Source organism: Peromyscus maniculatus, chromosome 2 (genome assembly GCF_049852395.1).
Source record: "Peromyscus maniculatus bairdii isolate BWxNUB_F1_BW_parent chromosome 2, HU_Pman_BW_mat_3.1, whole genome shotgun sequence".
NCBI classification, from domain to species: domain Eukaryota; kingdom Metazoa; phylum Chordata; class Mammalia; order Rodentia; family Cricetidae; genus Peromyscus; species Peromyscus maniculatus.
Genome location: NC_134853.1, coordinates 96444585 through 96516673, shown reverse-complemented (window position 1 = coordinate 96516673; position 72089 = coordinate 96444585). Strand labels below are relative to the sequence as shown.

Sequence of the window (72089 nt, the reverse complement as noted above, 5' to 3'; positions counted from 1 at the left end):
AACATTGTTCAATGAATGAAAAATAAATAAATAAAAAGGAAAGGAACATGACTGTTCCCAGGTGTGGTGAAGAAAGTTTATTGTAGATAAAATGGAGAAATAGTCAAAGACAGGGACATCTGGTAGAGTCCAGAGTGGACATGACCAGACTGAGATGGGAAGTGAAGTCGAAGGGAGAGGGAGAACAGTAGACCAGGTGCAGCAGCCAGGAGGCCTAAAAGTAAAAAGACAATAGATAACCAAAATGATTGGATAATGTAAGGAAGAGAAGCCCAGCACTCTAGGGCTGAGAAGTTTAGGTAGGGGGCTGCTTATGCCAGCCAGAAGGGCCCTGTAACAGGTGGAGACTGATGATGCAGAGAGAATCTGCTGGCCAGGTCTTCTTTGATATATTAAATAGGCACCTTGGCCATTTGTCACAGGTTTGAAACCCAACATTCAAGATATCAAAGTGGAAATATAAGCAATAAAGAAAACAGAAATTGAGGAAATTCTGGAAGTAAAAAAAATTAGGAATGTGAACAAGAACTACAGGGGCAAGCTTCACCAACAGAATATGAGTGAGTCTCAGACATTGAAGATACCACAAATAAATACATAAGTTGGTCAAAGAAAATGATAAATCTAAAAATTTCCATATATAAAACACCCAGGAAATCTAGGACATTATGAAAAGGCCAAACTTAATAATAACCAAAATACAGGAAGGAGAAAAATACCAATTCAAGGGTCCAGAATATATTTTCAACAAAATCATAAAAGAAAGAAAATTTTCCTAACCTAAAGAAGGAGATTTCTATAAAGGTACAAGAAGCTTACAGAACACCAAAATAGACTGGACCAGTAAAGAAAGTCATCATGGAACCAAATAATCAAAACACTAAACATACAGAACAAAATTAAGAAATTAAAATCTGCAAAGGAAAAAGACCAAGGAATGTATAAAAGCAGACCTATTAGAATTACACCTGACTTCTCCATAAAGACTAAAAGCCAGGAGGGCTTGGACAGATGTGATACAAATTTTAAGAGACCACAGATGCCAATCCAAACTACTATGCTCCACAAAACTCTCAATTAGCATAGATGGAGAAAATAAGATATTCCACGATAAAGTTAAATTAAAACTGTCTACAAATACAGCCCTATAGAAGACATTAGAAGGAAAATCCAAACCAGGGAGGTTAATTACACATGTAAAAACACGAGAATTAAATATCTCACACCAGCAAAACAAAAAAGAAGGGAAACACATACACACCACCACCACCAGTACCACCACCAAGACCACCACCACCAAAAACATTAGCAAAATAAGAAAAATGTACAATCATTGATCATTGATATCTCTAAATATCAGTGACATCAATTCTCCAATAAAATGACACAGATTAACAGAATGGATGCAAAAACAGGATCCATTCCTCTGCTGCATATAAGAAATACACCTCAACATCAAAGATAGTTATTTCTACAGGGTAAAGGTTTGGAAAAAGGTATTCCAAGCAAATGGACCTAAGAAGCAAGCTATTGGAGCCATTTTAATATCTAACAAAATAGAATTCAAACTCAAATCAATCAGAAGACATGGGGAAGGACAATACATTTTCATCAAAGGAAAAATCCAACAAGATGACATTCCAATTCTTGACATTTATGCCAAAAACACAAAGGCCCCCACTTTTGTAGAAGAAACATCAATGAAATTTAGATCACATATTCAACCACTACACTGATTGGGGGAGATTTCAATACCCCACTCTCACTAATGGGCATGGCATGCAGGTAAAAACTAAACAGAGAAATGGTGGAGGTAATTAACATTATAAACCAAATGAAGCTAACCAATACTTACAGAACACTGCACCAAACACAAAAGAATATACCTTCTCAGCTCATCATAGATTTTTTTCCAAAATTGTCCAGAGACTCAGACACAAAGCAAATCTCAATAAATAAAAGAAATTGAAATAACTCCCTATATCACACAACCATGGATTAAAGCTGGATATCAACAACAACTGAAACAAGAGAAAACTTACAAACTCATGGAAACTGTTCAACTTTCTACTGAATAAAAATTGAGTCAACTCAAGCTCTGCTGTAGAGCTATATTAATAGAAACAGCTTGATATTGGCATAAAAACTGACATGTGAACCAATGGAATCTAATTGAAGACCCTGACATTAATCCATATACCAATGAACACTTGATTTTTGACAAAGAATCCAAGACCGTACAATGGAAAAAAGAAAGCATCTTCAATGAATGATGCTGGCATACCTGGATGTCAACATGTAGAAGATTGCAAAAAGATCCATATCTATCACCATGCACAAAACTCCAGTCCAAGTCGATCAAAGTCCTCAATATAAATCCAATTACACTGAAACTAATAGAAGAGAATGTAGGAAGTAGCCTTGAACACATTGGCACAAGACACCACTTCCTAAATATAATACCAGTAGTACAGACACTGAGAGCAACAATCAGTAAATGGGACCTCCTGAAACTGAGAAGATTCTGCAAGGCAAAGGACTCAGTCAATAAGACAAAACGATAGCCCACAGAGTGAGAAAAGATCTTCACCAATCTCACATCTGAGAGAGGGCTTCAAAATATATAAAGAACTAAAAAAACTAGACATCAAAATACCAAACAATGCAATTAAAAAATGGGCTACAGAGCTCAACAGAAGAATCTCAAATGGCCAAAAGTCGTTTATGGAATTGCTCAACATCCTTAGTCATCAGGGCAATGCAAATCAAAATGATGCTGAGATACCATCTTACACCTGTCAGAATGGCTAATATCAAAAACACTGATGACAGCTTATGTTGGAGAGGATGTGGAGCAATAGGAACACTCTTCCACTGTTGGAAATTAGTATGGCCGTTTTTCAGAAAATCTACCTCAAGACCCAGCTATTCCACTCCTGGGCATATAGCCAAGGAATGCACTCAATCATACCACAAGGACACTTGCTCAACTGTGTTCATAGCAGCATTATTTGTAATAGCCAGAACCTAGATGCCCCTCAACCAAAAAATGGATTAAAAAAAAGTGGTACATATATACAATGGAGCATTATTCAGCAGTAAAAAACAATGACATCATGAAATTTGTAGGCAAATAGATGGAACTAGAAAATATCATCCTGAGTGAGGTAATACAGACTCATAAAGACAAATGTACTCATTCATAAGTGGATACTAGAAATAAAGCAAAGGATAACCAGACTACAACCCACTGCTCCAGAGAAGCTAGGTAACAAAGAGAATTCTAAGAGGGATACATGGAACATCCTGGGAAAGGGAAATAGATGAGATCTCCTGAGTAAACTGGGGGTGAGGGGGAGCAATGGAGGGTAGGGGATGAGGGATGGGAGCATGGGGAAATGGGATGGTTGAGATGGAACAGAAGCAGAATGAGAGAGGGAGATATCTTGATAGAGAGAGACATTATAGAGATAGGGAGAAACCTGGTGTGAGGGAAGTTCCCAGGAATCCAGAGGGATGACCCCAGCTTAGACTATTAGCAGTGGTGGAGAGGGTGCCTGAGCTGGCCTACCCTGGTGATCAGATTGGTGAATGCCTTAACTGTCATCATAGAGCCTTCATCCAATAACTAATGGAAACAGATGCACAGAGCCACATCCTAGCTCCAGGCCAAGCTCTAGAAGTTCAGTCAAAGAGAGGGAAGAAGGATTCTATGAGCAAGGGGCATCAAGACCATGATGGGGAACCTTACAGATATAACTGAACCAAGCTATTGGGGGCTTATGAACTTTAAATCGACAGCTGTGGAGCCTGCATGGGACTGAACTGGGCCCTCTGCATGGATGAGACAGTTGTGTAGCTTGGTCTGTCTGAAGGGTCCCTGACATTGGGAATAGGACCTATCCCTGGCACATGAGCTGGCTTTTTGGAGCCCATTGTCTATGGTTGGACACCTTGCACAGCCTTGATGCAGGGGGAGAGGCGTGGACCTGCCTTAGGTGAATGTGTCAGGCCTTGCTGATTCCACATGGGAAGCCATACTTTTATTTGTTTTTCTGAGACAGGATTTCTCTGTGTAGCTTTGGGCCTTTCCTGGAACTTGCTTTGGAGACCAGGCTGGCCTCAAACTCACAGAAATTCACCTGCCTATGCCTCCTGAGTGCTGGGATTAAAGGCGTGTGCCACCACTGCCCGGTTGTGGTGGTGCACACAGGTAGGATTTGCTGAAGGAGGCAGAGGCAGGAGGCCATACTTTTTTGGAGGAGGGGATGGACTGTGGGCTGGAGGGAAAGACTGGTAGTGGGAGCGCGAGGCGGGATGAGGAAGGGATCTGTCCTTGTTATGTGGAATGAATAAAAAATTTCTTTTTTTCCCAGGGAAATAATGGCATTTATTTAACTCTCCCAAATTCAAAGACAACCAATGATTACCTAACAAAAACAGGGAAAAAATGGATTATCAGTGTTGCTCTTAGTTGAAAAACCCCACAGCAGTATTTTTTTTTTCTGGTACATGGCCTGCTGACTGACATCAGAAACAAGGTACTAAAGCCCTAACAATGGTGACCACTGCTGGGCCTTATCTGTATGGAAAAGGATCTGGTCAATGATGTGCTGAGTGTTCCAGCTTTCTAGGCAGCCAGGTTTACTCTGGGCCAAACAATCACATGTGAATGAATTCAATGCTAAGAAGAAGCTTTCCCTTAATGATATAGGAGTCCTACTGTATAAAGCACCTTGTAGGAATCTGTTACAGTGGTGATGGCTGATGTGCTCTCCCTCTATACACCTTGGCAGTGTGTGACCCCTCCCCTCCCTGAGAACCCTAGGGGCATGCCTGGCACATGAAGCTTCACTGCCTTCTGATCTCAATTCAAAGACTAGGCATTCTGTCAGGGACACAAAAAGATTTGCAAGAGAGTCCAGAAGTCACCAAGGTGACTACCAATCCTGTGTGCCCTCTTCTTAGGTAGGTAGCAGTCAGAGGTATGACAACTGGTCCAGTGCTGACTTCTGGACTTTCTGGCTTCTCAGTAGCAATACATCCCAACAAATTACATCTTCAGTTTGTGCTAACATAACTCTCAGATTCACTGAATGTTCCCAAGTAATATCCTGGCCTCTAGACTGGCTTTGGAATACTCTGATTCTTTTGTTTTTCTGCATATTCTTCTAGTCGAAGAAGCCACTTGGCCCAATACTTGGAACAGAGCTCTTCATCCATGAAGTGAGGGTGGGCAGGGGACCCATCTTTATAGACCACCACAATTAAGCCACACTGAACCTGAAAACTGTAGTGAGCATCATGGTTTACAGCACCCATATACGCCACAACTTGTAGTGGGTTGTCGTACGTATTCCGAATAAAAAGTTTTGTTTTTTCTGGTGTCTTCCAATTGATCAAACACAGCTTGCCCTGGTACTCAGCCACACAGTCCATCAGCCCTACATATTTCAAGACCTCGTGCTTGACAGCACTCTCCAGAGCTTGCACACCACTGATTTCTTTCAAAATATGCTGGACACTTTTGATATAGCCACACTGGAGGTGCTCTTCTCTCCCTTTTAAGTTCTCCTGGGGTGAAAGTATGCTTTCCAAGGCTTCATGGAACTGTTTGCCTTGTAAAAAGATATTTGAAGTATATTCTGCAAATCCATCTTCTCCCAGCTCCAGAACCATCCGTTGTTTCCACCTTTCCAAAAAGAAACTCTGTTCTGGTGTCATGGTCTGCTGAAGGATGCGTGTCACACTGGGTATCACATTTCTTTGCAAAGGGATCTTCAAAGGACCTGAAGAAACACTTGTGTGTGGTTTCATATTTCTCTCTTCATTGAATATAGGAAACCAGTTCTGTGGAACTCCTGCCCTCTGCTCTTGCCCTGGAGCCTTACGCTTACCAACTGGACCATAGAGTACATCATCTTCCTCAAACAATGACTCCAGGGTCTGGACCGGGGCTCTGGACAAGACGGACCATACTAAACGAGAATACTTGGCCTGGTCTACCGCTTCATAAGAGCTCTTTTTCTTCTGGTCACACAAATAAGAGGAAGTGGAGAGACTCACAAGAGGGCTTGGTTTTACAGAAAATCTGTTTAAACTTCTAAGTAACCTACACGTGGTCAGAAATGGCTTCATGTTTAGACTCCCCCCCCCTCACTTTTCTCCAGTCTGTAACATTTAAAAGCATGCTGTATTCTTATTCTATAGACCAGGCTGGCCTTGAACTCATAGAGTTCCGCCTGTCTCTGCCTCCCGAAAGCTGGGATTAAAGGCGTGTGCCACCACCTTCCTGGCTAAACTTTTTTTTTTTTTTTTTTTTTGAGACAGGGTTTTTCTGTGTAGCTTTGCGCCTTTCCTGGAGGCTAAACTCTTTATAAAAACACTCTGTATGGGCATTTCTCATTTATTCCTCACACCCTTTAAAGTGGGTGCTACTATGGCCCTGTGGTACAAGACTTGGGACAGGAACACCTGCAGGTCACGTGTCACCGAATAAAAAAATTCTTAATAAGAACTCAAAAAAATTGGGTCAAGACAGAAACAAAATAAAGAAGTTAAATACTTTCTAGTAATCATTGAAAATGAATACACAATATTCCCAAACTTATGGGACACAGTTAAAGCACTGCTAAGAAGAAAATTCATAGCACTAAGTACCTACATTAAAGAAAAAAAATCCAAACAACAACCAAAAATTAAAACAACAACAACAAAAACTGGAGACGTCTCATACTAGCAACTTAACAGTAAACCAGAAAGCTCTAAAACGAAAAGAAGCAAGCATGTCCAGGAGGAGTAGACGGCAGTAAATAATCAAACCCAGGGCTGAAATCAATAAAAAAGAAATAAATAGAACAAGGCAAAGAATCAATGATTCAATGATAAGTAAATCAACAAGATAGAGAAACTTTTATCCAACCTACCTAAAAGACACAGAGAGAATATTCAAATTAATAAAGTCAGAATTAAAAGAGGAACATAAAAGACACTGAGGAAATGTAGAAAGTCAGAAGGACATATTTTAAAAACCTGTACTTCACAGATTTAGAAAATCTAAAATGAAAAAAAAATGGATAATTTTTTCAATAGGTACCAGTTACCAAAGTTAAATTGAATATAGATAAACAATTTAAACAGACTTACTAGCCCTAAGGAAATAAGGCTCTCATTAAAAGTCTCCCAACCAAAAAAAAAAAAAAGCCTATGGCCAGAATGTTTTAGTGAAAATTCGACCAGACTTTCAAAGAAGAGTTAATACCAATACTCCCAAAATTATTCCACAAAGTAGAAACAGAAGGAAGATCACTCATTTCACTGTATAAGTCCACAGTTACCCTAATACCCAAACCACACAAAGACTCAACAAAGGAAGAGAATTACAGACTAATTTCCCTTATGAACATAGATGCAACAAAGTTCATTAAAATACTTACCAACCCAATCCAAGAACATATGAAAAAGATCATTTACTAGAATTGATTGGGCTTCATTCCAGAGATTCAGGTATGGTTTAATATATGAAAATCAGTCAATGTAATTTACCATATAAACAGACTTAAAGAAAAACATATATGAGCATCTCATTATATGCCAAAATAGACTTAGACAAAATTGAACATTCATTCATGATAAAGATACTGGAGATATTAGGGGCACAAGGGACATACTTAAACAGAATAATGGCAGTTTACATCAAGTCTATAGCCAAAATCAAATTAAATGGAGAGAAATACAAATAAATTCCACTAAAATCAAGAACTAGACAAGATTTCTACTATCCCCATATATATTCAATATAGTATTTGAAGTTTTAGCTAGAGAAATAAGATAATTGAAGGAGATCAAGGGGATACAAATTAGAAACCAAGAAGTCAAAATATGATTTTTTTGGCAATGATATGATAATATGCATAAGTGACCCAAACAATTCCATTATGGAAATCCTACAGCTGATATAAAGCCTTGAACAAAGTGGCTGGATACAAGACTAACTCAAAAAATTCAGTAGCCATCCTATATCCAAATGACATATGAACTGCAAAAGAAATCAAGGAAACAACACCCTTCATAGAAGCCTCAAATAACATAAAATACTTTGGGGTAACTCTAAAAGGCAAGTGAAAGACTTGTATGATAAAAACTTAAAATCTTTGAATAAATAAACTGAAGAAGATATCAGAAGATGAAAAGATCTATGCCCATGGACTGGTAGGATTAAAATAGTAAAATGGCCATCCAACCAAAAGTAGATTCAAAGCAATTTTCATCATAATTCTATCAAAATTTTTTTATGGATTTTGAAAGAAAAATTCTCAACCTCATGTGAAAAACAAAACAAAACAAGATAGCTAATACAATCTGAACAATAAAAGAACTGCTGGAGGTATCACAGTACCTGATTTCAAGTTGTACTACAGAGCTATAGTAATAAAAACTGCATGTTATTGGCATAAAAACAGACACATTGATCAGTAGAATCGAATTGAAGTCCCAGTCCCCTGAGAGTTTTCATACAATCTATAGATTATGAGGGATGTGGTGACTGTGAAAGAAACAATCAGAGTTGTGTGCAATAATAGCACGAGGTCTTTAGGATATGTAGTTCTTGGGCTTTGACTCTCCAAGGCTCAGTCAGGTGTGGTTTTGCCAACCACCTAGGTGTGTTTCATGAATTCCAATACTGCCTGCTCCTTGCATGGCCCCCAACATCAAATAATTCAATTAAAAATGAGTTACAGACCTAAATAGAGAATTCTCAATAGAAGAATTGCAAATGATTGAGAAATACTTAAAGAAATGTTCAACATCCTTAGCCATCAAGGTATTGCAAATCAAAATTATTTTGAGATTCCATCTTATACCTCTCAGAATAGCTGAGATCAATAACACAAGTGACAACTCATGCTGTTGATCATGTGGAGCAAGGGAAACAGTCCTCCATTGCTGGAGTGAGTGCATACTTATACAGCCACTGTGGAAATCAATATGGTTGGTTCCTCAGAAAATTGGGAATTGCTCTACCTCATGATCCAGCTATATCACTCCTGGGCATAAACCCAAAAGACACTCCATTGTACCATAAGGATACTCATTGAACTATGTTCATTACTAATTTGTTCTTAATAGCCAGAAAATTAAAACAACCTAGATGTTCTTCAACTGAAGAATGGATAAGGAAAATATGGTATGTTTATATAATAAAGTATGACTCAGCTGTTAAAAAAAATGGCATAATGAAATTTTCAGGCATATGAATGGAACTAGAAAAGATCATCCCAAATGAGGTAACCCAGACCAAGAAAGATAAATATGGTATGCATTCACTTGTAAGTAGATAATAGCTATTAAGTAAATGATGATCAAGCTGCAATCCACTGACCCAGAGAAGTTAGGTGAAGTGAAAAACTCCATGGGGGATGCATGGACCTCCCTGGGAAGTTGAAATTGAATAATTTTTGCAGGTGGACTGTGGCAGGTTGTGTTGGGAGTGGGAAGGATTAGATGGGATGGGGAAGGGATGGAAGGAGAGACAACTGGAATTGGGAAGTATTGGAGGGGGTGTGGAAACAGTTCAGTGGTAACTTGCTGATATCTATGAGGATGTCCCTAGTGAGAACTCTTAGTAATGAAGGATATGGAGTTGGAACTGGCCATCTTTTGTATCTAGGTAAAACTTCTAGTGGTGGTACTTGGTTGCCCTTATTTGAGTTGTTGGCAGAGAAGTTCCTGTGAAGATCCCTAAACAACCCAGGCTGTGACTAGAACAAAAGGTCTCTCTCTGAAAACTAAGAGGGGGCTCCATTGCCAAGGACATTTACACATTTAATTGAATATAGAGAGGTCAAGCTGGTGCCTGAATGGAGCCTTCACTTTTACATTCTAGTTCTTTTGACCTGAGAAGGTACTCTTATGGCTATGGAAAGAGAAATATGGACACTAGTCCAGCCACAAAACTCTTGAACTACAATCTGTTCTGCCTGGAAAATATGCTGGGGTAATGGTGGTATAGAATTTGTGGGAATGGCCAATCAATGTTTGGTTTAACTTGAGATTCATGCCACCAGAGGGATCCCAAACTGTACACTGCCTGGATGTCCAGGAACCAGAGAATGGATATCCCAGAGACCTATCTTAGTGCCCAAACATGACTGGAAGAAAAAAGAAAGAGAGAAAGAAAAAGAGAGAGAAAGGGAAGGAAGGAAGGAATAAAAGAAGGAAAGGAGGAAGGAAAAGAAGTGATTCCTAATGAAATTCTACTATGCTACTAGAGCCATTCATTGTCTAGTCATCATCAGAGAGGCTTCTTTGGGTACAGAGACCCACAGTCCGACATTATGAAAAAAAAGGCAGTCTAAATTAGAGGTCTCTATTGGGTCCTTCCCCTAGGAAATCTAGGGATGTCATGGAAGAGGGGGAGGAAAGATTGTAGGAGTCAGAGGGGATGGAGGACACCAGGAGAACATGGCCCATTGAATCAACTAAGCAGGGTTTATATGGGCTCACAGAGACTGAAAGAACAAGTGCATGGGTCTGTATCAGGTCCTCTGCACATAAGTTATGGCTGTCAGTTTGGTATTTTTGCGGGACTCCTGACAGTGCAAGTGGGTGTATCCGATTCTTTTCCTTGCTCTTGGGACTCATTTCCTCCTATTGGGTTGCCTTGTTCAGCCTCAATATGAGGGCATTTGCCTTGTCTTATTGTATCTTGTTTTATCCTGTTTAGTTGTTGTCTCTTGGAAGCCTGCTCTGAAGCATAAATGGAGGAGGAGAGGAGTAGATTTTGAAGATGTGAGGTTGGTGGGGTAAGCTGGGAGTAGTGGAGTGAGGGGAAACAATGCTTAGAATATATTGTATAAGAGAAGAATCTATTTTCATTAAAGTAAAAACAAAAAAAATACAACACAAAACAAATAGAAAAAGCCATATGTAAAACTATTATTTTATGAACATTATGTACACACACACACACACACACACACACTTAAATGGAGTTACCATACATCAGGGATAATGATCCTTCAAGAGGCCATAGAATGTCAAAAGAGAGATTGAAAAAGAGACTATGTGCTAGATATTTCTCCTCAAGTTGTTGGAGGACTGTCTCAGAGATATTCCAAACAATGTAGGTGATTGACATTACATTGGGTTGCCCACCAGAACTTGATTGTAAAACACTACTCATGAGGAGACCACACACATTTTATCATGGGACTTCTAGAAATAAATATCTTTCTATGAAGTGAAGTTTCATTCTTGCTTGCCAGCTTTCTTAGTACCAAAGTGTTGCAGGTTACTGGGAGAGGAAAGTCCTCAAAACAGTTGTGAACTCTGAGTATTGATCAGCCTGTTAAGATATGCTTGTGTGTATAACAGTGTCATTAATGCTGTAGGAGTAACCTGTATTATCTTTCGATTTTTAAGGCTCACTATACAGGAAAAAAATCATGCTTTGTATTATGGATCTGGCTAGAAATCCATGGCTGAAGAGCTCATAGTTCTTAAGGGAGAATCTGCTACTATTTTGCTAAATGAACATAACATCAAACTGACTTTTAAATGCATATCTCTGTACCCACACATTAGTATTACTCACAGTACCCATCAGAGAAGTGTTCTGTGAAGTGGCAGAGGTTAAAACGGAGACGACTGGTTAAAGGTAGAGAGAAACTGCCCATTGATTGCTCAACCACAGAGTAAATCTATATCATACCTCTTCCCAAAAGACTCATGGAATTTTGTGGAAAGGGGTAAGGAAGGTTGCAAGAGCAAGGTTGCAAGGGAGACAGGGCTAAAACAGTAGCTTCTGGACATGACAGGACTGATACATTCATGGATTCAAAGTATCTGTGGATGCCTATAAAAGACCTTTATAATGTCAAGCCATTCAGTGTCTATGGGAGAGGGTTCACAAGGCCTCATCTAAAGCTGAAAATTTATTGAAAGTTGTTCACTGCTAGGGAAGGAAAAATAAGTTTTCTTTTGGAATGTGGGTCTTGGTAGATTGACCATGCTCTGTAGATGGCTCCTGACCATGCATATATGGGCACCACAAATTGGGCTCTGTTGGCTAAAAAACCAAAGATGGTATGAAGTTGGGAAGGGAATATGAGAGAGAATGTGGGAAGAGTTGGATAAGGGAGTGAGGTATGAACACAATTAAAATACATTGTATGTATTTTAATATGTATAAGCTTTCCCTACAGAATCTTGGCTGTCATGGAACTTACAACGTAGACCAGGGTGGCCTTAAACTCACAGAGAATGACCTGTCTTCATCTCTCATATGCTAGGATTAAAGACATGTACCACCATGCTGAGAATGTGAGAAATTATTAAAGAATAAATAGAAAATATTATATTAATGTGAGAAATTATTAAAGAATAAATGTAAAACATTATATTTTAAATATGTATAGGGAGGGTTATTGCATTATTTAATACCAGAAACTAGTGAATATTTACAAAATGACTGTTTGGAATTATGACAATATCAACTCACTTGCACAGAAATATAACCTGGACCAGAGACAGGCACAGGCGTAGGTGAGCAAGTGGAGATGTTATACGTGTAGAATTTAGTATAATCAGAGGTGTCTTCAGAAATTAAATGTAAGCTGAAATTTTAGATCATAGGGATAAATAATTGGAAAAGTTACTTTGGAAGGGAGGAGTGTGATAGCATCAAAGATATGAAAGAAAACAATATTCAGTAATATGAAGATGGAAAGTTTGCAATTCACATTGAGAAGCATTACTGCAAGTTCTCTTTCTTGCATGAGATATCATCAAGGCTCTTATTAGCTTCTGGATTTATAAGGATACCCAGACCCTACAAAGGATCCAGTGGAGGATTATGTATGAGTTATCATGATCATGGTACTGAAGTTTAGCTACTATGATGAGTACAAACAAAATGTGGAAGTCTTGAAGGGGAAATGGCTTGAATTCTCAAGGCTTTTGATCCTTTCATGACATGCTACCTACAGGCCATATGGCCCAGACCTTAGACTCTTGCCCTGTTGATGTGTACTTTTTAGATCACTATGTTTATAAACACTGAAGATAATAACGTTCCTTTGGAAGGTAGGTGCTGATCAAGAAGATCTCTTGCTGTGGGATGTTCTGTATGTTAAATGTGTTGCTCTGATTGGTTAATAAATAAAACACTGATTGGCCAGTAGTCAGGCAGGAAGTATAGGTAGGACAAGGAGAGAAGAGAATTCTGCGAAGTGGAAGGCTGAGGCAGAGAGACGCTGCCAGCTGCTGCCATGAAAAGCAAAATGTAAGATACTTGTAAGCCACGAGCCATGTGGCAATGTATAGATTTACAGAAATGGGCTAAGGATAAGAGTAAGAGCTAGACAATGGTAGGCCTGAGCTAATGGCTGAGCAGTTTAAATAATATAAGCATCTGTATGTTTATTTTATAAGTGGGCTACGGGACTGCTAGGACTTGGTGGGACCCGGAGAGAAAAACTCCAGCTATAACCGCTTCTAAAAAACATGTCTCAGTTGAGCCATTGGTATGTATAAGCCCAGAACAAGTATCACCTTTAGGAGTGAAAATTAGATGTTGAGCTAAAAAATGCACTTCTACTTTCAAACTGAAATTTTTCACAATAAGAATTATGACTGACCTTTTGCTCAGAAACATGTGTATCCTACCTAGGAGTGAAGGATACCTTAATTCTCTGGCATCGGTATGGAAAATGAAGAAATTATTTGTTGAGTTATTTAAAGTACAATAGTTTTATTAATTTTTTGAGAGTTCACACAACATATTTTTATCACTGTTCTTCTGAGTTCACCCTCTAGAACTCTACTACCTCCCAATTTCATATCCTCTTTCTTTTTAATGACCAACCTAGTCCAATTTCTGATGCCTATACACTCATAGGTATTAAGCAACACACTAGAGTATCATAAACATTCTAGGAACTACACTCTTATGGAAAATTGACTTTCTCTACCCAAGAAGTCAGTAATTTTTCATTTATAGGAGAGGATCTTCTGAACTCCTCACCACTCTGTGCCAGAATGTAGTTGAATTGATCTATCCAGATCTTGTACAGCTAACCACAGCTGTTTTTAGTTCATGAGTGCAGCTGTCATGTCCAGAAGATACTGCTCCACTCCGGTACTCTGTAACCTCTGGCTATTATCATCTTTCTGCTCCTTCTTCAATGTTCACTGAGTCTTGAATGAGAGGTGTGGTATAGAAATACCATTTTTGCGGGAGCATCCAATAGACACTTACCCTCTGCACTATGACTATTTATGAGATTTTGCATTAACCACTCTTTTCTGTACAAAGAAAGTTGTCTGGTGAGGTCGAGTATAGATATATGAGTTTAAAACAAAATTTGATATGATGTCCATTTAGCAGAGTAATAGTAGTAGATCCACACAGTTGGGGCCTATGAGCCCTCTGATTATGTGTTCTCAGCCAGATTTATAGTTTCTAGCATGTGTTTTCTCCCATGGGTATGACCTTAAATTCAATCAGAATATGTTTGGTTACCCACATAATATTCATGCCACTATTTACCAGTGGGTGTATCTTGCTGGAGAAGAGATGATTTAAGCAGAAGAGATGTTTAATAATTATGTAAATAATGTTTAATTGCTTGTTTCTATTGGAAGGGGACAAGGGACTAGGCAAGAAGTAAAAATTCTTTTGAAAAAATGTAAAAGTTGGGACACAAACAATACTGCTTTGGTTCCTATGTAAGCTGGTATGAAATTGAGTTAAGGAAAAAAACTAATTCTTACCACAATATGCTTCCCATTTCATATCACAGTAGTACCCTGGAGCCCAAGAAGCACCACCAGAGGAATTCTGGGACCAGGGAAAAAGCAGGAGGTTATGGGAACACACAATGGCCAATAGAGCAGAATTCTATAAAATGCCTGGCAGACAGTTTGGTTAAGGTCAAATAGTACTGAGTAAAGATGCCTCTGTCCAGTTCTCACATAAATATGTTACACTGACAAATTTTATCACAGTGGTTAAAGAAGATGATTTCATTAATTATGGAGGTAAGAAAGGTGAACACAGGAAGGGTAGGAGGGAAGGAGGAAGGAAGAGATGATGTAATTATATTTTAAATATTTTTTTCTAAATTCCTGTTGTAGAATATTAGTTGAAGATGTGTTACATTTCTTTATGCTGTGGAACATTTGTTTAATGATGCAAGGACGCATTGCATTCTTTTATGTTGTATTTGTTTAACTGTGTGAAGCTGTGTTACTTTGCCTGTCTTAAACACCTGATTTGTCTAATAAAGAATTGAATGGCCAACAGCTAGGCAGGAGAAAGGATAGGTGCAGCTGGCAGGCAGAGAGAATAAAAAGGAGGAGAAGTCTGGAAAGAGTGATTGAGGAGCAGGAAAGGAGACGACATCAGGGGCTAGCTACCCAGCTACACAGCAAGCCACAGTGTAAGAAGCAAAGAGAGATACGTATAATAGAGAAAGATAAAATCCCAGAGGCAAAAAAGTAGACAAGAAAAGCTGGCTAGAAACAAGCCAAGCTAAGTACATTCATAAGTAAGGCTGAGCTAAAGGCATTCATAAGTGTAATTATTTGGGAGCTGGGTGCTGGGCCTTACAAAGAGTAAAGAGTTAAAAAAATCCTATAAACTCCTTTTTTTTTTGATAAAGTAAAAAAATTAAATCTCACTGCCTCCCATAAACATATCCAGGCCTGTATGGATTTAGTGAAGACTTCTCCCAGGCCTTCAACAAAAATCTAGCACCAATATTCATCAAACTATTCCTCAAAATAGAAAAGGAAGACATTTTTCAAATTCCTTTTACAAAACCAGTATTATCAAATCAAAGATAGAAAAAAGTTCAAAAACAAATGACAGTTTATAGGTCTATATCTCTGGTGAACATGGGCATGAAAATTCACAATAAAATACTTGCAAATTATATTCAAGGTTATACATCATGATTAGCTCATTTTCATTCCAGTGATGCAAGGATGGTTCAACATGTGTAAATAAATGCAATCCACCACTAAAATAGACTAAGGCATAGAAAGCATATGATCAACTCATTAGATGCAGAAAAGGCCACCGACAACTTTTAACATTCCTTTACAACAAAAGAAATATGAGGGACATATCTCAATACAATAAAGCAATATACAGCAAGTCCACAGTCAGCATCATCCCAAAGGGAGAAAAAAATTAAAGCATTCCCACTAAACTAAGGATCAAGAAAAAGATGTCCAATCTCTCTATTCCTGTTAAATACAATGTTTGAAGTCTTGGCTAGAGCAATAAGAAAAGTAAAGAGGATGAAAGGATCACTTAGTGCTGCTTGCCTGTCCATTCGTAGCTAAAGAATATGCTTTCACCTTAAAATTATTTTGGTTTTGCCATAACTTTGAAGACAAAAGATGGGCACGATGCTTCTCTAATGACACAAATTTAAAAGCTTTAAACACTTTAAAAAGTATATTATATTATTGTTTTTTATAGTTCTAATTATGCATAGATTTTTTGTTAATTGGGTTGACTGGTTGGTTTTGATGGTAGATTAACGCACAAATCATATTTGATACTATAAGTGTGAAATTTTATGTGAAACTTGATAGCTTCTGTTCTGAATATATAGAAGTTCTTTGAGTTTTACAGACGTTATTCAGATTAATTTTGGTATGTGATGTTTTTGTTTATTTGAAAGTTCTTTTTTAATAAAAAAAGCTTTCAAAATAAAAATAGGAATACATTTTCAAAAAGAAAATCATTTAAAAGTGAACCAAGTCTCTTAAAAAGACAAAGTTCAAATTGAGCCTCATTACTTCGCAGCCCTCAAATGGTTAACAAACCAGTGAGGACTCTCAGTAGGCCAGCCACAAGGGCTTCAAGTAAGTAAGTAAGTACATTAAGGTCCGTGATGTTATAATATTTTCAGGGACATCTACTATCAAAACAATAAAAACTCCATGGACTTAGTTAATCATCTACAGCAAAATATAAAATGACAGATAATAAGGAATTTGCTACAACATTTTTTCTTTAATTGACCTATGAGAATACAAATTCAGACAACAAACTTCTTTTCATGGATACAACTCCTTTTCATCTGACTGATATGATACATATATCCAAATATGGGCACTAAAAAAACATAAAGTTCAAATTTTAACAACAGCCTTAGGCCTCTGCCTGTTTCAAATGTAAAAACTAAGAACAGCTATTTTCCTAGAGCTGAGATGCTTCCTACTAAGATAAATAAGTAAACTAACAAAGAGGTTTTAATGAGAAAACAAACTCAGAACTACAGTGCTATTTTTCCTGACATTAACATTGCTTTTTTTATTATCCCATGCTGATGATAACAAAAAAAGTACCCATTAGTGTCTACTCTCAATAATAAAATACCAATGTATCATGATATTAAGAAGGAAAACCAGTAAGTAAAGACAAGGTTAAAAGATTATAAAGATAAAAATTTTTTAGTAAATAAGGATTTGTATATAAAGTTTAAGATGTTTGGATATTTCCAAAATGGAAAGAAAAAATAAAAGGTTTATGAAAGCTTTGAGTAAAGATTAGGATGGCTAGATGTTTCCAGGATGTAAAGGAAAAGTAGAAAGTTTTTAGAAGTTGTAAGGGTCTGAGTAAGTGACTTAAGGTATGTAAAAGATGAAGTACATTGTATTAAAGTTTCAAAGTTCAATGCATTGATGTTGTACGTCTTCTTAAATCAATCCATTCTTATAAATTATTAATCTACTCTTGGTAGAACCTACAAGTACTGACCACTAAAGCTTTGCAAAACCAATTTAAATTAGCACAGACACAAACGTCAACACATTAAATTATCACAACAATAAATTCCTTTGTTCATTTTAAGTTTGCTCATATTTGTGTTGATTCCTTTTCAGACTTTATTTTAATGTATTTAGTCTATGCACTGATGATTCTGATGATTTAAATTATATTCCTGGAACCACATGGTAGAGGGAGAAAGCCAACTCCCAAAAGTTGTCCTCTGACTTTCACATTTATATACAAACATACACACAATCACATACTCTTGAGTAGTATAAAACTGGCAGTCATAGGCTCCTTTATTTGAATTTGTGATCCCCAGTTGATACATTTGTTTGAGAAGGATTGGGAGGTGTGGGTTTGTTGGAAGAGTTTTGTCACTGAGGGCAGACTTTGAGGTTTCCAAAGACTTATACAATTCCCGGTACTCCCTCTGTCTCTCTGTCTCTGTCTCTCTGTCTGTCTGTCTGTCTCTCTCTCTGCCTCATGATTGTAGATCAAGATGTCAAGATGTGAGCTCTCACTTGTTCTTTGCTCTACCATTATAGACTCTAACCCCCCAAAGCCATAAGACAATTAAATGCTTTATAAGTTGCTTTGAAGTTGATACCAGTGAGTGGGATATTGCTCTGACAGATCTGACCATACTGTATTTTGGAGAAATGTGGATGACTTTGGGACTTTGGACTAGAAAAGTAGTTGAACACTATAAATTTGGCTTAGTGGGCTATTCTAGCAAAAGACAACAGTGTAGAGAGCAATGTGCCCAGATCAAAAGTTTTCAGAGGGAAACAGTAAAAGCAACTGGGCTAGACATCATTTTCATGATGTATTGACAAAGTACAGGTTTCTTTCTGCTCTTGTCCTAAAATTTTACTGGAGCTAAATTGAAAAAGTAATGGACTAATTTCTTTGGGGGAGGAGCTTTCAAGAGGACCTAATATTGGCACTGTTACATGGTTATTAGTAACCACTCTTCTGCAGGTCTACAATGAAAGAGAGCAAGTGTGTGTGTGTTGAGGGAGAAAAAAGAAATAAAAAATGTACAGTTTGAGGGGAAAAAAAGAGTACCTCAAAGGTAACATTGGAGACAGGGTTTATGCTGAAAGAGATAAATGGGTAAAGAAGAGGCTGGGTCCTCATGGAATAAAGGGAAAGGTACCCTCAGGCAAGACTACACACACTTAAGATCCCATCTTGTGAAAGGAAAAGGTTTAAGTCATTTTCTGCTCCTAAAACAACAAATGAAAGCTGTCAGAAATGTTACTCAAGGCCGTCAGGCTCCACCCCAAGTGAACAGCAAAACATGACAGTGTCATCCATGAGGTTTCTGTTTTAGAGCCAGGAAGGAGGAGTTGCAGGATCTTCTCTACAGTTAAAGAGTGAAGCTGAGCGTGTGGTAAAATACTCTGCATGAAGGTCCTGAGAGGGCAAAAGGCCCTGAAAGGCCCTTGCATGAAGCTGTGAAAGTGAAACTGTATTGTATTAGAGGACTTGATATGTTGGAAATGCAAGATCTATGATAAGATGTCAAGAAATGCCGTACTAAGATAGTGGAACCAGCACAAGAGAGATGGGTATTATGAAGGCGGCAAAGTCTGGCTAAGCCATCTCATCAGACACAGAACTACAAAATTCTGAGTTTTCCCTGCTGGGTTTCAGTCTTGCTTTCTTCCAGTATTTTCTCACTGTGCCCCCAATCCTCTTTTCTGGATTGGTAATGTATATCCTATACCCTTGTATGTTGGAAGTTTATAATTTGCCTTTTGCTTTTATAAGGATACAATTAAGAGATTGTCTTGAGTCTTAATAAGAGGCTTTGAAATTTTAGTCAGTCTTGAGAATAAAATATTATGGAAAATTTTGAAATCAGACTAAATGTATTTTGCATTGTGATGTGGCCATATTACTAAGAGTTTCAGGAAGTAGTGTGGTAGTGTGAATGATAATGTCACCCACAGGCTTATATGTTTGAATACGTGGTCTCCAATTAAAGCCACTATTTAGAAAGGTTAGCATGTGTGACCCTGATGGAGGATATGTATCACTGTTGGTGGGCTTTGGGCACCAATCCCAGTGCACCTTTCTCTACCTTGTGCTTGTGGTTCAATATGTGAGTTCTCAGCTGCTTCATTCATCATGCTTTTGCTCGGCAATTGTGTACTCTCTCTCTCTCTGAAATAGTAAACCTAATTAAACATTTTCTTTTATAAATTGCCTTGGTCATGGTATTTTATCACAACATTAGAAAAGTAGCTACAACACCCACCCATTGAGCATAAAATCAAGTAGATTTTCATGTGAAAATAAAGAAAGACAATATATCATTGTAATTCAAGTTCAACAAAGCTAACAAAGAAATGGCAGCATGTAGTGAGAATAATTAAACTGGGGTTTCAAAAGATTGAAACTTATTCCAAGCTTACCCATTTCTTCCCCATATCTTCAGCCAGCTATACACCAGTTCTAATGATCGTTTTCTTTGGTATAAAATTAACCAGTATGACTTGTTAGTAGGTAATAGAGATAATCTATGTAATTATGCTCTGAATGGTGACTGGTCTATGGCAGGAACTCAATAAATGCTAATCATGATTAGTAAAAGAAAACAGTATGGGTGTATAGAGAGTGAAAAGTATTGCCATGGTGCTTAGTCAGTATTCTATTGCTGTGAAGAGACACCATGTCTACGGAAACTCTTATAAAGGAAATCTTTTAACTGAGACTTGCTTAAAGTTCAGAGGTTTAGTCCATTGTCATCATGACAGGAAGCATGGTGGTATATAGACAGATATGTGCTAAAGAAGTAGCCTGAGAGTTCTACATTTGAATCTATAGGCAGTAGGAGAGAAGAGAGGAGACAATGGTCTGGGTTTGAGCATTTGAAACCCCAAAGCCTACCCACAGTGACATACTTTCTCCAACAAGGCACATCTCCTAGTCCTACTCCCTAATAACCAAGCATTCACATTTATGAGCCTATGGGGGCCATTCTTTCTCAAGCCACCAAATTTGCTCCCTGGTCCCCAGTAGGCTAATAGAAATAATGAAAAAATTGTTTTCAGTCCAACTTCAAAAGTCCCCATAGTCTATCATAGTTTAACCACTGTTTAAAAGTCCAAAATCTAAAGTACCATCTGAGGATGAGGATAATCCTTTAACTGTAACCCTCTGTGAAATCAAAATAAAAAAGTGGATTGCATACTTCTAACATACAATGGCACAGAATATATATTACCATTCCAAGTAGACTAGCTCCTGAACAAGGTACAAAGATAAGAGGCAAAACCAAATGCTTTTCCTTGAGTCACCCTTCTGTGTGGAATATCTTCTCTGAGTATATATTTGTCTGCATCTAAAATCTTCCTCTCCTTTCTCTTATGAAAATATTAGTCACCATTTTAAGTTGATTGTAATGAAATTTCAACCTCATCTTAATTATATCAGCAAGAATTATTTACAAACAAGGTTCTAGTTATAGGTACTGGAATAAGAGGACTTGAACAATTTGACCCATAAAATACAGTATCTACAAATTTGAAAAATGTTATGATATGAGGACCCAGAAAATGATCTCTCAAATTTCACTATTTATTTATGAGTTTTTAAAGCAGTCTCTGTAGCTCAGACTGGCCTCAAAGTTCCTTTGTATTTGAGAATGATCTTGAACTTCTGGCCCTTTCATCTCTATTTCCCAAGTGCTGAGATTATAGTCATGTACCATTTTACTTGGTTTTAGCTTATATTAAGATCTAACCTAGGGCTTTCTATATGCTAGGCAAACTACCAACTAAGCTGTATTCCCAGTCCTTCTTTTTTTTTTTTTCTAGTCAAAGTGATAAAGAAGGAAGAATTTTCTATGATTTTTGGGTTTGGTCAGCAACAATCATTGAACATGTCAGTCATGAGCAGACTTCTATTGTTTCATGGGGTCAGACTGTTACTGTTTCTGACATTTAGTCAGTATGGATCTCATCTGGAGAAAGAAGCCTATCTCTAGGCAGAATATTGATAGGGAAAGAAAAGACTCTGGAGCCAAATTGAATATTAATCTCCTTTTATATAATTGTGACTTCATTTCCTTATCTGTAAAATGAGCATGGATGGACTGACAATATAACAATAAATTTTCTTATCCCAGTATTTAGTAAATACATAAACACTTGATCAATAACTAGTGTTATAGTAATAGTTCCTCTTCCCCTGTTCAATAACAGTTATTTCTGATCACTGTTTCTTTCTTAGACTCTTAGCTTCTGAGATTCTGATTTTCATCTATTGTGTTGATATATGTCATTGATATGTTAATTTTAATTGTCCTTAGGTCTTGGTCCAAAGAGAGTAAGAGGAAACAGATCTCTTAACCCATTGGCTACTCCATAGCCAACACAGTATTTTCTGTTTCCTATTTTGCCTCAGAACTATTTTACAAGTAAAATAACTGTAAATCATGAGATATATTTTAGAAACCTGTGGATCAAATATTATTGATAATAAATTCTAGGGGACATTAGAAACATAGTTGTTGGACTGGAGACATGGATAGGTGGTTAAGGGCATGAACTGTTCTTCCTGAAGACTCAAATTCTATTCTAAGCACTCATACTAGGTGGCTCCCAGCTGCCTGTCTGTCACTCTAGCCTCAAGAGATCCAAAACCTCTGTCTCCCGAGGGTACCCAGAGTCATATGCACATATCCCTAACACACACACACACACACACACACACAATATTGAAAATGATAAAATTGTCTTTTTTTAAAGCCACATTTGTAATCAATGTGACTTGAAAATCTCAGCCATAGCTAAAAGTCTTTTCCCGAATAGATTTTTAAATAAGCAAGCACTGTGTAGACTGAATGATTCAACCAGCTTCACATTGAACTATTTTGTTGATATTTCTTTTTCCTAACTGAGTAATTTTTGAATGATTCATAAACACTTAGAAAATTCAGGAGATGGTGCCACTGATGCAGTAAAGCCTTGGTTAGCTCAGTAGGCTCTGCTCCTGAAGGGCAGAGCATACATATCATTTATTCACATTCTTTCTAGGTGTCTTTCAGGTACAAAAGCGATAATAAACATATTTGGTAAATGAATAACTAAATAACTAAGTGTTGACTTAATTAGATCAACTCAGAAAAATGCACATGAGGCTCTATTGCAAATATGTTTATTCATAAACATTCACCAAAATATTTTATTCATTCTCAATACGAAAGCAGATTTAGGGCCTCACAAGACTGGAATGCACTCAGTGAGTCATTTGGGTATTTGCAGGCCAATCAAGATAATATTACTTCTAATTGGTATTCCTAAAAGTGGTTAATTTTTCCCCTATGCTTGACTTGTAAGCACTCAGGTGCAAAATTCGTTCTTGTCTTTAAGAACAGCTTAGTAATTAGTCCCCTTCTGAATCTTGGAACCAGAGTCTCCCACTGATGAGTAAAAATGAGGAAGAAGCATTTCAGCACACATGGGCACAGGCTTGTCGAGATGAAGATTTATTAGATCCAGCCAGCCAAGTGATCACTAGAAGCAAATAATCAAAAGAATGAATTTCCAGGGTGGGTTCAGCAAGTATTTCTGTTGTTCAGTAAACATACCCGACTCCAGTCTACTACTACACAGCGGGTCCAGTAGAGAGGGGACAGTGTATTTGCTAGCCCAGATCTTGCTTGAAGATGTTGACCTTGAAAACACTATGACTTTGGTGATCAATTTTTTTGTTTATAAATGGCTATAAACTTTGTGTTGCTCGGTTGAGGTCTTTGGGATTTGTTTGGCTGCCAGCTCTAGCTGCTGTTTGAAAAGAGCAGCACCATATGCAGCACATGCATATTCAGTGGTGTAGTTCTTCCTGTGGGAAGGGGGGTGCCAGGGCTCAAGGCTCACAATGTGAATTTGCATCCCACTTTGCATAAATTTGCATGCAGACTTCATAAGCCTCTAATTTCAAGTATGTAAAATGAAACGAATCAATGCAATCTACTGCAATTGTTTTCCAAGGCATTAATCACATGAAATACATCCCAGCTTTCCTTAACCAATTAATTTAATCACACCCAAGGTTAGCAGAGACAGGAAAGTAATGAATAATGGGTGCTAAGTGTCTGACCTAAGGTTGGAAGGATATATATATATATATATCTCCAGTCTCTGTACTTCTCCAGTATGTCTTTCTACCAATCCTCACACCTCTGTGGAAGATATATTAACGTTTTAAAAATATTGCATTTTGTTCCACTATCTCTAAAGAATTATACATCTCTATTTCATGGAATTTAAAAGAGGCAATGTGACTTATTCTGACAAATGAACTGTGAGCAGAAGTGATATAAGTCCCATTGAAACAGAAGCTTTAAGAGCTAACACAAGGTGCAGTGTGCCATTGCCTTGTTTCACAATATAAGCAATAGTCTGTATTGAGACTACAACACTTCTTTGGATCCAGGTGGAGACTAAGAAAAGAAGACTTATACATATCTTCACGAGGGTTGTGCAGCAGAAGAAAGACACATAGCCATGTGGCATATGTTGGCATGTTCTCTGCTACAACATAATTAAAGTTTGGTAAATCATAATGGATGTATGGTTTGAATGAGTAGAAGGAGATATAATTTTGTATCAAATGTATTGTTTCAAAAGCTTTGCTTATGTTAACAACACTGAGGTAGAAGGAAATGTATTGTACAATGTATTCTATGTTGCTAACAAATATATGTAGTTGGGGAAACAATGCACCTGTTCAGGCTCATTACACATTTCCATGTAGAAGACCAATAAAGTAGATATTTATATTCCATATTTGAGTAACATAGGCTAGACTATTTAAATTTCTTTATATTGGCAAATCCATCAAACTTTGTTCAATTATTGAGACGGAAATCATTTTTTGTCTTTGTGAAACTTTGAAGTTCTTCATATCACATCATGAAATAAAACTCAATTATTACTTTTTAAAATCTTTGTTTAGTACCTTTCAATTCACTGTTAAATTAAAAGGGCTACCCAATGAACACTCAAATGATGAAACCTTAAATCCTGAATCTGAAAAATGAGAGGTTTTTACTATTTTAAAAATGTAAAAAGGTGAATGATTAAAAAACAATACAGAAATATAGATGATAGAAATTCAAGGTACATTTTTTTTCTTTGAACCAATCAATCCTAGTGGCTTTGCTTTTGTCTCACAGTGCTGTCCTACAAGTTCCAAATGTGGAACAATATGTCACTGACCTTAAGAAAGCAGAAAGTCAAGCAAAGAACAATGATACTGATTTATTTTTATTCCCATATAAATTCTCAAAAGGGAAGGGCCATCAATCACAAATACGTAGCTTCTCATTCTTTCTCCAAGCACACACAACTGGTTTATCAGTAATCACTATATAATTAGTAATTTCAAAGTTGCTTTGAAACTTCCACAGACCTATTAAAAATTAGTTTTCTTTCTTAGAGAAAGAAGTAATACAGAATTTTCTACTATGTGAAATGAACCTCAAGGAAAGAAGATAAATATGCAGTGACAAACCATGAGGAAAACAAAATGGAGTGATTGCTTACCAAAAGAGTGGGGGTTTAATTTACTTCTTCCAGTGGCTCAGAAGCACACTTGCATCTCTGATCATATTTGAGTATGAACTCTTCTAGAAGAGTGATAGCTCCCGAGTGTCTTTAGATATGGAAACTTTAAGATGATGCTTCTTACCTACTTTAATGGTTATGAAAACCATTTGGAGGACTCCTGATTCCAGAAGTTTCAGAAATAGTGAAAAAAAAGCATTTAATTTTTAAAACTGGCATGAGTCCTAAAATAATAATGTTTGTTAATTTATAAATGGCTGAGAGTATAGCTCAGGAGTAGGCTGCTTAATTAGCATGAAAATTATTCCTTGGGTTTAGGAATTAAAATCACAGAAGGGGTGAAAAAGTGCAATGGAGTCTTTTAGAATTAATGTTTTTAAATGTCTTAAAATGTTTTAATGTCTTTAAAAAATCTAGATTAGATTTTGTTTCTAGATTGTTTGGTCATAGAATTAAGTACATTCTCTTTATAAAAGTAATTCCTGAGAATATTCCAGGAATTCTGTGGTCCTACAATGTTCCTTCAGGAAAAGGCAGAACTGTACATACCAGTCCTTTAAAACTGTCTGACCATGGCCATTATTCTGACTGTCCACAAAGGAGGAGCTGTGTCTTGGGGCTAAAGTTTAATTTAATGAATAAGCCAACATTTTTTTTTCCTTTTTGGGAGATAACACACAACATCACCACACTCAAAGTCTTTAGTGATGATAGAAGTTAGAACAGCCATTCTGAAACTGTGGCAGTTCATACTGGGTTTTACAACTTAACTATCAATTACATTTATATTCACTAATCCCCCCCCCACACACACACAAGCGCGAGCGCGCGCGCACACACACACACACACACATCAATGACAGAGGTAAAATTAACGAAATAATTAGCTTTATAGTTAGCTTTATATTATCTTTCATGATTCATATGTCCATTACCTGTATTTTATTCTTCCTCAGATTTCTTGGTGATAGACATTTTAACTGAGATATGATGACATCTCAAAATAATTTCAATTTGCATTTCCCTGATGGCTAGGGTTATTGACTACTTTTAAAATAATTATTGATCATTTGTATTTCTATTTATTTTTGAAAACTGTTTATTAGATTTATTACCCCATTTATTCAATGGCAGATTTATTTCCTTGAAATGTAATTTTTGTAATTCTTTGTAAATTTTGGGCATTAGTCCTTTGTCTGAATTAAGCTGATAAAGGTTGTTTCCATTCCATGGGAAGTCTGTGTATTCTCCTGATAGTTTTTCTGTTGTGTATAAACCTTATTTTCATGTAGCCTCATCAGTTGATTTTTGGAGCTATTTTCTGTGCTATTGGTGTCTATTCAGAAACCCCTTGACCATCTCAATATCTATTACGTTTTTATTTATGTTTATGTATTTATTATGTTTTTTCCAGACATTTCAGCATTTCTGATATTCAATTAGGGCTTTTTTTGGTCCATGTGGAGTTGACTCTTTTTTTTTTTTTTTTTTTTTTTGGATTTAATTCACCTTTTTTTTTCTGGTATAAAAACTCTATGTGGTAGCCACAGTTACAGCCTGGGTCCTCTAAATGGATACTTTGGTGTGGTTTTTCAAAAGCTAGTCAGTGCATTTCTGATAGGGAGACTCAGTGAACATAGTCATTTTACAGAGGTCAGGGGTCAGGTAATTTAGGTTTTGGAGACAGCATCAAGGGTGGCCTTGGTGAAGTTTTCCATGGTGCATCCCATAGCTGATGTGTAGCAGTCATCAATATCTGGCATGAGCAGAAGCTTCTTGGGCACAGTCAATGCTATGTCTCTGGGGCCAGGGATGAGGCACACCTGCACAGAGACACAATAGCAGCCACCTTCTGTGGTGTGGTATGGGCCTTGTTAATCTTGCTCCCCTAGTAGCATCTCCACACACAGACAATGGAAGACTTGGCCAAGATGATGGCCCATCAGATGGCAGTGGCTACCTTCTTATAGCACTTAACAAAGACCAAGATGACCATTGTAGTTCCCAAGAGTGTCAAAAGCCTTGAATCTGGTCTACTGGCCAGACCAAGACAGCTTCTGCACTGGTGGGATTTTTAGAATCTTATATTTTAGTGACATTCACAGAAAAAAAATTAATAATCTCAGATTTGTTGATGGGCAAGGAGAATAGAAAGTTCTTTTCTAGGGATGAGTTTCATTTCTTTGACCACAGCCCAACCACGAAAGTGGCCATTAAGACTAACTGCAGAGTCCTTGGAAGAAGCAGGCTCAGCCTCTCAAGTCTGCTCCACCCCCTGTCTTTCTGGCCCTTCCTTGGCAACCCTGTACCCCTGTACTGCGGCTGCACAGATGTCATCTGTCATTTGGTGTTTTGGGGGAAAGAAGGCAAATTGGTTTTTTACAAGGTGAAAGATATGAATCTAATTTCATCTTCTGCACCTAGAAATTCATCTTTACCAGCACCAATTGTCTTATGTATAAGCATTTCTTCCAATTATATTTTGCCTCCTTTGTCAAAAATTGAAGTCATCTTGATTGCTATGGAAGTGTCTCTTCAGAAGGTGTTAGTTTTTTTGAGAAAAGGAGGTATTTGTGTTATAGTCATGCTGTTGAGAAGAAGCAGAGTTAGACACAGATGGTTACAGTGAAGAGGTTCTGGTGAAGCGATTATTTATATTAAGCGTTGATATGTTGGAAGGATCAACATAGCCTTCTATTCCATTTCATTCCATTGGTTCACTTATTTTTATGGAAGTACCAGGCCCTCTTTATTACTATAGGTTTTCAGGGTAACTTGAGGTTGGGCATCACAGTACTACCAGTATTATTCTTGCTCTTCAGAATTCCTTTGGCTATTCACACATCTTTTTTTTTTTTTTTTTTTTTTTTTTTGTGGTTGCATGTGAATTCTTGAATTGTCTTTTCTAAATCAGTTAAACATGATGCTGGAATTTTGATAGATATTTTCATTACATTTGGAAATTACTTTTGGTAATATAGTCCTTTTCACAATTTGAATTCTGCTGAAACAGGAGCATGGAAGATCTTTACAGCATCTAGTATCTTCATTAATTTAATGTTTCAGTGCCTTGAGCATTTTGCTGTAGAAGTCTTTCTCATTTTGTTCATGCATATTCCTAAATATTTAATTATTTGGAAATGTTTTGAGTGGGATATGTTTCCTAATTTCTTTCTCTGAGAGTAAACAGTGGTATATAGAATAGTTACATATTTTTATTTTATATTCTATGTTTTTAATTGCAGTAGGAGTTTTCTCAGATGTAGACTAGAAAATATTGAGCAGGAATGTTGCCAGTCTTGAATCTTGAGTAAACACGATCTTCCTCACTCCTTAGGTGTTTAGGACTTTTCCTGTCCTTAATATCTTTCAAGTTCCTCTTGTAGCTTTGCCATCAAACTGGTGCTGATTTCCCACTGATTTGCAGTGAAGCTTTGGATATAACCTCTGGTCTCAATGTCACCGTCATTTAGCCATTCTTAATATGCCAATTTTTTTTGGAACACCAACTTTTATTGCTATAATAATTCTCACATTATTTATAAATAATAGAGTACCATAAATTCTGACCTTCAGGGCCAGTACAAGTTGTATTTAGTCAGGATTTTTTTCTTTAGACCTGAAGTGAAATTTAAACTCTAAGTTTTGTTGCAGACAGCTATAGTAAAATTTCCAAAGCTGTCTGGGACGTTTAGAAACAGTGGTATTACAAAGCCATGAATGTGATATTGTAGAGCTTGTTATGAGCACAGTGAAACCCCATTGTAACACTGGTGTTATGTAGGAAGGAAGACCCTTGTCAGAATTTGCCCTGAAGTGAGAGAGCTGGGTATAGTTGACCTATACAAAGTTGAGTTCCAAGGATGCAGAGATTTCATCCTGGAGCTGAGCAAAATCCATGACATTTTATTTATTTATTTATTTATTTATTTATTTATTTATTTATTTATTTATTTATTCATTCATTCATTCTTTCAAGACAGGGTTTCTCTGTGTAGCTTTGGTGTCTGTCCTGGATCTTGCTCTGGAAACCAGGCTGGCCTTGGACTCACAGAGATCCACCTGGCTCTGCCTCCCGAATGCTGAGACTAATGTCATGTGCTACCACCCCCAGCCCCATGACATTTTAAGTAGGTACTCCTTTGCTTTTATTTCTGTGAAATAGCTACTTATCCTTACCACTGACAAAAGAAAAATAAGAGAAATGAAACAGAATAAGCAAACAGAAGTAGTTTTAGTACTAGGATTAGATAAAATTGAAGTCATTGTGATTGCTAAGAAAGTGTCTCTTCAGAAAGTGTTAGACAATTTTTTTTTGAGAAAAGGAAGTATTTGTGTTATAGTCATGCTGCCTAGAAGAAGCAGAGTTAGACACAGATGGTTACAGTGAAAAGGTTCTGGTGAAGGAAATATTTATATTAAGGGTGGATATGTTCAAATGATCGACATAGGATTACTTTCAAGAGATCAGCAGAACTGGAAAGTTGTTCTTCCTTCCATACATCATTGAAAAATGAAACACAGGTAAAGAAGTAGACCTATGAAGGGAAGAGGAAAAAATATCCCCAATACCACAGCATAGATCAATAAGGGAGCAAGAAAGAAATGCTTCAAATTCTCTGTCCTCATACCATAAATCTTCTATATTTCATTGGCTAAATCTGATCAGAAGACGGATGTAGTGGGCTGCAGCTTTAGGCAGAGCATGGATCAGATGGAGATAAGTGAGCAAGGAGTAAGATTCACTGTATCAACAATATCCATGTCCACCATACTTACTTTTTTCTATTTTCAAAAGGACTTCATTTGGTTTCATACATCAGTGAGGTATATGCAGGCAAAGTACAATGGAAAATGTGACCCCATGCTTACCAATAGGACTACTATGTGTTTAGATTTATCTAAATTCATCTAAAATTGTTAAACTTTCCTTTTGTATGTTAACATACCATGGATGTCTATTTCTTGTTTCAAAACTATTTCTTGTAACTTGAGCTCGATTTTCCAAATTTATACTTTCCTTCTTTAAATATACCAAGTGCCAATAATATTATATGAGATGCATTTTTTAATGGGTACCAATTGGAATTCATATCAAGGAATGTCCATGGAAACAATGTCTTTACCACTGGAAGAGAGCTCATGATATTTTGTGGTACAGTATGGTGTGTTTATAGGCCAGATAATTATTGGCAATGTCTCATGGGATTTCTCTACCAAATATTATGTCTCTACCAAATGTGACTTGTCCACATGGAAAAGGAGTGAAGGTGAAGATTCAAGGTAATAGGCAGGGTAACTTCCATAGAACACAGCCCTGTACCCTGAAAATGATTACATTGCCTTTGTAGAAAGAGAATAGAGGGAACTATGAAGAGACAAGGAATAACTGAAGTCAGACAGAACTTCCAACATCTTGTTGCAAAGCATATAAGTAAAAGAAATAGGGTACATGGTTCTAGAGCCATCATGGCTGCCAGGTGTTAGGAAATATGCAGTAAGTATTTTGGTAGTGGCCACTGAGAAAAAGATTCTAACCTTGTATGTAGTGTACCAGTTCTCCATTGAGTTCGACAGTAACATTCTTCTCTTAGCAGCTGGCTTTTCTCCTTTGTTGTGGGGAGACCATGTACATGTTATTTCAACCTTTTTTTCTTTTTCATTTATTTATTTTTTCATTTTACATACTCAACACTATCCCCCTCCCTCCCCTTCTTCCACCCTCTGCTTTGCCTCTCCCCCACATCTCACCCCCCATTCACTCCTCATAGATAAGGCCTCCTTTGGGTAGTCAAAATATGCTGACATACCAAATTTGGGCAGGACTAAGACACTCCTACCCCTGTCCTGCATTAAGGCTGAGTAAGGCATCCCACTATGGAGAATGGGCTCTAAAAAGCCAGTTCATGTACCCAGGATAGGTCCTGGTCCCATTGTCAGGGGCCCCATAAGCAGATCAAGCCATACAACTGTCATCTACATTCAGTGGGCCTAGTTCAGTCCCATGCAAGCTCCCCAGCTCTTAGCCCAGAGTCAATGAGTTCCCACTAGCTCGGGTCAGCTGTCTCCGTGGTTTTTCCCATCCTGATCTTGAAACCCCTTACTCATATAATCCCTCCCTCTCTTCAGCTGAGCTCCAGGATCTCAGCGAAGTGCTTGGCTGTGGGTATCTCCATCAGCTTACTTCATTCACTGGATATAGGTTCTATGATGACAATTAGGATAGTCACCAATCTGAGTACAGAGGAAGGATAGTTCAGGCACCCTCTCTATTATTTCAACCTTTTTAAAAATCAGTATCCTCATTATAAAAATGGAAATAATAGTTACCATTTACAGATTGTTCCAAGTAATAAAATACCATGCATAAAGTATTGAATATATAACCAATATCCAGGAAATAATGATCTTATACTTTGAAAAGTTTTGAGCACACTTGTTTTCTTAAGTGTATAATTTATTTATATGTAAAGAGCATCCAACTACTATTGTACAGTTACAGAAGAAATTACAGTTGTCATCTCTCTTCATGTCTTTACAATTTCAAAGTTCCTCTTCCCCCTTATCAGGCATATGCTTTAAAAATAATTAAGAGGGGAAATATACCCAATTAAAAAGAAAAAGGAAAAGGAAAAAAAATTACACTCATACTACATGTCAGTGAAGGGGAAACCTGACAAAGGATTTCAATTCCTAGTGGAAATGGAAAAAAAAATCTAGAAAGAAAAGAGGGAGAAAAGATGTGTGTGTGTGTGTGTGTGTGTGTGTGTGTGTGTGTGTGTGTGTGTGTGTAATCTGTGAACATGTCATCTTATAAATCAAAGTGAGGACAAGAATAAGTGCTATTATCGCAATTTTCAGTCTGTTTGCTATTTTGATTGCTGTGAATATTCTGGGGAATGGCAACTGTCTTTTGAAAGAGCATGTATTTATGTACTGATAAATAAATCAGCCAGCAAATCTTGGGAACTTCAAAATCAGCAGGTCTCTGAAGCAGTCACAGCAGAAGATGTGAGTATTCATGTTGCTACCTTCACAGCAAATACAGACTATGATCATCATCTATTCACATCAGCTGTATGTTTATTCCCTACAGCTACTGCAACAAATGAGGACTCAGAGGCTCAAAAATGGATGTATATCTCACATCCATTAATAAGATTAGTCTGATTCTCCATTTCACCATTGCAAACAGTGACAAAATAAATATAGGCCTGCAATTTTCTCTCTTGCATGATTTTTTTCATTTGCTTTGGATGTATATCTGGAAATGCAATAGTATATTATATGGCAGATATATTTCTAGGTTCTTATTGTTGCTCTTTGTTCTGAGCCCAGGTCTTATTGCTTAACCTGGTATGGACTAAAACTTTCAATCTGTTTGACTCTAGCTTCTGAGTGCCAGGATATCAACTGGCACTCAGCTTATAAACTGTGAGTTATAAATTGAAGTAAATAGCATTTCAATACTAATATCTGAAAAAATAGACTTCAATCTAAAACTAATCAGAGCAGACAAAGAGATACACTTCATTCTAATTATGGAAGTAGTAAACCAATAAGACATTACTCTTCTAAATATGTATGCACCAAACTTTGGTACACCTAATTTCATTTACAAAGAAAATACACTACTGGAATGAAAGGTACATGTTAATGTCAGCACATTAATAAAGTAGGTAATTTAAACACTACACTTTCTCCAATGTACAGGCTATCTGAGCAAAAAATGAACAGAGAAACATCAGAATTAAATAACATTATCCATAAATGACCAGCATTACACAATAACCTTAAGGGTACAATAGTGTCATGTACACTATTTTAGTAACTAACAATGCTGTAATTGGGCTTAAGGCCTGCTCAACTCGATGGAAATCATGTCTGGTACTGGAAACCTAGGCAGCTACCTAATAATAAGTTTTTGATATTATAGGATATAATAAGTCTTTGATATTAGAGGAGATCATAAGACTACCTAAATAAGTCTTTGATATTAGAAAAGATCATACAGCTGCCACTTTACTAAACATGCACAATCCCGAATAACATTTCAAATATGTATATGCCTGTTCATAAGTGTAGCGCTCACCACTCATCAACACATAAAGACTACTATAGAAGATTGAAACTGATCAAATTACAGAGCTGTGGTACCTATTCCCAACTGATGAATCTATAATACAACTCCTGTACCTAAGTCTCAGGGATCATTGTACAAAAAGGAACAGAAAGATTATGAGAGCCAAAGGAAGAGTGTTTTCTGTGAGATTGTGTCTTAGAACTCTCAGAGAAGTGACATCCATGAAACATCATCAACCTGGCTACGTAACCAATACCAGAGCAGGACAGCATAAATGAGTATGCTAATATAGAAGGAAAAAGATCAAGAGATATTAACCCTAGGAAAAAACTATAGGTACCTCAGGAATATAGAAAGCAGAGATATAGCCTTCCCCAGGAAAGAGCTTACCAACCGGTTATCCAATACCAAATAGTTAGCCCTGAAACATATTCATATAAGTAATATTATATAGACTAAGCAGGTATATTTTAAAATTCAGAATATTTATATCAAGCCTAACTTTTAGAATACATATACATATCTATGCAAAGAAATAGATACATTCTTCAGATATACATATATGTATATATACATGTTCATATGTGTGTATATATGTGCACACACATATACATATATATCTATATATCCATATATATCTCACAAAGAAAAAAAGCCATGAATTTGAAAGAGAAAAGGTGGTAGTAAATGGTAGAGTGTGAAAGAAGGAGAAAGACTGAGAAATGGTGGTGCAAATATACTATAATCTCAAGAAAATCAAATCTCCAATTTATGAATATGGGAGCATTTTCTGTGTGTGTGTGTGTGTGTGTGTGTGTGTGTGTGTGTGTGTGTGTGTGTGTGTATCATTGTCTTGTTTGAGTAACTAGCCAATGCTGATCTTATAAAATATGTTTGGAAGGAATCTTTCAATTTTTTTGAATTATTTTGAAAAGAGTTGGTTTAAATTTGGTAAAATTCCACAATGAAGCTATCCAGATCTGGATTGGATTTTTCTTTGTTGGGAAAATTCTTATTAGTAGTTGATTCTTGGCAGTTGTTATTGGTCCATTCATATTTTTATGTCCCCATACTTCAATTTTAGTGGGTTATATGTGTCTGGAAAATTGTCTATTTCATTTATGTATGCAATTTATTAGGATGCAGTTACTGTTCATAATGGTCTCTCATGACATTTTGCCTTTTCTGTGATATCAGTGGTAACGTCCTCTCTTTTGTCTCTTATTTATTTATTTATTTATTTAGGTCTTCTGTCTTTTTTTATTATACCTACTAAAAGTCTATCATTGCAATTTATTAGGATGCAGTTACTGTTCATAATGGTCTCTCATGACATTTTGCCTTTTCTGTGATATCAGTGGTAACGTCCTCTCTTTTGTCTCTTATTTATTTATTTATTTAGGTCTTCTGTCTTTTTTTATTATACCTACTAAAAGTCTATCATTTATGTTCTTGTTAAAAATAACTCTTCCTAGCCGGGCGGTGGTGGCGCACGCCTTTAATCCCAGCACTCGGGAGGCAGAGCCAGGCGGATCTCTGTGAGTTCGAGGCCAGCCTGGGCTACCAAGTGAGTCCCAGGAAAGGCGCAAAGCTACACAGAGAAACCCTGTCTCGAAAAACCAAAAAAAAAAAAAAAAAAAAAAAATAACTCTTCCTTTAATTTATTTTTATATTTTTTCTTATACTTTCATTACTCATTAATGTTTTGATCTTTGTATTTCTTTAATTCATTTGAGGTTTCTATTGTTTTATTTTTATATGTCATTGAGAAGTATTATTGGGCTGTTTATTTCAAACCTTCAGCAGAATGAAGTCGATCAATAGGCCAAATATTGGCCAGCTGACCACAAAAGTGTTTGTCATCTCTGTCACATTTGCAAAGGGAACAGCTGGCCAGACTAGAGTGCTCTGGTAGGCTGAGTCTGTATCAAGGCAATGGAGTTTCTAAGCCTCCAGTATAAGTTTTTATTTCATAATAAAAAAAAACTTCACTTAAACACTTATTGGTAAATAGAAAAGATATATGAAAAAAGGAAGTAAACCAACTAAATGAGTCATATTTTATACACAGAGCATCTGTTATACTTATCCTTCTCAATATAATATCATCTTTTCAAGTCTTGTCTAAAAAGAGCTACAAAGAAAGAAGTGGACAGAGGGGTAAGGAATTTTTCAAACCACAGACTCAAGATACAGTAGTGTCTTTGAGGAATGAAGCATATCACTCCATCCAGGAGCCAGGAGTCTTGTTGAGGTCTACAAGAAGGGAAGATTAATCCTTTCAATCTCTGGTTAGAATCAGATCCATGGAAGATTAAGACTGAAAGGTACCAAAGCAATCAACATAGTTCACCATTTCTACAGATGAAAGTTAGATAGACCACTGTAGTCCAAAGCATTCAAAACTATGGCACTGAGTATTACAGGTCTATTAGTCTTCTGTTCACATTGCTTTTCCAGTCTGTGTCATGTAGTAACAATCTGCTGGAAACTCTAGGGTGTATTCAGTCCAATGACTTTAATGATCTGCCATTCAGATTATTCATATCAACATTTTCATAGGATGAAGATACAAAGACAAATTAGTTTATTTAGTAGGGAAAAAAATCTATGATGATAATAAAACATTCTTTTTCTCATATACAGATATGTGGTTGCCTCCTAAAAAGAGAATGTCTTCAGATGTGAGAGCTTATGATCCATATCGGTAGTTCTTAAGTTACGGACCCCAAGGCAGCAGTATGCCACCTTAGAATTTGTAGGAAGTGTGAATTCTTGAGCTCACCAACATCGACACAATTACCAACTCAGAAGATGAGGCTCAGTGATATGCAATTTAAGAAGTCCCTCTTTCAGATTATGATATACACTAGACTTCATGATTACTCACCTAGAGAAACCAGTATATGTATATAAAATAATTGAATGAAATATATGTATATATTATATGTATATATTGTATGTGTGTATATATTAGTGAATGAAATATATGTATAATTTTAATGTGTATTAAGTGAGGGATATGTGTGTGCCATAGTGTAAGTGTAGAAGTCATAGACAATGTTGTGGAGTTTGTTCTCTACTTGTAAGATTATGTGGTGTATTAGGTACATTTCTGTTGCTGTGATAGAATCTCCTAAACAACTTACAGAAGAAACTGAGGAACTTGACTTGCAGTCCCTGAGAGGAGACAGTCTATCATAACAAAGCTGGGCCAGCCCAGCAATCAGGAATCAGAATGATCATATTTTATTTGCATACTAGAGTCAGAGTGGGTTGGTGGGGGAAGATGAATGGAAAGGGAGAGGGAACTAAGAGATGGGAGGAGAAGGAGAAAGGAAAGAGGAAATAGAAAGTGAAGTTAGGCTATAAATAGCCTCAAAACTTGTCCCCAGTGATATACTTCCTCAATCAAGGCTCCAGCTCCTAAAGATTCTGTAACATTCCCAAATACCATCACCAGCTAGAGAACAAGTGTTTAAACATGAGCCTTTAAAAAATTATTTATTTTTACTTTATATGCATTAGTGTTCTGCCTGCATGTGTATCTGTGTGATGGTATTTGATCCAGATCCCCTAAAACTGGAGTCACAGACAGTTGTGAGCTGCCATGTGGGTGCTGGGAACTCAGGTCCTCTGGAAGAACAGCCAATGCTCTTAACCACTAAGACATTTTTCTAACCCAAAGCATGAGTCTTTGTAGGATATTTCATATTTAAGTTAGAGCATTCTGCATCTGACTCCCAGAGGTTTATGGATATTTCATGATCCAAAATGAGTTTAGTCCAAGTGCAAAAGTCTCCATTGTCTTTGACAGTCCCAACACTATTCAAATATTCAAAATCTAAAGTATCTTTGCAGACTCAAGGCAAGCTATTAATTGTGACCTCCTATAAAATAAAAATCGAATTACATACTTCCAAAATAAAAAAAGCATAGAATATAGAGTCCCATTCCAAAAGAGAAGAGGGCCATAGTGAGGTACAATTGAACCAAAGCAAGACCAACAACAACATTGTCCTATGGAGAACACTTCATTTTCAAACAATAACATGTTAGTTCCAGGGATCAAACTCAGGCTTTCAGGTTTTTAGGCATTGTCACTAGTAAGTATTTTACTCTCTGAGCCTTCATGCTGTCCAAAAAGCAGTATTTTCAAAGGTGCATATGATCCTAGCCCTGGAAATGTTCAATGGTCATCTATATAGTTATAATGTAACACTGAAATAGAATTGTATTAGTATAAAACATATACAGTTCTTCATGAGTTAAGTATTTTCATACAAAATGAGATGCATGTGGATGATTTAGCAAAAGTTTCCTAAATTTTTTTTCACTACAGGCTCGCCAAGCTACAAGCAGTGTTGGCAAGCACACTATGCAGTTTACAACTTTAAAGGGGAAAAATCCATCTATTAATTTTGCAGTAATTAAGGTACAAAAATATAGTATTCCAAACTCTGTAGACCACAGGAATAAAGTAGCCTAGAAACAACAGATTGGGAATAAAAGCTTTAACACATTTTACACTTCCCCTTCTAGCTATGAACTGCCCCAGCAAGATACTACTGAAGAATTGCTTGTAGACAGACTGAAATAAATAGTATATGATCTGTACTAATCCTCTGGTAATTCAACATTGAATATAAGAAATGCAGAAAGAGCCAATGAAGGGGGTAGAAAGATAACATAGATTGTTCACATACTTAGAAAATTAAGTTCTTCAACTGCCAAGCACAGATCTCTCATGGTCCCATCCTTCATGGCAATAGTTCATCTAGTGGTGCCAAATATGTGGGCTGAGCAAATCTTCAGAAGTGAGATTAAAGCTGTTGGTTCAGCTCCCACCTTCCAGGCTTAAATTCAAGGCACATCACAAAGTTTTCTTTCTTGGAAACAATACTGCTCGGGTTAAATTTTACCTCCAATTTGATCCTAGAAAGAAGTGTGAATGGAAAATTAGGATATTTACTTTCCTCCAAACTTCCAGCAATATGATTACATAGACATTTTGGGTTATTCCTTATTCTTTGTTAAGTTAATTGGGTTGTGTTAATTGTAATGGAAAACTGAAAGGATTCTAAATGAACCAAAAGTCTACTTTGTACCTTCATTGGAAAACTGTATGTTGCTTAAAGCTTATTTACCAAGGTTGTCTGACTTTGATGTGCCTTTCATTGCCTTTAGGCTGTTGTGAAATTCCAAAGAGATAGAAGTTAAGTTGGAGATCCTAGAGTTCAGTTGAAGAGAGGGGAAAGGGTTGTAAGAGCAAGCGGGGGGGGGGATCAGAATCATGAAAAGGAAAAACCACAGAAATAGCTGACCCAAGCTAATGGGAGCTCATGGACTCTGGACTGACAGCTGGGGAGCCTGCATGGGACCGAACTAGGCCCTCTGAATGTGGGTGAAAGCTGTATGGCTTGATATGTTTGTGAGTCCCCTGGCAATGGGACCAGGACTTATCCCAGGTACACAAACTGGCTTTTCAGACCCCATTCCCTTTGGTGCAGTGCGGTACTCAGCAGGGGGGAGGGGCTAGATCTGTCCCCAACATGATCTGACAGCATGTTGACTGCCCAAGGGAGGCCTTACCCTCTATGAGGAAGGGATAGGGGTAGGTGACAGGGAGCGGGAGAAGAGGAGGGACAGGGAACAGAGGCTGATATATAAAAGGAAAGAAATTTTTTAATAAAAAAGAAATTATTCTTGTTTATGAATATGCAAATAAATTTTATTCTGTAGAGTATCAAATCCCTTTCTTCTTACTCAGAAGAAGCAGTTACATTGGTTAAAAATGTTTATAACAGCAATTGTGATGATCTTATATATTTTGTTGACTTTTATGCTCTCTTTGTAATGGATTGTAAGGTTGTAAATTCCCTCATTAATTAATGAGTTAATATCCTTGACACATGTTTTCCTTATATGTAAGAGTAACTACAAAATATTTAAGGCACAATTATCCTTTAATGTTGTATTTTATAAACAATATATTTTCTAACTTTATGTGTCTTCTTAATTCTACAAGATAAACCAGGGCAAATGTAGTGTAACCATAATAATTTTCTCTGTTGCCTTTTATAGATTCTGTGGTTATCATGTGGCCACATGCCTGTCAATGAGAAATAGAGTAATAGTTTCTGAGAGAAGTTCACTTCTTTCATAATAAAACAAGAGATCCACAGTAGGAAATGGGAAATCCTCTTTGTTCTTACCTTTACCATATGGCCATGTGAGAACAAGGAGTTTGGAAATGCAGTTGCCATCTTCAGGAACAGGAGAGAGGACCAAAGAAAATCTTAAAGAAGCCATCTCTAAGTCATGATATTGAAAATTAAGTCTTGGAATCCATCCATCCATCCATCCATCCATCCATCCATCCATCCATCCATCCATCCACCCATCCATCCATTTATCCATCCATCCATCCACCAAATGAATAGCTCAAGAACTACTCTTAGAGTTGCTATATATAAGTGTGAAGCTATACTAATTAATACTATTAATTGTTCTATACATTTTGTAAGCATTCTAACAAATATCACAGCTTCAAAATGAAAACAATCCAGGAAATTTTACAGGCTCTGAGATGTTCTTCAAGTTAGGAACACATTGAAGGTGGTAGATTTGCTGCACTGTAAAATGCAGCTGAATAGACTTGTAAAATACAAATCTTACTTTTTTCCCTCAGTGACCTGTATTTTAGTTGGGCCTGATTTCTAATGAATTGGGATCTTGTGAAAAAATTCTTGTCTTTGTAATTTTATGCATATGATGTTGTGATGTCCCACTCCCTTTCATTCCATGCATTTATGATGTTCTTTTCTTATCCTAGTATCTACCCTCCTACTAGAATTGTTTGGCTCAGTTCCAATCCTGGACTTGCTGAGCAGAGTTGCTGCTGTACTTTGCATTTTACAGTAGTTCCCACATATCTCTGTTTGTTGCCTAATTTATTTGCCTATATCTATCCTCCCTCCTAAACCTACTCTATATCCAATACTCAACATTTAATACTCCATAGAGCATATAGTAGGTATTAATTAAACCTTATTCAAGTACAGGAATTAATGACATACCAAAATAAAACAGTTCTTAGCCCACTTCTTTATCCTTATATCAAATTATTTATCTCTTGTTTTCAAATTGAATTCTTTCTCCATATAAAATTCCCTGAATATGGAAGAAATAGTTCTGTATTGTGGTTTGAATATGCTTTATCAGCACTAATATGTAGTGGGTAGCCATTCCAGCTTGGATCTGGAAGTTCCAACCCCCATTGAGACTCTGGCAACTATCACACCTACGAGGCGGGGCGAGGGGAGGCGCCTGGAGACCCGAGAACTGGATGGGCCAGCACTCTCTCTGTGCGCTCTTTCTGTGCCGGGACGCTGAATGGTGAAGGTGGATTGTGCAGAGCTCCGGAGAACACCGCTGGACTGCAATACACCTTCCCCAGACCCTGCGACCTACCTTTCACTTAATTTGTAAGTTATGCCATTAAATAAATATCCTTTTAACTATGTGGAGTGGCCAAAATAATTTCTCCAATATCTGGCGCCCAACGTTGGGCTGTATTGTGTGAACCAGTTGTCTTGAAACCGCTCTGGATGTTGGATCATCTGGGCCATGGTGTCATCAGAGACCTTTCAGGGGGTCTTGGCTGGTGAAACCTGATGTATCTTAATCTGGAACAAATCCACAGCCTCTGGCTTTCTGTGGAAACAAAATCAGAACCTCTTTTCCAAAGCAACATATCCTTAAATCCAAATTTTGAAGTCAAGGTACCTTTAAAATATACATTTTGGCATAACTCAACAGCTTTTGTAATCAAATGTTTTTCTTCAGTTACGAATATCAAAGAGAACATAATCCAGATTCTCTGTGTGGTAGCCATCTTTACGTGGCTTATTTTTTATATTACCTTGAGCCTATTGTTTTAAACTGCACCATTCTAAGTCTGAAACGGTGCTGTGGCTGCTGGCTCCACCCACTTCAGCTTCCCAAAATGGCAGTGGTACGTTTTCCGCCAGCTCTGGGAGTCATCAAGTCTCAGAAATAGTGGGTCTAAGCTTTTATCAAAGCAGCGTGTAGCCCAGAAACCTCTTTTTTTTTTTAAATAATAGTAAATACTAAATCTCCCACACAGCTTAATGTGCCGCTGGCAGACGCCTCATTTCCGCCATACTGCTGGTCAAACGCACACGCCAGGAACCTGCCAGTGTTCAAACCTGCATTTTGCAGCATCTAGCTGCCATATGAGACAAAAAGCAGGAACCTGGTTTTGGCTCTGTTTAGAATTGGTTATTAAATATTCTTAGGTTTAAGGTGGAAACTCGAGCCGTTGGGCACCATTTGTTGCTGGAGGGCTTCTCTCCAGGTTCCCCAAGCCCCACAGTCCCACAATCCACTTATAAAATAATCACTGACGCTTATATCACTTATAAACTGTATGGCCGTGACAGGCTTCTTGCTAACTGTTCTTTTATCTTAAATTAACCCATTTTTATAAATCTATACCTTGCCACGTGGCTGGTGGCTTACCAGAGTCTTTACATGCTGCTTCTCCTGGCGGTGGCTGCAGTGTCTCCCCCGTCAGCCTTCCGCTTCCCAGAATTCTCCTCTCTCCTTGTCCCACCTACTTCCTGCCTGGCCACCTACTTCCTGCCTAGTCACTGGCCATCAGTGTTTTATTTATATAGAACGACATCCACAGCATTTCCCCTTTTCTTCTTCTTTTTTTTTAAAAGTAAGGTTTTAACTTTAACATGGTAAAATTACATATAACAAAGCAATTATCGAGCAAGAATTACAGTTACAATATTAAAGAAGATGTCCTATCTATCTTATATTTGTGAATTTAAGGTTTTATATCTAACTTATCTTTTATCATAACTGAGGAAATTACAACTATCTAGTGTTCAAAGCACAGTCCACCTTCACCGTTCAGCATCCTGGCACAGAGAGAGCACACAGAGAGAGCGCTGGCCCATCCAGCTCTCAGGTCTCCAGGCGCCTCCCCTCGCCCCGCCTCGTAGGCATAACAGTTGCCAGAGTCTCAATGGGTGTTGGAACTTCCAGATCCAAGCTGGAATGGCTACCCACTACACTAATACTCATATTGAGTATTAATTCTTCAATGTGAAGATATTGAGATGTTGGGCATTATAAGAAGTGCTTGGATCATAGTGGTAGAACCTACATAAATAAGTTGATGCCTATTAGGGATGAGTTTTCACTATCATGGAATTGAGTTAGTTATCAGGACAGCATATTCTAAAGCAAGTGTCCTAATTTGATTTCTGTTGCTGTGATACAACACCTTGACAACAACCAACTTAGGTAATAAAGGGTTTATTTTGCTTATAGTTTCAGATCCATCATTGTTGGGGTACCAGGGTATGAAACTAAAACATATCCATAGCCAACACCAGAAAAAAAAAAAAAAAACCATGTATGCATCCTTCTCGATGTTTGCTCACTGCTTAGTTTGATTTCTTCACTCGTTTTTTTATATTTTTATTTTATAATTATTTTAATTTTACATATCAGCCACGGATTCCCCTGTCCCTCCTCCTCCCACCCACCAGCTTTCTCCCCCAACTCACCTCCCCATTCCCACCTCCTCCAAGGCAAGGTCTCCCCTGGGGATTCAGCTTAGCCTGGTAGATTCAGTTGAGGCAGTCCCCTCGTCCCTACACCTCCTGCTTTGGTAATGGTGCCAACCATAGTGGTCTGTGACTTCTTGTATGAATTAGTAAATCTAATCTTAACAAACATACATACATACCAACCAAATGGAGACATCATTTCAATGAGGCTGATGTGTTTTGTTATAGCAACAACAGAACTCTAAGTAGCTAACTCTTCGTTCAGAAAATCCATTGTCTTTCCTTTCTGGACCTGTTTTTTCTCTTTACTAATATCATCCTTTTAGTTAATTATAGACATGTGATAAACTTTTTGCTAAGCAAATAATACATAAATGACTTGTGAGGCTTACCTACAAAAATCTAATTATTGACTTAAACTTTCTCCTCTCTACCAGCTTAGTGTAAATGAGCCCAATGGCTTGAAGTGTTGAAAATGAGAGATTAAAATGATAGCAGACACCTTGTCTTTCAATTATTAATGTGTAATCAAGTACTAGTTTAGGAATGGAATGTACATTTTAGAATTGGTGGGAATAAGAATTAAAATTCTCTTCTTTTAAGTATTGAGATGTATTTATTTATCTGTTATATTGGCCACCTTCACCATAATTAATATTCTGGAATGATACCTTTGTTTTCAAGTCCCTCTTTATTATGTTATCTTGATTCAAACCATGCTTATCCTATTGCTTTTATCCTTTGAAACACTGTCTTATGATCAGGGCTTTAATAATCTGCCCTGTTGGCACTGTTTTGAAACATTCTGGTGTTTCTAAGTGACTTGTTTGTCATTTAGATGGTTACTTGTTTGTGTGTCTTTTAGATATCCCCCATGTTCTGCTCACATCATTCATATTCAATTTATTTTTCTAAGCTTAAAACTGCTAACGTTCAAATAACCCCTGATGTAAACCTTATGTTACTCATCTATTTCCTCAAGAACATTCAGACCAAAGTCTTACTCAGAGAAGATATATAAGGAATTGTCTTGAGTTGGTATTTGTGTTCTATGTATTCATTGTAGAACTTCCTCCTAAGTATCTTATCTTTATATGTAGCAGGACAGATTTTATTTTGTTTTCTTTTCAGCTTTTAAAAAAAGGTATTTTTTCTTTTCTTCCTTTAACTTCCTACCCGATAGGCATTTTCCTCACCACCTTTTTTATTCTTTAGCTGTAATAGATTTCTCTTGATCCTTCGGGGGCCATTTCCATAGTGACTGCACATTCTGTGTTGGTGATGTCATTCTTCCATGAATATGTTGTTTGGACATGGGCTTTGGATGGTTCTACATAAGCGACCATACAGTAATCACTTCTTCGCATCCCATATTTCATTGTCTTTTTCCTCAAAAAAATCAAAAGTGTAATTGTGTATCTTCAGTTGATGACTTATAAGTGTTGTAGCATATAACCAACCCTAACAACTAGCTTTATCTTCTTCACTTGGATCACAGAGCCATTTGGATTTGGAAAAGTTAAATGTAATAGGTCATGTATTTGTCAATTACCTATAAGACTTTTAGAAATAGAATTTGGAAGATCAGATCATCTGAGAAGGAAGAAGCTATAAATTCCTTAATTTATTTATTTCCCCCTTTTAATTGCATAAGTAAAAATGAAGTTAAGGTAGACTGAGGACAGTGAAAACTGATGTTTTGTTTTTGTTCTGCTTTGCTTATTTTTCTGTAGCACTAACACTATGCCACTGAGCTATGCTCTGCCTTTATTTCTCACTCACAATTTTGTAATTTCCGTAAATTTTTTAGGATGGTCTGTAGCTGGAGAGCTTCCCTCTGGGTCCCACCAATCCCTGGCAGTCCAACAGCCCACTTATAAAATAAACACACAAACGCTTATATTATTTACAAACTGTATGGCCATGGCAGGCTTTTGTTAACTGTTCTTATATCTTAAATTAACCCATTTCTATAAATCTATACCTTGCCATGTGGCTTGTGGCTTGCCAGCATCTTCACATGCTGCTTGTCATGGCAACGGCTGGCGGTGTCTCCCTGCCTCAGCCTTCCACTTCCCAGAATTCTCTTCTCTGCTTGTCCCGCCTATACTTCCTGCCTGGCCACTGGCCAATCAGCATTTTATTTATACAGAGTGATTTCCACAGCAATGGCCTTGAACTCACTCTACATTTCAGGCTTACTTTGAACTTGAAGTGTTCTTCCCTATAGCTGGCATTATAGGTTTGTGACGCCATGCCTACTCTGGGGTTTGGTATTAAACATTTATGTGTCTATTTCTACATTTGTCAGAGTTTTTAAATGAAACAAATGGAAGAAAATAGGCACAGTGGACTATGCTTGTAATTCTAGTACTTGAGAGGTGAAGTGGAAGTATCAGGGGTTCCAGGTTATCCTTTGCTACAAAATGAGTGAGGGCACTCTAGGCTAAATAATACTTTGTCTAAAACAAACAATATACACACAAATAAAAATGTAGGAGAAGGGTGGGAGAGTTTGCTCAACAAGTTCTAAGCACTTGTTACTTTTGCAAAGAACCCAGATTTGTTTTCTAGTACATGTATGGTGGCTCATAACCATCCATATTCCAGACATGTACATTGTACACATGCATACATACATACATACAGGCACACAAAATGTTCATACACAATTAATAAAATGAATGTGTGTGTGTGTGTGTGTGTGTGTGTGTGTGTGTGTGTGTGTATGAAACCCTAAAAGAGAATGTGCCAGGGCTGTCATGGGTTAGTAGACAGTTATCCTATCAGCAGGGCCACAGGCTGGGAAAATAGTTTGATAATTAGAAAGTGAATTAAAAAACAGTAATTAGGAAATAGTTTCATCATTTTGTTAGAAACATCCCAGAGCCTTTAGCCATGTTATCTACAGCTAAGAAAGGAAAAGAGAGGCTACATATGTTACTGGAGGAATGTATTTAGTATATTATACATCAAGCAAGGATAATCTCTGAAGGTGTTTTTTTTTCTTTCTCATGAAAAGTAAATTCAAAACTCATCCTTATTCTTTCATTTTTCTTTCTTTGTTTCTTCATCTCTGCTTTATGTAGTAGCAATCAGTCCAAAGAATTGTGATGAAGCAGGCACAGCAGTGAAAGTGGTGTTGTTAGACCTGATTGTCATTCTACCTCTGTTCCTTAATTAACAGTTCTGTGACCTTGGCTGATCATCTCTTCTCTGGACCTCATATCCAAGATTCTAGAGTGTCTGTTCTGTTGAGACTTTTCTAGGTTTCAAGTTCTCTAATTCTTCAATTAAAAGTCATTTCTACCCTTATTTATAAATGTTAGTATCTGTCTGTCATGAGTGTAGCCCAGACAAATGTCTGACTAAAATCTATCAGTCTCCTATGTTTTTCACCTTAAAAAGGAACCTGGCTTAGGAGTTGGGTATCAATGAAGACCTATTGCTCTAAATGACCTAAATTGGGATGACCTAGTAGGAGCTTTTATATGGTCCGTCTATTCCTTAGTGAGTGGAAACCTCAATGTACCTAGACGCAAGCTGGTTATGTATTAAAATTTAAGTTGTAATTTCTGTGTGAGACTCTGAGCTGAAGAATTGTTTTCTTTAGTAGGCATATCTTAGAACCAGCTTAATTTGGTGTTTATATTTGTAAGGGAAGCATATTTGAGGTTAGAGTGGCATTAAGAGAACTACCTGGAGTTGCCTGCTAGTCCTTCTAATATAAGCTTTACCAGACAGAATTTCCTCCTTATTTACTGTGAACTATGGTGAGACTTCAGCACTGAATTCTCAAATATGGTAAGGCAGCATATTTTCTCTACTTGAATATTAACCACATTATAGAGAGGGTTATGTATACATGGATGATTATTTTATTGACTTACAGGAGTTTAGAGATTCCAGTCATGTACATAGCATGGAGCACATTATTTCCTACCAAATTACCAACTGAGAATCCTTCAATGAGCATAAGGAGCACACCAAACAAAACAAAGAAATTCTCCAGAAGCACCTATTTTTGGAGGGGGAGGAGACAGATAGAAGGCCCAATGACAATATAGTAAATGTGACTTAGTACATACAGATTTAATAATTCTCATCTTGACCACTTGTGAGTGACGTTAGGACCCGCAAAAGGCAAGGTATGGTGAACAGGACACACAAGAAAAGTGCTTCATCTCATTTTTCCAAATGTGATGTGAGCACTAGATTTGGTACACAGGATAATGTTAGGAGATCAAATCTATGCTATGTATATAAGAGACTTTGCTTAAGCAATCAAACACCCACCATATAAATTATAAATACAAAGAAGAGATGTATATGGATAAGGAAGAACAGAAATGATGATAAATATAAAAGGACTAATGTACAGAGGAATATGTCCTGTAAGCAGGAAAGGAAATTTTTGGGAGCAAATTTGCAGAATTATCAGAAGATTTTCTTAGAGAGGAAAGTCTTACTCTGTAGCTCTGGAATAAGTTGAAGACCCACCTACCTCTTTAACAAGCTTCCAGATGATTGTAAAAGATCCATGCCTTACATAAGAAGGAAGATTCTAGGATCTTTTCACATCATCATAGTGAAGATGATCTACAAGATAAAAATTTTCATGTTTAATTTATTAGTTGCTTTTATTTACAAAAATAGCATGACTTTATTCCTATGGTATCCATAGTATTTTATTTCTATTTAAAATATATTGGCAAATGTCTGAATTATTTTATAAATACTAAATAAAACTAGTGCAGGTATACATCACAATAGCAAAAATCAGAGCATACATCCACAACATCTAGAATTGATGTCTTTGAGCAAACTTTTCCTTATGTATTTATGATTACACACTCCACTGTTGTTTGACTTATCATTTAAATTTATTAAATACTGCCAAAAAGAATATTTTCTGTACTCTGCAACTCATAACATATCCTCCAAGTGATTCCCTTTAGGTATAGAAAGGGCTTACCAAGAGAGCAAATCTTCACATCATGCAGTTATTTAGATCATGTGGTCTTGTTCTAACTTCAAAATCAATTCTTATGAAGATACAGCATCTGTACAGGATCTTATTTTTATAAATATTCTAAAATATTCTTATATCATGAAGATCCTCTCTTCTAGCTTAATGAAGTTAGGAATTTTCATCTCTGATTTAGAGATGAGGAGGTCAAATGCACTCTACTCTCTTCGGGGATTTCTGATCATCTCAGAAAATTATCTATTTAACATCCATCTACAGAGGATTCTTTTTTCTTTCTAAGCACTTATGTCTTTAATTAAACCTTTCTTTATGTGTTTATGGTTATACACATGCCTATTATTTGACAACATTCAGATGTATTGATAATGCCATAAAGAATACCTTCTGTACCCTGAAACACGCATGGCATCTTCCAAGTGATTTTCTTTTTCTATTGCTGTTTTAAATGCCATGACCAAAGACAACTTAGAGAATGAAATGTTTCTTTGGGTTTATCATTTTCAATGGGAGTCCACAGTGGTAGGAAAAGAAGGGCATGGCAGCAGGGACAGAAGCCAAGAGACTACATCTTCACCTGCAAACAGGAAGCAAAGAAAACCTGACAGTGAGACAAAGCTGTGAGCTCATGAAGACTGCCCCCAGGGACATACATCCCCCAACAAGGGCACATCTCCTAAACCTCCCCAAATAGTACCATCACCTAGAGAGCAAGTACTCAAATACATGGGCCCATGGGGGACAGTTCTCTTTCAAACCACCACAAACACTAAGGCATGTGATTTTTTTTCCCAGTGTCTTTTGTGGTAACTATTTGTGTCATTTGTGTATTGGACATTTTAGTCCTAACTTATATCTGTTGGTTATCTAAGGCAAACTAATGACAGCACTGTCAAGACATGTTCTCCCCATGATTACCTATCACAACAATTTCCATGATGGTGACTACTTTATGCTCTTTGTTATTAATAAGGCCTTTTTGGTGGGCTTCAGCTTTGTGCCATAAGAGAAGGCCAACTGTGAAACATTAAAGTTGTTAATAAGCTTGATCTTGTACTCTTAGAAATCTTGGTGTGACTTAGTTTAGTTTGGAAGAGATGCTGCTGACAACTCCAATGTACCGAGAGGAAAAGTAACTAAGATAATCTGAGTGATTTGATATACGGGCAGGACGGTCTCAGCAGAATAAATTTTTATTAAGGATAATGAATATTTCAGCCAACATAGAAAAATGCAGATGGCAAATAAAGCTTCTCCAAATGACAGAATTGGTGTGTGAGCTTAGGAGAGCAAATAAACAACAATGATGAAAAGATAAAGTACCAGAAGTAAGATTGAAATGATAATATATAATAATGGCCATATTCTTATTTTTTTTAAAGATTTATTTATTTATTATGTATCAAGTATTCTGTCTTCATGTATGCCTGCAGGCCAGAAGACGGCAGTAGATCTCATTACAAATGGCTGTAAGCCACCATGTGGTTGCTGGGAATTGAACTCAGGACCTCTGGAAATACATTGAGTGCTCTTAACTGCTGAGCCATCTCTCTATCCCTAAGATATATTTATTTATGTATGAATATGAGTGCTCTATGTGAATGTACAACAACTTTATACCAGAAGAGGGCATCAGATCCCATTATAGATGGTTGTGAGCCACCATGTAGGTGCTGGGAATTGAACCCAGGACCTCTGGAAGAGCAGCCAGTGCTTTTAACCTCTGAGCCATCTCTCCAGCCCCATTTTCTTATTCTTGAGTCTATATTGATTCTTCCTCCCTCCCTCCCTCCCTCCCTCCCTCCCTCCCTCTCTCCCTCCCTCCCTCGCTTCCTCTCTCTCTTTCTTTTTTACTTTTTTATTCACTTTATTCTTCTATCATATACTATATCCTGACCACAGCCTCCCCTTCCATTTTCTCCTCCACCCCACCTTCCCTATTCCCCAGATCCATGTCACCTCCCCAAAGGACATCAACCAAATACAGCATAACAAGGTGCAGTAAAACTAGGCACAAACCTTTATGTCAAGGCTGGACAATGCAACCAAGTAGGAGGAAAATGTTCCGAATAGCAGGCAAATGAGTCAGAAACAACTTCACTCACACTGTTAGGAGTCCCACAAGAACACCAAACTAAACAGCCATAACATATGCAGAAATTCTAGCATAGATCCGTGAAGGGTCTGTGATGGCTGCTTCAGTCTCTGTGAGACCCTATGTAATGCAGTTGGGAGAAGTCAGCTCCCAAACTGCTCCAGGGTTGTGAATAGAAGACCTCAGAGCAGCAAGGGCTTAGAAAAAATTCGTATCTATCTAAGGGCTATACTTTTTTCTGTTTGAGGGGGAAAATAAGGAAACACGCTTTCTGAAGGCAACTTTCTTACTTAATCTTAAAAAATCCTCTGTGTTCTACAAAGCTTGTCATCTTCTACCAGCTCTCTCTGCACACATCTCCTGCTCTCTCAGCACACACACACACTTTCACCTCTGCCCAACTCTTTACATAGACATACACCTCAGAATCTCTTTCTGAAAATCGCTCTTGGTTTCTCTTGTCTAGCTACTCATTCTCTTCCTCTGTACACGCAAACACACACTCTAAGACACACCCACAGCTAGCTCTTTAACCAGCTTCTCCACATAGCAACAGCTCCTTCACACAGCTCTTTTACACAGATCCCCTACATAGCTCTATACAGCCCCGCTCAAGTCTCTTTACATACAACTATATATTTCTCTTCTCTGCTACATTCCTTCACATATTACTGCATCATTCATTCACTCTTTACTCACTCATTCCCTCAGTCTCTCACCTTATTCTCTCATTCTTCTTCTCTTCCCATGGCCAAGCTCTGGACAATTATATGTTACAATTTCAGGGTCTGACCCATTCTCATAACAACACATGATAAGTCACACAGTTTCTCTCTGGCCAAGTAGGTCACATTGACTGGCCATTGAGTAACACTTGGACAAGCATATAGCCTAGGTGGTCTGGGTTCCCAGACAGAAAATGACATTGAAATTCAGGACTAGCAATAAACAATTAATTGGCTGAACCTTGAGCCTAGGAGTATGTGCAGTCAATTAAAGTAGGGGGTTGTGTCTCAGTGTAAACAGCCTGACTTTGTTCAGCAATAAACACCTGGAAACTAGTCTGTATGTATTCTATGCAGGGACAACTAGTCTATTTTGAATTTGTTCTGAAGTCTAAATTTAGCTGTTTTTGAGACTGAGAATACTGTTACTTTCCTGTGTCAATTAAGAAAAATATTCTAGTATATTTTCTATTCATCAGAATTATACAGTTTAAACAGAAATCATCTTTGTGACCATCCACAGCTATAAGTGTGCCCACAGATATAAAACATACTACCAATGGACTGTGGAAAGAACCCCATAGCTGTTCCTTTTAGAGAGATAAGTGGTGGTGCATGAGAAAGTTACAGACAGAAAATAACTGGTTCCACAGCCAGTGACCTCACAGACTTTGCCTAGTGGGAATGCCCATAAGAGAGATATTTGTCTGGTGGGTCAACCTGTTAAATACTAGTTGTCACTTACTGTACACTCCCATGACCTCCTGCACCCATGAGTCCTGCTTAGTTGGTACTGTGGGAGTTCTGCTAGTGTCCTTGAGCCCTCTGGCTCATACCATCTTCCTCCCAACCTCCCAGGGTACTTTCATGTGAAGATATTGAAGGAATAAAATGGGTAAACCCAGTGTGTCCCACTGGGTTTTTGTTTCTCATGCAAAGGGGTCCTGTGCTTCACTGAGTGGTCTCCTGTTTCCTGTCACTGTTGGCCGTCTCAAAGCAAGTGCAGCTGACAAACACAGTAAAACTTAGGAGAAGAGACTATCTTGAGAACAAATGTTCATTTCAAGAAGTTCTCTTCCTGGAGGAATTTGAATTTCTGCCAAATGACTCCTTTACATTTCTTTTAAAACAGAATTTTGTCTGATTAAACTCTTTGCTAGATAATATTTTGTTTGTATGTTTGACTACATGCATCCCAGGAAAACATGCAGGTAATCAGTTCTCTTATTCTCCCAGGTAGTTCCTTGAAACCAAATTTAGGTTATAAGTCTTGACAGCAGAGCCTTTTCACCCTGAGTCATCTTACCAGGGCCCCAAACTAGATTTGACTGTCAAAATTTTCACCGTGAGATTGCGCTGACATAATTGAGTCTTTCACTCTCTTGATTTCCCTTTTATAGAGTCATTGGGAGTCAGGGATCCTGAGAACCAATACTGCTTTGAAAGGCTTGACTTTGTTTTCTCACCTGCTTCATGGATGGCCTGGATGTATACTCCCTTCAAATGTCTCCAACAAGTAAACACTGATTTCTAAATATATACAAGCAAAATATCCCAATTAATGTCCACCCTTTAAATAAATACATTATAATCTTGTTATATACTAGATTATATATATTGTCAACCAATAAATCACATAGTTGTTCTTACTCTTACAATATTAGAAGTTCCTGCAGCCCCTGAGATGTTGCTGATTTTAATTCATCACTGTTTTCAAGCATAATTTCTATCTTTGTGTCATATATGTATGGGTTCATGTATGTACCTGTGTATTTATACTTGAACTGTATATGATTCTGCTTGCTGATATAAGTTAAATTTAAATTAATGAAGTCAGAGAGACAAACTAGCCCCTCTTTTTTTGTCAGAAACATCTGATAGTGGTACAAAAACCTCAGTTTTATCAATTAGATATTTGGGGTTCTTGATATTGATTTGCACAAATCACATCAGGTATTAGATTTATAAGAAGAGATTACCAATTTGAAAATAAAAACAAAACTCTAAAGAGATTAGGTTATTTAGTTAATATGCCCAGTATAACAATCTTTTGCATGAACGTCTAAACTGTACAAACCCTTTGGTTTGGCTAAAAGAAAAAGGCGATGGAACTACAGAATTTTACACACACATACACATACACACACAGAGACACACATACACGATTTCGTGTGTGTGTGTGTGTGTGTGTATTCTTAAAGCTGGTAAGTGAATATTAAATAACCAGTAATGTTACATGGGTAGATTGTTTTTTTTTCTGAATAGAGCTATAGATGCAAAGACATCTCTATCTTCCCTTCTTCTAATTTCTCTAAAAACCATGACCATTTAGCTGTCATCATTTTAAAAAAGTGCAGTAATGTTATTATTTAGGTCAGTGGTTCTCAACCTGTGGGTTGTAACCCCTTTGGGAGTCCAACAACCCTTCAACAGGGGTCACCTAAGACCATCAGAAAGCATACATATTTATGATTCATAACAGTAGCAAAATTGCAAGTAGCAACAAATTATGTAGAATCAACAAAAAATATTTTGTGGTTGGGGGTCACTATGACATGAGGAAGTGTATTAAGGGGTCAAAACATTAGGAAGTTTGAGACCCACTGGTTTAGGTTAACTTTTTCTAAAATTCTAACTTAGGAAAACATTCGCATAGGAGCTGCTATGTGGAGGCCCATTGAACTTGTATTTGTTAAGTTCTGGCTTACAAGAGATGATATCTGAGCATTTGAGTACAGTGGGCTTACTACAAGGAGGGAGGCATATCTGCCTTGATCTATGAGATGTTCTACTGATTGTCTATTATTGCTGTTTGTAAGCTTTGAGGATTCTCACTCAGCACTACATAGTAGCAAATGATACTTCCAGAACTTACTGGGAAGAGGGAAGTTTTCCCCAGCAGTGCTTAACCAACTTTCTCTTTTTGAATGAATAGGCAAAGATGAATTGGTGGAATTTTGAATTCTACTTTTGAGAATGCTATTTTCAGGAAAATAACAGGTTATGTTTTCACCCCAAAACCTGGAGAAGAAAATATTGCAGCCTAAATACATTCTTAGAATTGATCTTTTCTCCTAGATACCTTCATGACATCTTTTTATTTTTCCTGATGTGATTACACACACCAATAATTGAGAGCCCTTGGGGGTAGAGGCAGTGGGATCAAGAGTCCCTGACAAGTTTCTCCTATATTGTGAGTTTAGGGACATCCTTCCCACAGGTGCATGAATGATCACAAACAGCATTTGAAGTAGCCTACTGGCTCTGTTCCAAAAATCTGTCAATTGAAATCTTACTTCACATTTCTCTAACTGATGATTTTGTTGACAGGGCTCAGGTTTCTCCTCAGGGCAACATCTCCTCTAAACTGCCTTTTGCCAGGGCCTATATACTTTCACATACTCACATATAGAAATTTTCATCATCATCGTCGTCGTTGTCATCGTCATCATCATCATCATCATCATCATTTTGTATATTCCTCTTTGGAATCTACCCACTCCAGAGTTTGTTTACTTTTTCAGTCAGTGATATTTTGCTCCTTCTCCAGATCAACTCTTCATTTTTCTTTAAGTCTTTCTTATCTGGCTACAGCCACATTAATCTTGTCAGAGACAACCAGGATATTCCCACTTCATTATTTACTCTTGAAATTTCCTCTGAATACCTGTCCAGATACCCTATAAATAATTCCCCTAACTTCATTTGGGGTTTGTGGTGCTTTGAAAGAAAATGGTTCCTAAAGGTAGTGGCACTATGAGGCAGTATGGCCTTATTGGAGGAAGTGTGGCACTGTGAGAGTAGGCTCGAAGTTCTCTTCTGCTCAAACTTCCCTCAGTGTGATTGTCAGCTGACTTCCTGTTGCCTGCAAGATGTAACACTCTCAGATCCAGCATCACATCTGCCTGTGTGCCACCATACTCCCCATCACGATGATAATGGACTGAACCTCTGAAACGGTAAGTGAGCCACCCCAATTAAATGTTTTACTTTATAGGAGTAGATGTGCTCATGATGTCTCTTCACAGCAATAAAAACCCTAATTAAGTCAGGGATACTACTCAAATGTGACAATCAGGGTAGACCGCTTTGACCATCTGAGATTCTATTGCCTCAATCTTTGGTGTTTTGCCTACATAGCACATTTCACTGTTCCTATGGAGTGTATGTTCTCTCTCTCTCTCTCTCTCTCTCTCTCTCTCTCTCTCTCTCTCTCTCTCTCTCTCTCTCCTGTGTGTGCAAGTGTGTGTGTGTGTATGTACTGTCTGGCTCCTTCATCTATATTATGTGCCCTAAAACAAAAGATTTTATTTATTTTCTGTAGTAGTCCAGCATTTTACGTGGTATATTAAACTATAATTAGAAAAAAAATATTTTAAGCAAATGATGAAAATATGTCAGTTTGAGATTCTGTTCTTTCTCACTTACCAAGGTCAGTAGCTCCTGATCCTGGCCAGCCATTAAAAATATCACCTTAATTTAAAACTTGATTCAATTTTATATGTACTGAAGCAAAATGTTTGAGGGAAGAATGTTCAGCACTTTTCAGTCTTAATAAGTCTCTGAAAACTTCTGATGTGTAGTCAGTGCTGATGTTCTAGGCTACAAATTAAGGAACACAGAAGACTATATGAGGAAGTAGTTAACATACAGTTCTTGACATCATCCTAGATTTGATTCTTAACTTTGTATTTATTTGATATCATTGTTTTATTTCAGTTGCTGTAATTGATTCAATGACCAAAAGCCACTTGGGCAGTAAAGAGTTTGTTGCATATTACAGGTTAGAGTCCATCATCTAGGAAAACCAAGGCAGGAGTTTAAGATAGAAACCAGGAGGCAGGAACTGAAACAATATGTTATGATAAGTTATAGAATCTTTACATGACTTAGATTCCTCATACCTAAGAGAAGTACTAAATAGTATCATATGACAGGAACTTCAGAATATCTGGAAATGAGTATTGGTTAGTGTTTTTTTTTTTTTTTTTGTCAACTTGATCTAGAATCATGTGGGATGAGGGAAACTTAATTGAGAAGATGTCTCCATCAGACTGTCCCGTAGGCAAGTCTATTGGGAATTTCCTCAGTTAATGATCTATGTGGAAGGACCCAGGCCACTCTAGGTGGTACCAATCCTGGGTAAATAATTCTGGGTTATATCAAAAGCAAGGTGAGCAAGCTATGAAAGCCAGTAGACATATTTATTACATTGTTATTGCCTCTGATCCTGCTTGAGTTTCTGTCCCGACTTTCTGTAACTGTGGACTGTGACCACAGTGTATAAGCAAAATAAACTCTTTCTTTTTCAAGTTACTTTTGGTAATGGTGTTTATCACAGTAATAAAAAAAAAAACAAGTTAGGACAGCATAGACAGCAAAACTGTGCACGAGGAATCCTGAAGTATTGTAGGATCCGAATCACAAACATAGAACCTTGGAATCAGCACAACAATGATATTCTGGAGCATCAGCCTAACGCTATGGCATAGAGTATTCCTAGACTCTTATTAAATAGCATGAGAATTATAATATCATGACCAAATGGCTTTCCATTGAACATAGGAGGGGGTAGCAATTTAGAGAGTACCACTATTTCTGAATTGGGAGCTGATATCAACAGTGTCACTGTATAGAGCACTCTTCTATATCAAATGCTCAGGCTATGGAATAAAATTGTCTGCTATACTTGCTACAGCTGTTACCTGAACTGGAATATAATGTGGAAAATGAATACTTTTCAAGCTTAAGTCAGAATCCAGAGCAATATGATCATTTTCTGTCATTGAAGCCTTAGGAAGCATTTCACATTATATTTCTTCTCAGAAAATTTCTCTAAGAAATCGACTTAAAAGATTATAGGTAGTATGATCAACCTAGTTTAGCCAGAACGATAATGGCATTAACTGTAACTAATATATTTAGTGTTAGTGAATTTAACACCAATGTAACTCCATACTAGTCCTTTTCTGTGAAAACCGTACTGGATCCCCATGCATTAAATCCTAGAACAGTGTCATGGGTATTGAAAAATAGAATCTATCTATCTATCTATCTATCTATCTATCTATCTATCTATCTATCTATCTATCTATCTATCTATCATCTATCTATCTATCTATCTATCATCTATCTATCATCTATCTATCTATCTATCATCTATCTATCTATATATCTATATATATACCTATGTGTGTGCATTTACTTATGTGTGTATATATGTGTATATACATGTATTACACACATATGTAAATGTATGTATACATATATACATTGTATACATATGTACAAATATATGTTATGTGTGTATATATATGTATATATACTTAACAAAAACATATGGCCTGTTTCTTTTCTTGTTGTCAATTATTAGTCATATTTCTATAGCAAAATTGGAGCTGTTTCTAATTAACTGGCTATATTAAGGAACTGAGGTGCAAATATTATTTGAGAGAGGGTGAGTGGGTCTATCCAGTTATCCATAAAGTGACACACTGATCTGTCCATTATATGGAAGTTATTTACTCACAACTGTAGTAACTATCCTACAGGGTTTTTTTTTATTCCACTGTAGAACTTATAAGTTCTATACAGAAATTATTTAAAGGTATAGTCTGACTTTTTAAAAAAAATGTTTTCTAAATGAAAAATTGCTAGACATCAGAACACCACACTTTCAGTGACCCAGTTTTGAGATCAGCAATTAATTAACTATACATAGAAATGTCAGTTCAAGAAAAACCTTTGTCGATATTCTGAAATTTCTTTTATAGATTTGTCATTAACTTCTAATTATAGACTAATTACCCTCTTCATTATCACAGAGGATCTTGTGTGTTGATGCCAAGGAGACAAGTGTGGATGTAATACACTCCTGTACTGCTTAATGTGTTTTCATCTCCATGTGAGTAGAGGGAAAAAAAGGACAAAGCCCCTGTGTTACCTTGATAGCAAAGCTAGAAGCTGAAGAATCTCAGTATTAAAATTCAGTGACAGTTTTCAGGTCTTGGGAAAGTAGTGGCAATAGACATCTTAATTTTACTACAAAGAGAAGCTTACACAGATTGAGAAGGAGAAAAAAAATGGCATTTTCCCCCAGTAGTTCAAAAGAGGAGTGTGTGTGTGTGTGTGTGTGTGTGTGTGTGTGTGTGTGTGTGTATGAATGAGAGAAACAGAGAAAGAAACAGAGACACAGAGAAACAAGGAAAGAGAGACAATGCCCATGTTTGTTTCAAAGTTTACCAGTGAAGGAGACAAAATACTTGTTTTTGTTTATTTTTGCTTTTGTTTTGTTTGTTAGAAAATGCAAGGAAAGTTTCTTTAGAGCAGAAAGTCATGTTTTCATTACTGAGAGAGAATTAGTCAGGTATACTTGGTAGCAAATTTCTGGTGACATTTATGCTATCTTGATGGATTTCATCACACTTGTCTACAATCATGAGTCATCATCCTCTTAAGATCTGTATTCTAGAGTATGGAAAATCATTTCTTGATTCATTAAAGTCAACTAGAAAAACAAAGCATCAAGCTAGGTTATGCCAGATTAAAAAACAAGGCAAAATGCTTTCAGTTTTCCTGTATCTCACAGCACTGTATTGGAAATGTCCATGGAAAGTTGGACACCCATTCATTGAAAGAGTGCTTTTGAGAGTCAATCATCCATCTACCAGAATATACACTTCCAGGATTTCCAAAGCCTTAATTGTTTGCAATAACGTAACTGAATGCTCATCAAAGCCTCTTGTTCTCATTAGATACTCAATAAACATTTTAAAATTAAACTTTAAATTAAAAACATTTTAATTAACTTATACTGTACAAAGAAGTGAAAAAATTCTTCCTCTCTTACACACACACACACACACACACACACACACACACAGAGCTAACTATTATATTGTGAGGTTTTTCTCAGGGGGCTTAGAATCACGTTAGGGCCTTTTGACATAAAGGGTCCTGCCTCTGAATCAGGCAAAGACAGACAGCAAGCAGCAGGTGTTTCTGCAGGAGTGGGTTTTTAAGGAGAAGGGAGAGTGCTAGGATGAGTTGGTAAGTCCTGATTGGACATATTAGCCAGTATAGCCAAATACCAAATTTTGAAACAAAGGAAAAGTTTATTCTGACTGACTTCTTTGGAGAATTCGGTAAATAAATGGTTAATTCCATTGCTTTGGACCTGGATGTTTTTTTTTTTTTTTTTTTTCAGGAATGAGTCAGTGGCCAAATAAGGGAATAGACCTTAGTAGCTAGCTTTAGTTATGTAATCTAATGCTTTAGCAAGGGAGAGGGAAGAGGAGTGGGCAAACCTGCTTGAAATGCTTGGATCTGCTAGAGAGCCCTTCATCAACTAAATTTAGTTATCTAATTAAAATGTTTCATGGCATATGACACTTGATAATCTTGAAGGTATCCCTTTGTCCTGGAGCCTCTTGATAGATGGAGACATGTGGCAATCCAGTAATCTTCCCCTTGTGGCCAGGACACAGGTGAGAAGAGGAGACCAGGGTCTCATAATCATCTTCAAGAGACAAGTGCAGTAGCTTAAATTCCTCCCAGTAGGCTTGTCCTATAAAGTTATACCACCTCCAAATCTGTGTCTTAATTCCCTAATACATGGGCCTTTGGGAGACGGTGAGATGGAGATTATGGTACACACCACCTAGACATAATTTAAAACTCATTTGTCTGGGCATGGTGTCACACCACTTTAATTCCAGTACTTGGGGAGGGGGAGGGAGGCAGGAGGATAACCTGAATTCATGGCCAGTCTGGTTGACATACTGAGCTACAGAATAGGACTATTCTGAAAAAAAAAAAAAGTAAAAAGAAAAGAAAGAACAGCAAAACCTTCCATTACCATTTCCCTTCCAGTCAGTTTTCTAAATCGAGTTAAGATTCTGCTCCTAGTTCATCATTTTTCTGTCAACCTTGTCTTCTTCACATTTTCTGCTAAGTTGGATATTTTAATATTCTAGCCCCTTAGGCCTCTTCAACTCTAACAGTTTTACCTTTATGAGTCAAACACTCATTTCTACCACATTCATTCTTTTCATTTCAAACTACTCTATTTATAAATCCCCAATTTTACACATTCTCCTTTTTCCCCTCTATGCTTCATCCATAGCCAAGAGCGATACCAGTAGCCCAGTTAAATAAGGCTTGAGCCCATTGAGTTCCTGTCCTAATAAGCATTAACTGTCAGCATGAAATAACCTAGAATCACCTGAAATAAATAAGAATCTCAATTGAGGTAATTGTCTTTATTTTTCAGGCTAGTTTATTAGTGTGTCTTTGAGGGATTTTTTTTGAAAGTTAATTGATGCAGGAGGGACCAGCCCACTCTGTGCAGCACTGTCCCTGGCCAGGTAGTCCTAGGCAGCATAAGGAAGTTAGTGAGTGAGGCAGAGAGTCAGCAAGCAGCATTTCTCCATCTATTCTGCCTTTACCCTCCTGCTTTGAGTTCTTACCCCAACTTCTCTCAACTGTGGTCTGGAACTGTAAAGTGAAACAAGCCCTGCCCTTCTCCAAGTTCTTTTAGGTCAGAGTGTTTTTATCTGAGCAATGGACAGAGTCCACATAGTCTTTCATCATCCCAACATGGTCTAAACATGGAAGTATCTTCTGAAACTAAAATCCATCTTTAAAATAATTAAAAAAGTAACAAAACCAAGTTCTATATTTACAATATATAATGGTATAGATTAAATATTCTTATCCCAAAAGGAAGGAATTGTGGAGAACAGGGCAAAACAGGACCAAAGTAAGATCAAACCCTAGCATAGCAAACACCAAATTCTGAAGCTCCAGATGTATCATCTAGATCTTACGATGGAATCAATTTGGCGGTAACCCCAGTGCTCCACTTTTACCACCTGCAGCACATACAGATTCTTGTAGCCAGTTTTCACCTGAAATCTTTTTGAAAACTCCTTTATGGTCCCATTGCTCTTGCATTTTTCAAAGCTACAAAGCCAATATCATGTGCACTTGTGTACAAAGCTTGACTATTGCAGGGTATTTGATTTTACTGAGATACCTGAGACTGTTAATAAATTTAAGCTTGAATCAAGGATGGAGTCAGCAACTAGTGGACTGGAATTAGTCACAGAGAAGCCAGGAATATGGATAGAGAAGATTCACTGGAAAGGGAATGGAGGGATTTGGAGATTTCAAACTCACTTCGATCTGGAGAGTATAAAGGAAGGATAGGTGGTCACTCCTCTGCCACTTCTTTGATCTATCAGTTTTTTTGCCCTGATATTTGACACCAGAGTCTTATTGGTAAGAGAACAATTTAGATAAATTGTTCATCGGGTGTCCAACAAGTGGCATGAGATCACCTAGTGGCTTTTGAAGCTGCCACTTCTCCATAACACCACGGACCTTGGGATTTTTCCCACAGTGGTCTCCCTGCATCTGCTGCAGGGGGCTGCAAGCACACACAGCAGGCACAAAGCCCATTCCAACTGCAAGGCCTGTTCAGGTTTCTGCTGAAGCAAAACCTCCACACATGCACACCCACTAGTCCTCCATATGTGCACAGAGAATGTTCCTCTGTGTGCCCTGGCCTCCCACTGTGACCCAACCACCTGCACCCTCCACCCCTACTGCATACAAGCAGCTGCAGGTGCCATGCCCCCCCATTCCACCCCTCAATCCTTTCTATCTTCTACTCCCACCCCCACCTTCAGCACAGCTCTGCGGTCAATGCCATCATGGCTGTGAACAAACTGAAAAGTCCTCAGAATAGGTGAGACATATGGGAAGTCCTTAAGAAGTGAGTAAAGTAATATTGACTCTCTCCCACATTAAGAATGGGGGATATTACAATGCAGGGAGTTAAGACTCTGTATGGGGCCACAATGGATGGCTTGAAAATTGAAAAGTGAAGGAATAACTGACTTAGCTGGCATTGACATAATGTCCATTTATAATTACAATCAGTTTGGTGATTCATATTTGTCCCTAAAAAAGTGGTTTCATAAGTGCCAAATATGAAAAATCGATTGATATGATACAAGCCTTAGAAAAGACTTAATATTGACAAGATACAGACATTAAAGACCTACTAATGAAACTAAGAAAAATATTCATACATAGACAGAGTAATTCAGACCTTAGTTTATCCAGTTACCACACAAGAATGACCGCATATGATAGGTACATTCAAGGTCATGCAGAAGTTAGCTGGAATCCTACAGAAATGCTATATTTGAGGAGATTTAAGGAAGAAGTGGTTTCTTACGGTATGCATTCATCCTATTTGAATCAGATGTTAAATTCATGGACACATCAGAACACAATTATACCCCAAGACCAGAAGGAATTAGCCATAGCAATATTGGAAGCTGGTCCTCAGTTACAATGGAAAATATGGTAGAAAGAGGAAGCTAGGGCTGTCCAAAAATGAAACAGGGCTAAAGGTATTGATATTTCCCAAGATAAATTTCTCAGTGAAGGTCAGTATGCTGATTTGCAAAGACAGTTTGGATTTGATGACCATACCTTGGTCCTATGTCATCTAGCAGCTTTGAATGCTTGGGACAAGGTTGGAGAATCAGGAAAGAGAGCTGCATCCTTTACTGCCAGAGATGGCATATAAGATGGCTGACGTGCTGCTAGCAGAGATTGGAGATAAGGTGACCTGATTTTGTGGACCATCAACCCTCTGTATTTTCCCCTCCAGATCTTCTGCTTAGCATGCCTCTAGAGGGCCAAGGCAGAAATGCCTATGTATCTCAAGGTCATGCTTTATGGCATGCACATGTCATGTCCTCCTCTTTATAAATACTTCTTATAATACTAGTCTTTTTCTTCTATCTAATTTTTATGTTCTCTGTTCTTAGATCAATGGTGATTTCTGTGATACAGGAAAGAAGTGAAGTAAATTTCATGGGAAATTATACAGAGATGATCACCCAGGCTGGGGTTAAGGCAGTAATACAGTTCATGAACAAGAACCTGCAGCCTGGGGAAGATTTTTCAGTCTTGGATAAACTGTACTGAATATGTGGTCAATTATAGCACATGGTATGATGTGTATCAACGCACTAGACTCAAATTGGCCATGATGAATAACTCAGGTTCTGAGGATATTCCAAAGGCATTGTGTAAAACTTGAGACCCTAAGGGGTATTGGCTGAAGACTGTGGATGGAGTAACATATAGATGGGATGACAAACTAAAAGTGTGGGAACCTAGAATAGTAGAAAAATAGTAGCCTCTACCAGGAAAGGGAGATGGCAACTTTAATCCAGATATTTTTTATTCCTCCTGAAGGAGTGTGAAGATAATGTGGCAATTGATGGAGTGATTGCTATAGGCTTTATTGGGTTCCTAGATTAAAAGGAGCTGCCAGAAAAGGTGAGCTTCCTTTCAAGGAAATTCTAAAATTTAGATTAAGTCTTCCTCGGATTTGTTGGGATATAGAAGGATAGAAGTTGCTGACTCTCAGGGACAGATTTCTTGTTCAAGGTCATTGTGGCCCACCAGTCATGGGGCTTGGTATTTGCAGAGGGCTGAGGAGGAACTTAGGCAGCTGCAGAGGTCTTGAGGTCGGAGCAGGATGTGTGAGAAGGAAATGACTGTTTGGTACATTGATTTTACTTTTACTATTTTTTTTATGAAATTGCATGTGTTGCTAGCCTCTTGTTCAAGTGCTCAGAAGATTGTATAATCATTAGTAATAAAAATAGATTATGCTTGCTTTGGTGTTAAGTTTGGGATCGTTTCTGTGTTTAGTAAAAGATGATGAATAATATATTGGTGATTTTTCTAAGAATAACCTTTGGAATTATGAGAACATTTTGTATTGGGTGATTTCACCTTTTCTTTCTGTTCCCCCTTTACTTATGATAATAAAAGACTGAGGTTACCAGGACACAAAGAGAAGTTAGAGAAGCTAAGAGAATAAGAGAAGCTAAGAGAATTTAGAGAAGCTAGGAAAGCTAAAGAAACTGTAGCAGAGAACAACTACTTAGCAACTGCAGAAGTCCCAAGTGACCTGTCAGCTTGCTCAAACACTGTCTCTGAGTCATTACTGCACCTTCCAGGTATCCCATCCTTTAGACCCCAGAAACTGCTGAGGCTGGTCTCTGGCACTTTACTGCAAGTATAAAAGGCCCAAAAGAAGCCTTCACTGATTTTTTGCAAAGATTCTCTACAGCTACAAATAGAATAGTATCAGATCCAAAAGTTAGACAAATATTCATTGAATCTTTGGCTTTTGAAAATAGTAATTCAGAATACAAATGGGTGATTCAGCCTTCAAAAACAAGATCAGCACCCATAGATAAATAGATTAGAAATACAGCTGACATTGGATCTCACACTTATGATGATACTTTGCTAAGAGAAGTGAGTTCTAAAAATTTTTAGAAAAATCAAAATGTCAAATGTTTTAAATGTGGTAAGGTCATCTGAAAAGGAATTGTAGACAATGCATTCCTAGAAACAATGTTTTTATCTAGAGATAATCCAAATCAAAGACCCCAGACTTCTGGAGTATGCAGAAGGTGTGGCAAAGGCCGGCATTGGGAATTAGACTAGTAGATGAAGATTAACAAGGGACAGACAAGGTAACCATTTGCCATTGGGAAACACCCTAAGTAGGTCCCAATATCAAATTTAATTCAATCATTACCCATCAACATTGAAGAAACTCATTCACAGAGCAATTAAAGGACTTAATGCCTTTTAAAAACTGTACTCTTCTGGATGTGATTGAGGATAGAACAGCTTTGGTGGATATAACAGAAAGTTCAGGGGAGGCCAGAAAACAAGTGTTTTGGTAAACTTCTATAAATGATCAAAGACCAAAGATACATACATATATATATATATATATATATATATATATATATATATATATATATATATGGATAGAGAAAAATAAGGCATTGTAATTGAAAGTTTGATAGACACAGGGACAGATGTAACAATAATTTCACCAAAATCTTGGCATCAAGTTGGCCTCCTAAGGAGATAAATTTTCAGCTTCTAGGGATTGTAACTTTATTTCACGTAACACAAAGTACAATGGGGTAGTCAAGTATATAGGGTTAAAAGTACAGATTAGAAAATTAAAACCATATTTGGCTAACATAGCAATGAATTTATGGGGATATGATATGATACAGCAGATTAACATTCCTCCAATCTCAGAAACAAATAAAAAAATAAAGAATTATTCTGATATAAATATTAAAATATTATCATGAATACCAATAGTCCTGCCTTTAAAATGGGTAACTGACAAACATCTGTGGGTGGAACAAAGGCCTTTGATATCAGAAAAATTACAGGCACTGAGACAGTTGGTACAGGAGCAGCTAAATATTCAACATATTGAAGAATCCACCAGTTCTTGGAATTCTCTTATATTTGTCATTAAAAAGAAATCTGGAAAATGGAGAATGGTAACAGATCTGAGAACTATTAATAAGGTGATTTGTCTAGTGGGCTCTTTACAGCCTCGAATTCCCTTGCCTTATTTATTATCTAAAGGATGGTCTATTATAGTGATTGATTTAAAGGACTGCTTTTATACTCTACCTTTATGAGAAAAGGATAGAGAAAAATACGCCTTGAAAGTGCCTACTTATAATAATTCCTAGCCTGTATTAATTGTGTTTCTTGTTGCTGTAAATAATACATAACAAGAAAACATTTAACGAAGGATTTATTTTGGCTCATTGTTTTTAGGTTTAGCGTGTCACTGAGGAAAAGGAATGATGACAGAAGCATGCTGCTGATGGTCACATTGAATTCACACTCAGGAAGTAGAAAGAGGCAAATGCTGATGCCCTCCTTGTCTTTTTATGTTTGTTCCTTTTGGGTCTCCATCCCATGGGGTGATATTACACACACTCAAAATGATTCTTCCTTCCTGAGGAAAAGCTTTCTGAAACACATTCATGGTTATACCCTTGAGTGTGTTTCCACAATGATTTTAAATACAGTCGGGTTGACAATGATGATTAGCTCTCATAGCCTTTTTGCACTGCTTTCAGGAGAGCACACACTCATCTTATGTCCTTCTCCCTCAAAGACTAAACTTATATGCTCATGTTTCCCATTCTGTGTATATGACATCTCAAGCAGATCCAGAGGGTACCATCTTGGGCTTTCTTCTTGCTTTATACATATTTTCTATGATGTCACAAATCATTTTGGCTATTAAACATGGTGATGACTTCAGTTGATGAAATTTAACCCCCAGTTCCCGTGCCAAATATATTGACTCCTCACTTCTTTCATGTAGGTTGTAGTTAGAATGGCATTGCCCAGAACTAACATTCAAAATAGAGGGCCTCATGCCCAGTCCATTTCGAATTAATTTTTTTATTACAGTTAAGGTTTGTTTCCATCATCTTACTTAAAAAAACTTTATCAACTTTAACACTAAATACTCCATACTAGTCTTACCATTTGCTATTTTGTTCTCAGACTGACAATCCTAAAATCTCCAAACATGTTCTACATACTCATGCATCAGCTTTTATCACATTCTATCTAAAAATTCTAATTCTATTCTCTCCTTTTGTCTCACTGGCCAACACCACAACTACTCTCTCCATAGAAACCCATGGGTTACAAACAGCCAAGGATCCATGTAATTTTCTCTCTTCTTCCCATAATCAAATTCAAATAACCCAGTCTTATCCCCACCTTTGTAGAAAATCCTCTGCTTCCTTTCTGCCTCCATTCCCCAAGGGATGAAGCAGATCTCCTATAGGCTTCATTCTTCACCCCATCCTTCAGTTTTGGCCAAATCCCAAGGCACACACACACACACACACACATTCTCTCTCTCTCTCTGTCTCTCTCTCTCCTCTCTCCTCTCTCTTATCTCTCATATATATATGTAGATTATATATTATTTATATTTATGTATATCTACAAATGTTTTACTTAATAGCTGAAATATTCTGGTGAATAAATATACTATATTTTCATTATCCATTCATCTGCTGAAGGACATATAAGCTATTTCTATTTTCTGCCTATCATGAGTATAGCAGCAATGAACATAGAAGAACAATTATGTCTAGAGCAAGATATGGTGGGTGTCCTTGCATTTATACCTGAGTGGGACAGACGAACATTGTAATAGATATATTTTCAACTGTTGGAAGAACTTCCACACTGACTTTCATATTGGCTGTGCAAGTTTATACTTTAAATAGCAGTGAGTAAGTGTTTCTCTAGTGTTCCAATGTTGGGAAAGAATTTGCACCTAAAACACGAGAAAGCTTTAACAGGGGGTTCTAAGACAGGTCCAAGAGAAGTTTTCAAGTTTGTGTCTCTCATGTGGGCTGAGGCACAGAGATGCTGCAGCATTTGAGCTGAAGCACAACATGGCAGATTCCCATCACCATACACAGAGGCATCTTCAAGCCAAGCAGTGTGTTGCTTGGTGGATTTAACTTTTGCTAGTACAGACAAAAAATGTTTCTGGTCTACATGTTACTTGATGGAGGCATAGACCCACTACTTCTCAGAGTAGGCTGTGAGCATGGCTTCCAGAGCTGATGGTAAACATACCTCTGCCATGTTGGGAAACCAAATGTGGCAGAGTCAACAGCCAAAGCCACTCTGCAGCTTAGTGGATAAAATCTCTCCTGGTCAGAAAAGAATTATAGATTCACAATAAGACAGATTCATATGTTATGAACCTCTAAATACTATTATAGTATTATAAAAATATACTTAGACTTGGAAGAGAGAAGAAAATGAGTATAGGCACTTATATAAAGAAATAAATAGTTTTATAGAATAGTCTTTAAAGAGACAGAAAAAGTAATATGAAAATAAACTGTGTAAAGATGGGAAATATGTTATGAACCTCTAAATACTATTATAGTATTATAAAAATATACTTAGACTTGGAAGAGAGAAGAAAATGAGTATAGGCACTTATATAAAGAAATAAATAGTTTTATAGAATAGTCTTTAAAGAGACAGAAAAAGTAATATGAAAATAAACTGTGTAAAGATGGGAAATACACAGAGAGTTTGGATTGTGTATATTGTGTTTTTTTAAAGTTTTTTGACTGTTAATAAGATAACTGCAGAAAGACATTTGAATGTAAAGGCTGCTAAGTTAAATCAATGTGTATATTTTAAAGATATCTTGACTTCAAAATTTGGATATAAGGATATGTTGCTTTGTAAAGGAGACTCTGCCTTTGTTTCTTCAGGAATCAAGAGTCTGTGAATTTGTTCCAGATTAAGATGAATTAGATTTGATCAAGTGAGACCTCCTAAACCTTGACATATGGTATCTATCCACAAAGATTATAGCTGATCTTCCCACGACTTGACCATTACCTTGAATTTTCTAGAATCCCCACAAGAATGCCAGTGCCCCCAATGAGCAGGAAGTAGTATGAAAAGCTATGTCCAAACTCCCCAAATATTTTTTATAAATGTTTATTTTTATTTAAAGGGGTTTATTATAAATGCAATCTCTTTATAAATAAGAAAAGGTAATATAGATATGATAGGATGAAAAGGTATATTATTGAATCTACTTTTAAAGAACAACAGCTTGTTTGAAATGTTTTACATTGCTATGGATTTTAATTTATTGATACAAACTTAAAGTTAATTTTGTTATACTCTCTATGTTTCTACTCTTGTTTAAGGTATTATGTTTACACAACTCATTTAAAATTGTAATGTATAATTAAGAGATACAGATTAATTAGTACTCATCTACGATAATTAAACTTATAGTTATGTTAACTATGTTTTCTAGGTATACATGGATATATTTCAATTAGGTAGGTAATCTTCAAAGATTTCAAAGACCTACAGAATATAGCATTTAAAATATTTTAAAAACTCAGACTTTTCTGGATAGTGAGACATGTCTGGCGCTCCTGGTAGCACCAGTTTACTGAGGAATATAGGCATCAAAGACATCCCATGTGGAATTGATCTTCTTCTTGGCAAAACTGTGCATTTGGGCAAGAAACTTCTCTTGCCTACACTGCTTGACAGTATGTTGTATAATCTGGACATACAGAATCCATAGAAAAAGACCACTAAACTTTTCCTAAATATGGAGAGATGGTCCTTCATTTCTTGCTTCCTAGAAGATACTGCCAGACATTCTGCAGGACTCAGAGGAAAGTGACTGATGGACTTTGCCAATAGACAAGACAATCTTTTAAATTTCCTACTTCACAAAAATGTCTTCCAGAGACTCTAAATGTGTAGGCTGAAGATGGATGCCTCAACATTGCAGAGGAACTTTGGGTGACAGTCCAGGCAGCAGGCTGTCTCTGTCATTTCTAGAATTTTGGAAGTTGCTTACAATGTACTTCCCATTTATGCAGGTAATATAATGGCCTTCTGGGGTCTTTGATGGAATTGAAGATTAGATAGTTATAGTTTTCCTTAGTTATGATAAAAGGTAAATTAGATATAAAATTTTAGACTCATAAATATAGGATTGTAACTGAAAGTTTTTCTATGTTCTACTTGGTCCACAGCAGTTTCAGAGCCAATTAAACACAGATGCTTATATTAGTTAAAACTGCTCAGCCATTAGCTCCGGCTTACTTCTGATTATCTCTTGCATTTAAACTCAGCCCATTTCTGTTAATCTATGTATTGCCACATGTTCCATGGCTTTACCTGTGTGCCATTACATGCAGCCCCCTGGACAGCAGGCTGGCATCTCCTAACTCTGCTCTTCCTCTTCCCAGCATTCTACTCTTTCTCTTGGACCTGCCTATACTTCCTGCCTGGCTACTGGCCAATCAGCATTTTATTAAACTAGTGTACAAAACCATTATCCTACAGCATTTCCCTGTTTCTTGTCTAATAAAAATAAAAAATTATAACTAATATAAGAAAAACTGTATAAAATAAGTACAATAACTATATACAATATATATAAGCAATAGATACATCAACAATATCTAGTACATTTGCATTGACCAATTCAGAGAAAACATTCAATTATCTATTCTATTTTGGTGAGTCCAAAATGTACCTAATTCACTTTCTATCCTAACTTTTATTACCAACAGAAAACTATCTTATGATATCTTTCAAACTTACATATTTAACACCTCTTAGTGAGTTTCTTTTCTGAATTTCTTAACAGGGAAAATTCTAACTATAACTATCTATTCTTCAACTCCTCAGAGACCCAAAAGAGGAAATAATACTACCTAACAAAACAGGAAGTGCAAACAAGTGACTTTCAAAAACATGTGAGTTGACAGGCTCTAGGCCTGTAGGCTGAAGAATTAGTGCCCCAATATTGCAAAGGAACTTTGGGTGACTGTCCAGGCAGCCAGCTGTCTCTGTCATTCCCAGAGTTTTGGAAGTTGCTTACAATGCTCTTTCTGTTTACTGAGGTAATATTATATACATCTGGGGTCTTTAATGTAGTTGAAGACTAGATAGTTATAATTATGGTTTTCCTTAGTTTTGATAGGAAATAAGGTAGATATGAAACCTTGGACTCACAAATACTGGAGAGATAGAATATTTTCTATAATTTTTGCCAAATACAAATAGACTAGCTATTATAACTGTAATTCTTGCTTGATAACTGTTCAATTATAGGTAATTTTACTATGTTAAAGTTAAATCCTTCCCTTTTAATTAAACAGAAAGGGGGGAATGCTGTTGGATAATGCTTTTGTACACTGGTTTAATAAAATGCTGATTGGCCAGTAGCCAGGCAGGAAGTATAGGCAGGATAAGCAGACAAGGAGAATTCTGGGAAGAGGAAGGATGAATGAGGAGACTCCAGCCCACTGCACAAGGAGCAGCATGTAATAACACACAGGTAATGCCATGGAACATGTGGGGACATATAGATTAACAGAAATGGACTGAGTTTAAGTATAAGAGCTAGTCAATAGTTAGCCTGAGCTAATGGCTACACAGTTATAAATAATATTAAGCTTCTGTGTGATTATTTTATAAGCATACCATGGGACTGCAGGGCCCACATAGGACTGGAGAAACTTCTAGCTATATAGGATAGATGATAGAATATTTTCTTTAATTTTACCAAATACAATGGTAATTGTTAATAGTAATATAACTGCAGATAATGTAACTGTAATTCTTACTTGATAGCTGTTTTGTTATATATAATTTTACTATATTAAAGTTAAAAACCTTCCTTTTTGATTAGGCTGAGAAGGGGAAGTGCTGTGAAATATCCTTCTGTGCAGTGTGAATAGGGTTTGCTCTCATTAGTTGATAATAAAGCTGTTTGGCCAATGGTGAGGCAGAATAAGGTTAGGTAATACATTCAAACTGAAGATGGAGATGAATAAGGGTAGAGTCAGGCAGAAGCTTCAAGCTACCACAAGGAGAAGCAAGATGTGAGAGAATAAGTTGAAGCCACATGTCAAAATATAGATTAATAGAAACTGGTTGAATTAAGTTATAAAAGCTAGTTAAAAATGAGCCTGAGCCAAAGGTTATACAGTTTGCAATTAATCTAAGCCTCTGTGTGTTTACTTGGGACTGAGTGGCCATGGGACCAGGTGGAACACAGGAAAGTTTCCAACTACATCCTACATTTGGCATAAACTTTCCATCATCTGCTCCTGTCTATCTATCTATCTATCTATCTATCTATCTATCTATCTATCTATCTATCTATCTATCTATCTATCTATCATCTATCTATCTATCTATCTATCTATCTATCTATCTATCTATCTATCTATCTATCATCTATCTATCTATCATCTATCTATCTATCTATCTATCTATCTATCTATCTATCTATCAACTATCTATCTATCTATCTATCTATCATCTATCTATCTATCATCTATCTATCTATCTGTCTATATGTCTTGGCCATTTTCACTGTGGAAGACATTGCAAAGTAGTTTTAATTTGTATTTTCCTGGCAGCTAAGGGTATTTATTGAACATAAAAAAATATTTCTTAGCTCGTTGTGTTTTGTCTTTTGAGAACTCTCTATTTAGGCCCCTTCTGCATTTAAAGATTGGTGCATGTGCGTGTGAGTATGTGTGTGTGTGTGTGTGTGTGTGCGCGCGCGTGCACGTGCGCATGTGCGTGTGTATTTAAATGTTTTAGTTCTTTTCATATTCTAGATTCCAATCTTCTATCCAATGCATAGCTTTCAAAGCTTTTTTTTTTTTTAAATCCTGTTATGCTACCTGATGTTGTATAGAAGATTTTCTGTTTTACATATTGT

The 72089-nt window shown here is 37.0% G+C and overlaps 1 long non-coding RNA gene and 1 pseudogene across 3 annotated transcripts; both read right to left on the bottom strand.

Annotated features, from left to right (window-relative positions):
• Window positions 1-4808: 4808 nt before the first annotated feature.
• On the bottom strand, window positions 4809-6138 carry LOC102923088 (mitochondrial genome maintenance exonuclease 1 pseudogene; annotated as a pseudogene).
• A 16867-nt stretch (window positions 6139-23005) lies between these two features.
• On the bottom strand, window positions 23006-45119 carry LOC121827608 (uncharacterized). Of its 3 annotated transcripts, none has more exons than XR_013049169.1 (3): window positions 45056-45119; window positions 38167-38395; window positions 23006-23322 (listed from the first exon to the last, which is right to left on the bottom strand). It is a non-coding gene; the product is annotated as an uncharacterized LOC121827608 (long non-coding RNA). The 3 variants fall into 3 exon arrangements; XR_006069921.2 differs by lacking the exon at window positions 45056-45119 and adding an exon at window positions 43251-43296; XR_013049168.1 differs by lacking the exons at window positions 23006-23322; window positions 45056-45119 and adding an exon at window positions 43251-43296 and having other exon boundaries at window positions 38134-38395.
• Window positions 45120-72089: the final 26970 nt, after the last annotated feature.